This window comes from Hyla sarda, chromosome 5 (genome assembly GCF_029499605.1).
Source record: "Hyla sarda isolate aHylSar1 chromosome 5, aHylSar1.hap1, whole genome shotgun sequence".
In the NCBI taxonomy this organism is placed as follows: domain Eukaryota; kingdom Metazoa; phylum Chordata; class Amphibia; order Anura; family Hylidae; genus Hyla; species Hyla sarda.
The window spans coordinates 143,508,935-143,581,023 of record NC_079193.1 but is presented as its reverse complement, the minus strand read 5'-3'; positions in this window follow the sequence as shown (position 1 = coordinate 143,581,023).

Sequence of the window (72,089 nt, the reverse complement as noted above, 5' to 3'; positions counted from 1 at the left end):
TAAAGTGACCAAAAATGCACAATTTTGGACTTTAGTATTTTTTACGTATACGCCATCAACCGTGTGGTTTAGCTAACCTTATATATTAATAGTTCTGACATTTACACAAGCCGCTATACCACATATGATTATTTTTATTTTTTATTACATTATTTTATTTAAAAAATGGCAAAATTGGGGGTGATTTGAACTTTTATTAGGGAATGGGTTAATTCACTTTTATTAACTTTTTTTTACACTTTTTTTTTTAAGCCCTCACAGGGGGCTACAACATGCAACCTTCTGATTGCATATACTGATCAGTGCTATGCCATAGCAAAGCATTGATCAGTGTAACCGGCGATCTGTTGCTCTAGCCTGCTGTACAGGCTAGGAGCAGCAGATTGCCGAACGGACGACAAAGAGGCAGGTGAGGACCCTCTCATTGTCCGGTAAGCTGATCGGGACATTGCGATTATGTCGCTATACTCACAATCAGCTCCGCTGTGCTGCCGGGATACTTTCACTTTCTTTTTAGACGCGGCATCTTAAGGGTTAATGCCTGGCATCGGCCCGATCGACGGTGCCCAGCATTAGCCGTGGGTCCCGGCTGCCCATAGCAACCGGGGCCCATGGGGTTTAACCCGCTCTCCGCTGGTGAGAACAGTTTAAACCCTGTTAACGGGACCAGGGCATAGAGGTACGCCCTTGGTCCTTAAGTGCCAGTGTCCGAAGGCGTACCTGTACACACTTGGTCCTTAAGGGGTTAAAGGGGCACTCCAGTGGAAAAAAATATTTTCAAATCAACTGGTGCCAGAAAGTTACACAGATTTGTAAATTACTTATATTTTAAAAAAAATTGTCCTTCCAGTACTTATCAGCTGCTGTATGCTCCAGAGAAAGTTGTGTAGTTCTTTACAGTCTGACCACAGTCCTCTCTGCTGACACCTCTGTCCATGTCAGGAACTGTCCAGAGCAGAAGAGGTTTGCTATGGGGATTTGCTTCTACTCTGGACAGTTCCTGACATAGACGGAGGTGTCAGCAGAGAACACTTAAGTCAGAACTACACATCTTTATCTGTAGTATACAGCATCTGATAAGTACTGGAAGGATTAACATTTTTAAAGAGAAGTAATTTACAAATCTGCTTAACTTTCTGGCACCACTTAATTTGAAAACATTTGTTTTCAACTTGTTTTCCACCGGAGTACCCCTTTAATTTTTTATATTTACTATTTGATAATTCTTCTATGCTTTCTGCCAAACTCCCTTTTATGGTTCAATGAAGGGAAGATTTGAATATCACATTATCTCTAACACAGTGGTATAAAACATATTCTACTCTCAGTAAGCGTAGTGGGCTGGTGGCACTGATGGAATATGCCTTGAAAATCATACATAGGACAAACTTTGTACCAACTAGACTGCACACCATCTTCCCTATGGTTTATTGTGCTTCCAAAGATGTAAAGACTCAAGTTCTCTGCTCCACATATCATGGTCTTGTCATGTAGCTATTTGATTCTGGGCTATTATAGTGTCCCTAATATAGTGACTTCTCCTTCTGGATGACAAGCCCCAGCATATCACAGGCAATATCCCCAGGCAGAACTAGAGATTATTGCATCCTTGTACCCAAAGAACCAGGTAACACCAGTCTTCAGGTATAAAATCAGAACCCTTTATTGTGGAACAAGTGTCTTCTTTTATAGAAAGGACATCACAGGGGGAAGGGTCAGTAAGGACAATACAGGTGACAGTGAGTCTGGGAGATAATCCAATAAAGGTGATTAGCTCTCCCTATACAGTGCCTTGAGTGCAAAAGGTGGAGGTGTGCAGAAGTCGGACTGTGTGTAAAATGGAGAAGCATGTGTAGAATTAGTGTATTGTACAAATGGTGAACCGTGTGCAAAAAGTGGACCGTGTACAAAATGTGAACCATGTGCAAAAGGGGTATTGTGTGCAAAAGGTAGACCATGTTCAAAAGAGTGTATTGTGCACAGAAAGTGTATGAAAACAGTAAATAAAAGTATTTTAACTCTGAGCTTTATGTCACTGAACAACATCAACTGAGAGGTACAAATAGTGATGTCCTAAAGTCCATCCAAGAAGGTAGGATCCGTCACACCCGCAACCTGTACTAAATCCTGGCTTTTTATACAACAGTGACATGCTCTAGATCATGTACCATGCCTACTAAAACAGATTCTAGCCATGGTCAAGACCCATCTGCGGCTGAAGCACTCTGGTAAGCAAAATGGTGACAGCCATGTTAGATCAAAACCTCCCGTTGCCACACACATTGAGACCACAGATAAATATGGAGGTGCCTGTATCCATGTTGAAAGAGATCAGTGCAACTCTCCTGCATGCAAGCCATGCCTGCAGGCTTCCTTAACCGGAAAAATAGAGGAAATTCAGATCGATATGGGACTTCTAAGACAGGATTTCCAGAACCTCAGAGACTGGGTCACTCAGGCTTAAACTCGGGTCTTCACACTGGAAAAGACTGTTCCTCCTATTCCAGAATCTTTCAGCTTATTTCAGACTCAGGTGGAACAAGAAAAGCAGAAAACATTTCTGGAAAATCAGCTGCGCCAAAACAATATTAGGGTCATAGGACTACCCGAGTGGATGGTAGGTCTTTACCCTGGTGCTTTTGTTGAATCCTGGATCAAAGAATTGTTCCCTTATGTTCATTTCTTTCCTGCATTTTTTCAGTTGAGAGGGCGCATCTAGAACCTGCAAGACCACCAGCATCTGGAGCTCCTATGCGGCTTCTCCTGGCATCCATGCTGAACTGCAACAACTGTGATCTGATCCTTTGGTTTTCTCACATACACAAGTCCTCATGTTATGCAAAAGACTCATCTTACACTGGATAGAGCTAAATTTCTGTCAAGGCCCTGGGTTCAGTGATCCAATCATTTCTTCTATACCTATTTTTAGTAAAGTTTCAGTCCTGGTGAATAGTTTGATAACAATACACAATACACTGGCCTATCTGGTTAGCATGGTCTAAAATAATGCAAGCCTTTACTCTTTATCCCATCTACAAGGATCTGGACTTCATTCTCCCATGCACCCAGGTTGGGTCTGCAGAGTAGTTGCTAACTGGTGGAGGTGGCATTATAGAAGAAGAATAAACAAGCCAAGGGTCAATTTGAGTCTGAATATATGACACATTCAAAACAAAATCCAATATCCGAAACAGCAGAAGACTAAGCAGTCGACAGTCAAACAATTCAAGCTCAGTATCAGTAGAACAAGCTAAGGTAAATCTAGAAGAATAATCAGACACTAGCAGGGTCAGTAATAACAAGCCATAGGTGTTCCAGACACAATAAAGGGCAAAAAGGAAGGGACATAACAAACTCAAGTAGAGGGCCAAGCTCACAGTTGTCTGCACTAACCTAGTCCCTGGTCGGTCCACTGACCAAGCCTCCTGATTGGCAGTGCACTTGGATCTGGCTATTGGTTGCTTGACAAACTCCTGAGATTGGACAAAGGGCTGCTCACAATGTACAGATGACGCTCGGCCTTTCTACCAGCACAAGGATTGAGCTGGTTACTTAAAGAAGCTGCAGTTGCATGGACATATATATTAATATAGTTCACATATACTAAACAACAGTGAATTCCATTAGTTCTCACTTGCCATTAGTCCTCACTGATCATGGCACCAGGTGCATAGCTTGTAAATGAGAAAGCTATAATACACTGTGATGAACCACTGTGTAAGATGAACCATGTATATGTGTAAGAATTGTTTATTTATACATGAATCTAACTTTATTTTAATAAAACCCCAAATAACAGGAAAAAAAAGGACTAGGATTGTTCTATTATACTAGCTACACTCATCATCAAGTAATAGGTAAAAGGATTTTTATACCAATATGCAATACTTTTTCTTTTTACTGATACTGAGAGTTGTAGTCTATCAACATCTGGAAATTGTCAGGTCTAAAGATCTGTATTGTTACCGTTACCAAGAAATATAAGCAAAATGAAACATTTTTTATTCTATCGCTCATTAATATTGCTGCCAGGTGCAATATTTCACAAAAGTGAAACAGCTATATACTGCAAAACATGACATTCAATAATTAAGTGTCAATGTAACCGGCATAGAAACATCTGCACCCAGGACCTTATTTGGAATGGTTTTCTCCTGTTTCGCTGCTTTGTCCAACTTTTTTGTCTGACTTCTCCCCTATGTTCTAATTCATGTTGAATAGGTCTATTGGGACCTAAATGACACAAAACAAAAAGTAAACATGCCATTGCAGACAAAACAAACGGAACAGCTGGATTCTGTTTGTAAGCCTAATTTCTTCTCTACTTCTGCAAAGTAATTTGACCTCCCAGGGTCACATACGATGTTTGTTGTTATTGTGAGTATAAGTAGGTTTATATTAGTTTTTGTCTTAATATGGCCTATTCACTATGAACGCTTTGACACAATCAGTGGTGAAGATATCTGCTTAAATATTATGAATAGACCGTGAAGAGCAAAAGTAGTTGTTCAAAGTGATCTACAAACAATGGAGGCTGCACTTATTTCTAGTAAATGAAGCTGAGATTTTAATATATTTTCCTTATTAGACAACTTTGTTCAGTTCAGTACTGAGTAAATTATGCAGTGGACCATAAAAATAACAACCTAGTTGTTTCACTGCATTACAACAAAGAGGCTCATTTGAATGATGTCAAAAGGGTGACGGTATATTACCTAGTATCATTGTGTCCTACAGCTGTGCCTTGAATATTATACTGAATTGCGGCTGAAGAACATCATGTTCCAAGGGAAGCAGTGCTGAGCAAAGTGGGTGATGTGCTGAGTCAGATACCATTTAATCACAAGCTATGGAGACAACAAGAAATTAAAAGTTAACCCCTATCCACAGGATTGAGGATAACCAGCTGATTTATGGGGGTCAACCACTGGGACCTCCTGCCTGTCCTGAGAATCAAGGTCAGTTGTCCTCTAAGTTCATTTAGTGGCAGCATTTGGACCCCCACCAGTCAGTTATTTAGCTCCTATCTTGTGGATAGGGAATAACTTTTGATCTTGGGGTAACCCAGTGAAATTCATAAAATATTAGCATGTATGCAGGGCAAATCTTTTGCTTAACTGTAGACATCATTGTGCCTTTTAATTTTAGTGGGCCAATGTATGTCAAAGCAATGTTTATTTAGTATACGTTTGTCCAGGATTTTTTTTTTATAGAATATTGCAGCTCAAGTGTATTGAAAAAAAGTGGTCAACTGCAATAATCTATATAATTATAAAAATCTTAAACTGTGCTAAAGTACTTTTTGCGGAAGTATTTGGCCTATACATCTGTATAGGCATTCAGTTGTATATGTTGCAGGCGATAAGAAAACTGGTTCTCGCCAGACCTCTTGGCAATCATAAACCCTAGCCTTTCTCTGCAGCTCATTGGCCTCTCTTCTTATCTTATTTTGCTGAACAGGACCATAAAAAGGTAAGAGATATGTCTTCAGAAATGAGTGGTTCAACAGTGGAATAAAATAATTTGCAAGTGAACAGTCAGTTCTTGGACTTGATGTGGTGAGTCAGTAAAAATGGATAATCAAAATGAAAAGATCTGAAGTATGACAAAGGCAACATTTCAGTGGTTAGAGCATCACTAAAACAGCAAGTGTTATGGGGAGTTATTGGTATGCAGTGGTTAGAACTTACCAAAATTAGGAGAAAGATGTGCATCAGGATCAAAGGTTCTCCTGACTGGTCCAATTCCACAAAATATACCCTGTTCCAAATTATTATGCAAATTCAATTTTAGTGTCACAAAGATTAAATATTTTGTTTTTCAGTTGAACTCATGGATGGCATTGTGTCTTAGGGCTCTTTTGATCACTAAAAACAATATCGAACACCTGTGATAATTGGATTGCCAGGTGAGCCCAATTTAAGGAAAAACTACTTAAGGTGGGTATTCCACATTATTAAGCAGAGCACCATTTTTAAGCAATATGGTGAAGAAAAAGGATCTCTCTGCTGCCGAAAAGAGTGAAATAGTTCAATGCCTTGGACACGGTACGAAAACATTAGATATTTCATGAAAACTTAAGCGTGATCACTGCACTATTAAGAGATTTGTGGCTGATTCAGAGCACAGATAAAGGCACATTGAGGAAGATTTCTGCCGGATCCATGCTTTGGATCAAGAGAGCAGCTGCTAAAATACAATTACATAGCAGCAAACAGATATTTGAAGCTACTGGTGCCTTTGGAGTCCTCCAGATTCTTGCAACTGTGCATAAACCTATTCGGCCACCACTAACCAATGCTCACAAGCAAAAATGGCTTCATTTGGCAGAAAAATACATGAAGACTAATTAGTCTTCATGTATTTTTCTGCCAAATGCAGCCATTTCTGCTCCTGATGCCACCTCCTGGCTGTCTCATTCTGTCACTATATCTTCTCCTCATGCTGATGCCAGCTCCAGGCTGTCTCATTCTGCCACTATATGGTCTCCTCTTACTGCCACCAACCCCAGGCTGTATCATTCAGCCACTATATGGTCTACTCATGCTTCTGCCACCACCAGGCTGTGTCATTCAGCCACTATATGGTCTCCTCTTGCTGCCACCAACTCCAGGCTGTGTCATTCAGCCACTATATGGTCTCCTCTTGCGTCTGTCAACTCCAGGCTGTGCCATTCAGCCACTATATGGTCTACTCGTGCTCCTGCCACCTCCAGGCTGTGTCATTCAGCCACTATATGGTCTCCTCTTGCTGCCACCAACTCCAGGCTGTGTCATTCAGTCACCAGTTGTGACGGGGTTCAACACGTAAGGATTGTCACACAATCAACAGAGCAGGAGATGGGAGAACAGCACCAGGTTTATTGGCAGAGATCACAAAACAAAACATAATCCACACGATGAGGGGTGATCTGGAGTCTGGGCAAACAATGGGCAACAGAAGGGAACAATCACTGGACACCGGGGAAGGAACAAACTGCAGATCCCGGGATTCAGCTCCGGCTCCAATACTCCAATATATTGTCCACAGTCCACAAATAACAGCTCCACTTCTTGTGGTACCTTGTCTCCTGGGAGGTCCGGTCCTCACATCCGCTCCTCAGTTCACAGGGATCCACATCTAAATCCACAGATAACTCCAACACGATTCCTTGTTCCAGAGGGCCTCACCTCAGCCCCGGCTCCTCTATCCCAGCAATTCTCCAGATTCTGGGGCACAATCTCCAGGGCAGTGTTGTACTGGCAGCAACTCTTACCCCAGAGATCATCACAGCAACCGCAGGCTCTGTCCTCACATCAGGTCTTGTCTCTGCAACATCACACGCTCCCTTGAGTCCCACTCCCAGCTCTTTTAATCTCCCAGTCCCACTCCCAGTCTCTGGTAGGAGGGAAGGAGGGCACTGCCAGCGTCTCCAAAGTGTCTGCCCCAGACCTGAGGTGTTCAGCAGGAATAATTTACATCCCTTTGGTCAGTATCTCCCCATCTTCCTGTGTCCATCCAGCCCCCACCCAGACCATATGTGAACATCAGGAGTAATTTGCATTACTTTGCTCAGCATCTTCCTGTGTCCATCTTATGTCTAGACATATCAACCATGACAACAGATCACCCTGCCCCTCCCTAACACATAGAGAAATGACCTAAGTTACCTACAGAATAAATCTGAAACTCAGGAAGAATTATGAGGAATACTTTGGTGCCTGTGCACCATCACAACCTTTCCCCCCCCCTTACAACAAGGGAGCTGGCCAGGGGGTCTACACAGGCCTCTGGCCACCTCACTTACAGGTCACATTACTTCCTTAATTTCAGTACATGGTTATCAGTTCATTGTGTGAATACAAAGTCCATTATACATAGTCCATTATACACAGTCCATAGTCCATTATGCACAATCCATAGTCCATGAAGAAAGTCCACAGCACAATCGTATTCCAGTAAAGGGACGAGGTCTGGAGCCATCATCACAAGTACAAGAATTTCCAATATGGCTCCCAGAATCCATGTGAGAAGCTAAATCCATATTCCCTGATCAGGTGGCTTCCAGGTCATGCTATATGGTCTCCTCATGCTTCCGCCACCTCCAGGCTGTGTCATTAAGCCACTATATGGTCTCCTCATGCTGCCGCCACCTCCAGGCTGTGCCATTCAGCCACTGTATGGTGTCCTCTTGCTGCCGCCAATTCCAGGGTGTGTCATTCTGCCAGATTATGGTCTCCTCATGCTGTTTCCACCTCCAGGCTGTGTCACTGTGCCGCCATGTGGTCTCCTCATGCTGCTGGCATTAAATAAAACTTTTTAGGTTCATTTTTTGGAATCTTCAATTTAAATGTTAAAAAATATATTTAATCTTTTCAATTTTGACGCCCTATGGTCTCGTCAGGCGGTTGCCACCTCCAGGCTGGGTCATTCAGCCACTATATGGTCTCCTCTTGCTGCTGCCAACTCCATACTGTGTCAGTCAGGAACTATATGGTCTCCTCATGCTGCCACCACCTCCAGGCTGTGCCATTCAGCCACTATATGTTCTCCTCATGCTGCTGCCACCTCCAGACTGTCATTCAACCACTATATGGTCTCCTGTTGCTGCCGCCAACTCCAGGCTGTGTCATTCAGCCACTATATGGTCTCCTCTTGCTGCCTCCAACTCCAGGCTGTGCTTAATAATAGAAAAGATGACCTTTCATCAGGCGCTCGGAGGTCCAAGGAAGTCTCACAACCAGGTCATGGAGGTGGATACGAATTCAAGCTTTATTAGTATACAACAACGCGTTTCGGGGTTAGCATACCCCTTCTTCAGATTGACAGATTTGTACAATACAGTGCAACAGAGGGCTTTTTATACACACATTGATTGAAAAGCAAGATGGTGGCAGGGTCATAGGTTCAGGATGGGAGGTGCAGCAAAAGCAATAGAAATGTAGAAAAACTGGAAGCTAGATGTTTGGATTAAGTCTTGTACTTTTTACCTATACATAGGGATGGTAGTAACTTAAAAAGGAGAAAGGAAAAAGCTTTATTAAATAGTGTAAAAGAGAGATCTATGAGTTGATCCGGTTCACATACTGAGTGGAGGCTTGGTGCGCACCCACTATAAACATAGCCGTGCGTTCCACTGTGTGTAAACAACGGCCACATGTCACCGCTCTGTTTACAAACAGAGCGGAGATGCGGCGTGTAAGTAACCAGGGACGCGTCGCCAGGAAGCGCGTCCACTGCATATAAACAGCGGCCGCATGTCACCGCTCTGTTTGCAAACAGAGCGGAGACTCGGCATTTATGTTAGCAGGGACGCGTCGCTAGGGAGCGGGTCCCTGCAGATCTTACATTACAGAGCAAGCGCATGGTTTAGCGCTGCTCTGTATAAATTGGATGAAAGGAGTCTGTATGTTTGATGTAAACAGAAATGTTAGAGGAACAATTTGCATGGTATCTAGGAATAAATATAATGCATGAATATTTTAAAATAAATTAGGTTAAGAATTCAGTAATTTAAAAAGCATGAAAAAATATATAAAATATATAAAATACCTAGATAAGGGGTGTATATATAGATAAATAAATAAAGATTGCATAGATATATGGGCTAATAAAATAACAGAAACTGAATAATAATAAAGTATATGTAGATAAATAGGTATTGAAATATATTAATATATAGGGAATAGATATCTATAAATATATGAAGGAATTCATGTGTGTGAAAATATATAAAAAATACATATACAAATATAAAAATCTATAGATAAAAAAACACAATGATCCACAAATATGGGTAGCTCATAATAAGGAAAAAGGTTAAATGTAAATATAAATATAAATATCCGCATAGCCATTTTTTTTTCCTTATTATGAGCTACCCATATTTGTGGATCATTGTGTGTTTTTTTATCTATAGATTTTTATATTCGTATATGTATTTTTTATATATTTTCACACACATGAATTCCTTCATATATTTATAGATATCTATTCCCTATATATTAATATATTTCAATACCTATTTATCTACATATACTTTCATATTATTCAGTTTCTGTTATTTTATTAGCCCATATATCTATGCAATCTTTATTTATTTATCTATATATACACCCCTTATCTAGGTACTTTATATATTTTATATATTTTTTCATGCTTTTTAAATTACTGAATTCTTAACCTAATTTATTTTAAAATATTCATGCATTATATTTATTCCTAGATACCATGCAAACTGTTCCTCTAACATTTCTGTTTACATCAAACATACAGACTCCTTTCATCCAATTTATACAGAGCAGCACTAAACCATGCGCTTGCTCTGTAATGTAAGATCTGCAGGGACCCGCTCCCTAGCGACGCGTCCCTGCTAACATACATGCCGAGTCTCCGCTCTGTTTCCAAACAGAGCGGTGACATGCGGCCGCTGTTTATATGCAGTGGACGCGCTCCCTGGCGACGCATCCCTGGTTACTTACACGCCGCATCTCCGCTCTGTTTGTAAACAGAGCGGTGACATGCGGCCGTTGTTTACACACAGTGGAACGCACGGCTATGTTTATAGCGAGTGCGTACCAAGCCTCCACTCAGTATGTGAACCGGATCAACTCATAGATCTCTCTTTTACACTATTTAATAAAGCTTTTCCCTTTCTCCTTTTTAAGTTACTACCATCCCTATGTATAGGTAAAAAGTACAAGACTTAATCCAAACATCTAGCTTCCAGTTTTTCTACATTTCTATTGCTTTTGCTGCACCTCCCATCCTGAACCTATGACCCTGCCACCATCTTGCTTTTCAATCAATGTGTGTATAAAAAGCCCTCTGTTGCACTGTATTGTACAAATCTGTCAATCTAAAGAAGGGGTATGCTAACCCCGAAACGCGCTGTTGTATACTAATAAAGCTTGAATTCGTATCCACCTCCATGACCTGGTTGTGAGACTTCCTTGGACCTCCGAGCGCCTGATGAAAGGTCATCTTTTCTATTATTAAGCTCATCAACAGGATCTCCTTTTGGATCCATCCTGAAGACCTATAGGCTTGCACGGATTCCTTCATGATTACCTCAAACTGAGGTTATATGCGTATATACTATACGCTCCAGGTGAGCGGCCATCTATTAGACCCCTTAGTTTGGGTTTTTTTAAATATTTTTTAGGGTAATGCACTAGGCGCCTCTTTGGGCCCTTTCTCTTTTCTTCTGCTTACAAACTCCAGGCTGTGTCATTCTGCCAGATTATGGTCTCCTTATGCTGTTGCTACCTCCAGGCTGTGTCACTGTGGTCTCCTCATGCTGCTGGCACATTAAATAAAACTTTTTAGGTTCATCTTTTGGATCCGATCATCCAGCATGTGAAAAAAGTAAAAAAAATGTGAAATAAAAAAGTAAAAACATTTTAAAAATCCCCTCCCCCAATAAAAAGGTAAAACCTCAGTTTTCCCATTTTACCCCCAAAAAAGCGTTAAAAAAATTATTAATACACATATTTGGTATTACCGCATGCATAAAAGTCTGAACTATTAAAAAATATTGTTAATAATCCCGTATGGTGAACGGTGTAAATGTAAAAAAAAATTAAAAGTCCAAAATTGCTGCTTTTTTGTCACATTTTATTTAAAAAAAATTATAAAAAATTCATAAAAAGTTAAACCTGAGCAAAAGTGGTACCGATAAAAGGAAAATAAAAAGATCATGGTGCAAAAAAGGAGCCCTCATATCGCCCATATACAGAAAAATGAGAAAGTTATAGGTGGTCAAAATAGGGCAATTTCAAACATACTAATTTTTTTACCGTATATACTCGAGTATAAGCCGACCGAATACAAGCCGAGGCCCCTAATTTAACCCCAAAAACCCAGGAAAAGTTATTGACTCGAGTATAAGCCTAGGGTAGGAAATACATAATCCCCCCATGTCATCATCCAGACCCCTGTCATTAACACCCTCATCATCATCACCCTGTCATCATCCCCCCTTCATCATCATCACCTGTCATAATTTCCCCCTTCATCATCCCCCCCTTCATCATTACCCTGTCATCATCCCCCCTTCATCATCCCCCCTTCATCATTACTCTGTCATCATCCCCCCTTCATCATTACCCTGTCATCATCCCCCCTTCATCATTACCCTGTCATCATCCCCCCTTCATCATTACCCTGTCATCATCCCCCCTTCATCATTAACCTGTCATCATCCCACACCACCCCCTTCATCATCACCGCTTGTCAATGTCTGATTTAACAGTGGTCTTCAACCTGCGGACCTCCAGATGTTCTAAAACTACAACTCCCAGCATGCCTGGGCAGCCATCGGCTGTCCGGGCATGCTGGGAGTTGTAGTTTTGAAACATCTGGAGGTCCGCAGGTTGAAGACCACTGCCCGGGCCTTCATCGTCATCCATCCCCCTTTTAGTTTTGTACTCACCTCCGCTCGGCGGGACGTTAGAGTGAGCAGATCCGGGCCATCTGTGCTGCAGGGACCTTCCGGTGGGTGGGGATAGTCGTTCTGGGCTGTCAATCTTCACCGGGGGGGGCCTCTTCTCCGCGCTTCATGCCCGGCCCCGGAATAATGATGTTGCCTTGACGACGACGCACAGGGACGCAACGTCCCTGTGCGTCGTCGTCAAGGCAATGTCATTATTCCGGGCCCGAAGCACAGAGAAGAGGCCCCCCCCACGGTGAAGATGGACAGCTCAGAACGACTATCCCTCCCCACCGGACGGTCCTGCAGCACAGATGGCTCGGACCAGCTCACCCGAACATCCCGCCGAGCGGAGGTGAGTGCAAAACTAACGGGTGGATGGGGGGCTGGATGATGACGAAGGCCCGGGCAGTGGTCTTCAACCTGCAGACCTCCAGATGTTTCAGCCGATGGCTGTCCGGGCATGCTGGAAGTTGTAGTTTTGAAACATCTGGAGTTCCGCAGGTGGAAGACCACTGAGGGCGGAGAGTTCACACGAGTATAAGCCGAGGGGGGTGTTTTCAGTACGAAAAAATCGTGCTGAAAAACTCGGCTTATACTCGAGTATATACAGTAAAATTGTTTGAGATTTTTTTCATGCGGTACAATTATAGAAAAGCATATAACATGGGTATCATTTTAATCGTATTGACCCACAGAATAAAGAAAACAGGTATTTTTTACTGTAAAGTGTACAGCATGAAAACAAAACCTTCCAAAATTTGCTAAATTGTGGTTTTCTTTTCAATTTTCCCACATAAATAATATTTGTTTGGTTGCGCCGTACATTTTATGGTAAAATTAGTGATGTAATTAGTGATGCGAAAAACAAGCCCTCATATTGGTCTGTGGATGGAAATATAAAATAGTTTTGGTTTTTAGAAGGCGAGGAGGAAAAAACGAAAATGCTAAAATCAAATTGGTCTGGTCCTTAAAGGAGTAGTCCAGTGGTGACTTAGTGGTGAACAACTTATCCCCTATCTTAAGGGGGCCCCCTGCGATCTCCTGTACGGGGCCCCGACAGCCCGCGGGAAGGGGGCGTGTCAACCTCCGCACGAAGTGGCGGCCGACACGCCCCTCAATACAACTCTATGGCAGAGCCGGAGCGCTGCCTTCGGCAATCTCCGGCTCTGCCATAGAGATGTATTGAGGGGGCGTGTCGGCCGCTGCTTCGTGCGGGGGTCGACACCCGCTATCTGGGCCAAGAGTCGGGGCCCTGTACAGAGAGATCGCAGGGTCGGACCCCCCGCGATCTCAAACTTATCCCCTATCCTTAGGATAGGGGATACGTTTTTCACCACTGGACTACCCCTTTAAGGCCAAAATGGTCCTGGTCCTTAAGGGGTTAAAGAATTTATTTGCAAATTATGGTGGAAAATAAGTATATGGTCACTTGCAAACATGCATGATTTCTGGCTCTCACAGACCTGTAACTTCTTCTTTAAGAGTCTCCTCTGTCCTCCACTCATTACCTGTATTAATAGCACCTGTTTGAACTTGTTATCAGTATAAAAGACACCTGTCCACAACCTCAAACAGTCATACTCCAAACTCCACTATGACCAAGACCAAAGAGCTGTCGAAGGACACCAGAAGCAAAATTGTAGACCTGCACCATGCTGGGAAGACTGAATCTGCAATAGGCAAGCAGCTTAGTGTGAAGAAATCAACTGGGGGAGAAATTATTAGAAAATGGAAGACGTACAAGACCACTGATAATCTCCCTTGATCTGGTGCTCCACGCAAGATCTCACCCTGTGGTGTCAAAATGATCACAAAAACAGTAAGCAAAAATCCCAGAACCCCATGAGGGACCTATTGAATGACCTGCAGAGAGCTGGGACCAAAGTAACAAAGGCTACCATCAGTAACAGTCTACGCCACCAGGGACTCAAATCATGCAGAGCAAGACGTGTCCCCCTGCTTAAGCCAGTACACGTCCGGGCCTGTCTGAAGTTTGCTAGAGAGCATTTGGATGATACCTACTGTGAAGCATGGGAGTGGAAACATGCTTTTGGGCTGTTTTCTGCTAAGGGACCTGGACGACTGATTCGTGTAAAGGAAGGAATGAATGAGTGAGATTTTGAGTGAAAACCTCCTTCCATCAGCAAGGGCATTGAAGATGAAATGTGGCTGGGTTTTTCAGCATGACAATGATCCCAAACACACCGCCCAAGCAATGAAGGAGTGGCTTCGTAAGAGGCATTTCAAGGTCCTAGAGTGGCCAAGCAAATCTTCAGATCTCAACCCCATAGAAAACCTTTGGAGGGAGTTGAAAGTCTGTGTTGCCCAGCGACAGCCCCAAAACATCCCTGCTCTAGAGTAGATCTGCATGGAGGAATGGGACAAAATACCAGCAACAGTTTGTGAAAACCTTGGGAAGACTTACAGAAAATGCACAAAAGCAACAGAAGAAGGGGAAAGCACTTCAAGAGCAATATCACCTTATGCAAACAAAGCTGTCCACGGCGACCTCTGTCAAAGTCTCCTGCGGGGTGCACATATGGCAGTGGGAAGTATACAACATAAATGTAATAAAGAAAACATACGTGCACTCACCGCATTACAGAGACAGTCAAGCCTGGAGGTCCGGTGGCGAAGACGGGGTGCCGGATCTCGGCATTGGCGCTGGAGTGTGGCGCTCAGAGGCTACGCCGGCTGTTTCGCAGATAAATGCGTGCTTCTTCCGGCCGGAAGCACGCATCTATCAGCCGGCGTAGCCTCCGAGCGCCACACTTCAGCGCCGATGCCGAGATCCGACTTTCAGAAAATGTTTGACCTCTGTCATTGCCAACAAAGGGTATATAACAAAGTATTGAGATGAATTTTTGTTATTGACCAAATACTTATTTTCCACTATAATTTGCAAATAAATTCTTAAAAAATTAGACAATGTGATTTTATGGATTTTTTTCTCATTATGTCTCTCGTAGTTGAGGTATACCTATGATGGAAATTACAGGCCTCTCTCATCTTTTTAAGTGGGAGAACTTGCACAATTCGTGGCTGACTAAATACTTTTTTTTGCCCCACTGTGTGTGTATATATATATATATATATATATATATATGTATATACAGTGATCCCTCAACTTACAATGGCCTCAACATACAATATTTTCAACATACAATGGTCTTTTCTGGACCATTGTAACTTAAAATCAGACTCAACATACAATGCTACAGACAGTCCAGATGTGCGAAACATGTCACTGGCTGGAAGAACCTACCAATCGGAATGGGCATTTCACTGGTAAAACCGCTGTATGCACTGACTGACTGTCTGGTAGCACCCCCTACAGTACAGGGAGGTACTACATGTTCTGTACTACTCTTTACCTGTGCCAGGGATAGCTTCTCTAGGTGGGGGCAGCTCCATTTTAATTTTCTTGGGACACTGTGGGGGGGATTTATCAAAGTTGTCTATTTCCCCTATCATTATAGACCAACCTACAGAGGGTTAGGCTGGTCTATTGTACGCTTAATTTATCATAAGTCGCACGGCTCTTGATAAATTCTGCGCACAGACTTCGGGATCTACGGTTTAGACTGTATTTAAACCTGCTTCAGTATGGTCTGACATCTCAGCGTACTTTCGGCCAATGAGTCTTTTTGCTGAAAAGTCGCTACTGATAAATTTTTTCGTCTAATATAGACTAGAATGTATAATGTTCTAAAAATCCTCTAAAGCAATAGTCACGAAAAAGTTGCACGTATTTAGACTGCGACTTTTTAGATTTTAAATGGGTAAAATCAGTCTAAATCCTTTGATAAATCTCCCCGTGTGTACTGTACAGGACCCTGAAGAAGCTCCTGTCCTCTACATGGATAGAGAGAGAGAATAATCACAGTAGCACACACAAATGGAGTGGTGAAAAGTAGCTTTGTTCAAGTGTAGTCAGGCAACGTTTCGGTAACATCATTATGACCTTTTTCAAGTATATATATATTGTGATGACTCGCTCTTGCAGACAGGTGCGGTTGCAGTATAGAGGCACAGAAACAGGACTTTTCAAATCAAAGTTCAGTGTTTTATTCACACTTGGCAAACAGCAAACAGTCTTAAATGCAGAACAAAGAAAAAGTAACAAAAGTCCACCTGCATTCCTTAGGTGTTTATTCACACCTGAGTCAATCAAGCACGTGTTTTCCAAGAGTCCAGGCACTATGCTCACCAGCTTCCACACTCCACAAGGAAGATCACAAAAGTCAGCTCTTTGGCAGTGTGAGCTGCAAAATGAAAATCCCCCTCAGTTGGTGGAGCAGCCTGCCTTGAAGGCCAACTAAAGGTGGCCTGGAATGTGGGGAATTACCCCCACCCTGCACTTGACCATTGCCAGTAAGCCGTTCCAGATTGGCTTTCCAGCCATACTACAGCAACAGTGTCAGTCTGCATCGCAGCACAGACACTGTACAATTATTGGCTCTTACTTCACCAAGGCCAGGAGCCTTGGTGACACATACCGACCATCAACCACGATGCCCGTCACCTTCTCACAATATATATATATATATATATATATATATATATATATATATATATATATATATATATAGTTTTTTTGTTCTAATCGAGCATGGTGAGACTATGGCGTGTTTTCACAGAATCATAGTGATTTTCTCCCATAGACTTCCATGGGAAATAAAACACAATTCTTCACATGACGAATGAATCACAATACTTGTAGTTATAAAAATGCAGGGGAAAGAACATTAAAGAAAAAAAACACCAAGACTAAAACCCACTATTTAAAAAAAAAAAAAAAAAGCCACACCCCAAATGTTTTCTTTGTAGGGAAAAATGAGAGTGCATTTAAAAAAAAAAATTTTTTCAGGCATAAAAATAAATAAATAAAAATAAGTTATGGGAAAACATAGCCTTAGGCTGCTGACACATGGCAGTTTAAAAAAATGAATAAATAAAACACGGCACTTTTTAAGCTAAAGCAAGAACTGGATTCAAAAGAAATGGGAAATATAAAGAAATAACTTTTATGTTTCTTTCTTGTTTGATCCACTTCTTGCTTTGGCTCAAAAACTGCAGTGGCAGTACTCCAAAAAACTGGTGTGTGTATCACCAGCCTGTAAGATTCTGCTGCTAATGTTTTGGCTGTTTTGTAACAAAACACAATACACAATATTAAGCAGGTTTTAACATTATTTGTGTGTGTTCATATATAATACATGTCTAAAAGTATAGCAGAGACGAATAAAGTTTTCTCTGGTTAAGTAAATCAAACTTCAACATCTTTGCTCAGACTTGCTAAAGCTCTCAGAATGAGTGCACTTGTGCTACTCGATGCAAAATACACGATAATGTATTGTACTCATAGAACCAGTAGGTGGCAGCAAGATTTGAAAAACTATAGTCACAGGATTTACTACGTTTTGAATAGTTTTTCATATACAATGCACATAGAAATATAAATTGTATTTTGTGTTTTGTTATGTTATCTAATGATAGTTTCTCTAGACATTAGATTACAGCTGCTAAATATAGCTGTGTACAGATGTGCAGTGATTTATGCCAGTATCATGGTTTAGAAACAGAAAGGTAACTTCTCAACTGTTCTGAAATGAAATCTGTATGTAATGTGTTTATTGTAATCATTTTGGAGTACATAAAACATTTTGTTAGTTTTCTTGTATTGCTTTTACATTTAATTACATTTTTCTTCCTTTTTGGGGAAGGAGGAGTAAACACAAACAGCAATCCTTTCTGCGTTGTTCATTCGCAGACTATACACACACACATGCACACACACACACATATATAGATAGATATGATAGCATTTGTCCTGGTCATTACAGATGTAGCAATACCAGATATGAGCAGTTTCTTAAATTGTAATTTTTTTGTTTTGTTTTTTCAAATTAATTTTAGAATTTTTTTTTTTAGATGTATTTATAAGGCTGCATCTTCCCAATTATGTTCATACTAACATTCAACCCCTGGAAAAAAATGGAATCACCACTCTTAGAGGATGCTCACCCAGCCCTTTTACTACTTGGCATATACAAGAATCTCACATATGATAGAAAACAGTCATTGAATGGGCACTGCACTGTATATTATGCAATAATAAAATAAAAACATTTATATACAAAACTACCCTCTGTTCTCCACTGTTCCCACTGCAGCAGTGGCTCTTCTAATGATCCTCCACCATTCATTTCTCCAGCCTGCTTCTGAAATGAGCACTTAGAATAGGTCCAGCCCGCTCACCCAATCACTGGCTGCAGTAGTGTTTTGTCTCAGCCAGTGATTGGCTGAGCGGGCAGGTTCTACTCTGGGCACTTGTCTCAGAAGCAGGCTGAAGAAACAAGCATTGGGGGACCAGATGAAGAAGACCCACAGCTGTGAGAGGACCAGCTGGGGATCTGGGGTAGGTAAGTATATATTTTTCTATTTTTTGCAAAATCCTATCATAATTTTTTATAAATAGCCAGTAAACCCCTTTAACCCCTTAAAGGGGTACTCCGGTGGAAAACAGTTCCTGATACGGACATCAGGTGTCAGCAGAGAGCACTGTGGACAAGACAAAAAAGAAATTGAAAAATAACAGAATTTCCTCGGTAGCATACAGCTGCCAAAAAGTACAGGACGGGTAAAGATTTTTTAATAGAAGTAATTTACAAATCCGTTTAACTTTCTGGCACCAGTTCATAAAAAAAATTAGATTCCTCATACAGATCAATGGAATTCCATAGAACTCCATTGATCTGTGTGTTCTGCGCTCGAATGATAAAGCCTGGTTCAGCTAGGCTCTATCAACCTCAGAGCTGCAGCAGCCAAGGAAGGAAAGGCAAGCCCTCCGGCTACCTCCACAGTGGTTCGCAACCCCCCCCCCCCTTTGATCGTGCTGGGGGCGATCCACCCCACTGGACCACCAGGGACTGGGTAAAGCTCCCTTTAGATGCTGCTGCCAGCTTTGACAGTTGTAATCTAAAGGGTTATTAGCGGCTGCGGCGATCAATGCATTTCGGCTATAAATGGTGGCCCCCAGCTACAGGTATAAGCTGGCGGCCGGCCGGAATGGTGCTGGGAGCCGGCTCGTTCTTAGACAGCAACCGGTTAAGCAGTCTGAAGTTGTAAACAAGTATTGTTTACAATAATAAGAAGTATAAATAATGAAAAAAATAAATATAGCTTTGTATACAGATATATAGAGTTTCATAGTCTTAGGGTCTGTTCACATCATGTTTGGCTATCCTAATTAAATGTCCATTTCATATTGTTTATTTTTAATTTTTCAAACAAATCTATAGATTTTTAATGGGGCCTCCATCCTGGTTAATAGTGTACATTTGAGAAGTTTTCATCAGGATCCATTTTTTTACAGGATAGACAAGACAGAAAAATGATAGTCTCTGATTGTCATAAAACAGGATCCTGGAAGACATATTTGTTTGAACCATCCTGTTTGGCATTCATGTTTTCTTTCAAACCATGTTTTTGTGGTGTCTGGCATTCATCGAGGGACACAACAAAAACCTCCTTTGTCTAGCAATGAGAAATGCCACTTTGCGACATCCGTCATATATAGACATGTTGGTATATGGTTTTTATTTTTTATAGAATTTTTCTCTAATGATACAAATGAAAAAAAACACTGCACAGTTATTCTTTAAAAGCTTCCTATCCTTGTATAAAAAATGTGTTTTTGTTTTTTTGAGGATGGAAAAAACTAAATTAGGATGTTTCACCGGGATGCAAAGTATGATATGCACCTTGCCTAATATACTCGTTCATATTCCAATGTGGTTTCTCTTTTTTTTTTTTTTTTAAATACTTACAGTTATTTCAGAAGTATCTGTTAAATATGCATATATATGTATTTGAAATATTGCTGTTGGTAATGTCTATATATATATGGATACATTCAGAACTGCCACTGAGCACTGCCATGATGAATACCTCTGTCAGAGGTGCTTGATACATGGAGCTTGTGTTCAATGAAATATAGTACTCACTATGATTCTAGCAATATGATATATGAACTGAGGTGCATAAGTTAAGTTTATTTTTTTACTGATAAGTAAGACTAGAATTTTGGCTTAGCAATCTATTTTCTCTATTCAGCCATTTATTAGATTTTCCCTGCACATCTGTAGTATGCAAAGTAACAGGCTAAGAACCAGTAAGAACCAGTGTACATGTTTTTAATGCTCCAAATGGATATATATGTATGGGGGAGGGGGCTGTGTATTGTCCTTTGCAGGGACTGTATCAATTATAAACATATAGTTGCCTGTTTCTTCGGGTGAACAATGAATGCTGAGACATTGCCTGGTGGTGCTTCGTATGTTTTGGCTTTCCAATTGTGTGTGTATGTGAGTTGTGAATGTACTGTGCAAATTTTGACTATGTTTTGTGGCAGACCCACCTTGTTGGATTGCTTTGGCTTGCAACTGAAATGTTGGCATTCTGGACTATTGGCCATATACTGTGCAGATATTGGAAAAGGTCTTTGTAGAGCCCACTGCTGAAAAGAGGTAGTGCATGGGTATGTCGATGACGTGTGCCACTATGCTGAGTGAGAAGAACCTAAGAAGGTGGGAAAAAACTGAGATTTGGTGCCAGCTTGTAAGATTGTGCACAGACCATGAGAGATACTAATAAAGTGTGCTGATTTGTGTTAAAAAAGAGTAGGCCTGAAGCCTATACAGCTGTCACCAATCTTGTCTTTCTGCAGAAGAGGTAGAGGGGGTGAAAGCAGTTGTAACGCTGATAGACTGGAGGCTATGGATGACTTGTCCACTGGGTGCAGTATTGGTCTGTCGTGAGGGTCACCTGCTGAATTTGGAGCATATATCTGACGCGGTTCAGCCAGTTGGCCAAGTGTGGCCTGGGGCTAGCTAAATTATTAAATAACTAATTGTGAATGATAAAAATATATTTTCAAGACGAAAACCATAAGTCACAGAGGCACATGGTGCAGTAGGGTAATGGTACTGCTCTTTGTCGCATTCTTACTGCCTCATGTTACTACACTCTTTAAATGTAGTTCATTGCAGGAAAATGTTGGAATAACTTGTTGTATGTACACTAATGTTAACCCCTTAACGACCACGGACGTAAATGTGCGCCCTGGTTTGGCGGTACTTCGCGCACCTGGACGTACATTTACTTCCTATGTATGACCGCGAGCATCTGAGTGGTGCTCGCATCATACACGGCAGGTTCCGGCTGCTGACCCGCCGGGACCCGCCGGTAATGGCCGACATCCACGAATGCGCAGATGTCTGCCATTAACCCCTCAAATGCCGTGATCAGTGCAGATCACGGCATCTGCGGCAATGCGCATGATAAAATAGATGGCCGAATCACCCGCAATGCTGCCGCGGTGATCCGATCACCTGTAATGGTGGCCGGAGGTCCCCTCACATGCCTCCGTTCATCTCCCGGCGTCTCCTGCTCTGGTCTGAGATCGAGCAGACCAGAGCAGGAGATAGCCGATAATACTGATCAGTGCTATGTCCTATGCATAGCACTGAACAGTATTAACAATCAAATGATTGCTATAGATAGTCCCCTATGGGGACATAAAAAGTGTAAAAAAAAAGTTGAAAAATGTAAAAATAAAAAGTATAAAAAAAAGAGAAAAATCCCCTCCCCCAATAAAAATGAAAATTGTCAGTTTTTCCCATTTTTTGCTTTTTTGTCACATTTTATTTAAAAAAAAGAATAATAAATTATAAACCTTTATGATAATTTTTTACATTGAGAAAGAGGCTAGCTAAGGCCTCGAAACGCGTTTGTTTATACTGGCTACCTAATAAATGGATTATTGCTTCTACACCCTTTGAACATTGTGATGATTTTGGACGGTTTGCGCCAAAACCCGGGGAACCCTTTTTACCGCTCTATCTGAAGTCTCTACACTCGGCTAAGGATCTCCGACTGCCGATACCTGGGCGGCTGCACCCATACCCTCTATGTGACTACTGGTGGTTGTGTCTGACACACAACCACAAAAGGTGAGCAAGATTGCCCCTATGCTTTAATTATATGGACATGCCTGCCCGCATTTTCCAGACTACTATCCCATGAGAAGCTCTGCTTTGTTTATGTTTATGCATAAGAAATTATATAAAAGTTTGATAAGTGCAAATTTGGTATCGATAAAGAGTACAGATGACGGCGCAAAAAATTAGCCCTCATACCGCCCTATGTACGAAAAAATGAAAAAGTTATAGGTGGTCAAAATAGGGCGATTTTACATTACTAATTTTGTACAAAAAGTTTTAGATTTATTTTAAGCGGTACAAAAACATTAAAAAGTATCTAGCCATGGGTATCATTTTAATCGTATCGACCCACAGAATAAAGAACACATGTCATTTTTACCATAAATTGTACAGTGTGAAAACGAAACCCTCCAAAATGTGCAAAATTGTGGTTTTCATTAAAATTTCCTCCCTTAAAATTTTTTTGGGGGTATTCGCTGTACATTTTATGGTAAAATGATAGGTTTCATTACAAAGTACAATTGGTCACGCAAAAAACAAACTCTTATATGGGTCTGTAGATGGAAATATAAAAGAGTTATGGATTTTAGAAGGCGAGGAGAAAAAACGAAAACACAAAAATAAAATTGGCCAGGTCTTTAAGGTGAAAATGGTCTTGGTCCTTGGGGGGGGGGGGGAGTTAAAGGGGTGAATTCAAATTGTTAACAAAAGGTTCCCTACTTGGTGCCAGGACACCAAGTTGTAGCACACCGTGAAAAATTATTACTGCTCTGGTCAAAAATTTGAGTATTCTGAATAAGTATTTGTGCCTATACATTTAGCAAATTTGTCAAAATGCCTTAGGCTATATAATAGTGCTAAACAGCTATATCAAGATGTCTGAGACAAAAATATGACTGATTTTTGTCAAAGAAAGATAGCAACCAACCACAGCTCATTTTGAGAAATAAAAACATAGCTGTGATTGGGTACTATCTGTATGAGACCAAAATCTATACAAATCACCCCTTACATTAGGTGATTTATAGTGAGTGCTGGTGAGAGCAGCATACCAGTATAAGCTATCGTAAGGATATCACTGTGATGTTAATCTTTGTTTGACATTGTTTGTAGCTCTAAGGAGCATATTACAGATAAATCATTTTAGGTTGGGTCTCTAGTAAGGATTTTTCCCCACTTGGGAAAACCCCTTAAAGCGCAACTGTCATGGATACTTTACCCCCCCAGACTAATACCATGATAGTATAGATGATGACACTTGTAATGCAGCTGTACTTTTGGCTGCTCTTTATCACACTTTATCAGCAGGAAAATAGTTTTATTGTGCGGTCAGCAACTATCGGATAGGCATGGCCGGGGTTCGTAATGGCCCGCCTCCGCCACGCCTATCCCCTGTAAGTGAGTGCTGGGACCACTGTGTGATTGCCACACAGGTCCCCACCCCTGATGTCCATGATGTGCGGTCCGGCGTGACTCCACTGAGCCTATACATATTGGCCCACATTTATCATTATAGGTGTAAGTGAAGCATTTTTTACACCTTTTTTTTGTGTGCTGGTAATTTGTAGGAGCGCCAAATTTATTAAATGTTCATAGAACATTTGATAAATTTTGTGCAGGTAAACATTTTCTCAAATTTCTGTCTTCACATACACTAAAAAGCTTTCGCCAGGTCTGGGATGGTGTAGTTTTAGAGATTTTTCAGTGGCTTTGCGCCTTCTTTGCACCTTTTTACAAAAAGGCACAATTCATAAACCCCTTCTGATCCACTGATTTTGGCAATACACATGATATATGTGTATTGCCAAAATCAGTGGATTGCAACTCAAAATCAGTGGATTGCCACTCAAAATCAGCAGAAATGTGTAAACAAAAAGGCACAAAAAAGGCGCAAATAAACCCTGCCTGCGCCTTTTTGTGCCTCTTGTAGATACTAAAAACAGTCTAAAGACAATGGTAAATGTCAGCCATTGTGTGCACCTTTATGATATACAGTGCCCGTACTCCCCTTCTTTCTTCTCCTGGTGCCGGAGAGGCGCTGCTTCTGCTTTCATTAGAGGCAGAGGGAAACAGAGTGAGCTCTCTGTCTCTAGTGAAAGCAGAAGCAGCGCGTCTCCGGCACCAGGAGAAGAAAAGAGAGGAGTACGGGCACTGTATATCATAAAGGTGCACATAATATGTATAGGCTCAGTTGAGTCATGCCGGACCGCACATTATGGACATCGGGGGTCGGGACCTGTGTGGCAATCACACAGTGTTCCCAGAGCTCACTTACAGGGGATAGGCGTGGCGGAGGCGGGGCATTGCGATCCCCGGCCATACCTATCTGACAGTTGCTGACCGCTCAATAAAATTATTTTCCTGCTGATAAAGAGCAGCCAAAAGTATAGCTGCATTACACGTATCATCATCTATACTATCATGGCATTAGTCTGGGGGGTATAATATCCATGACAGTTGCGCTTTAAGGGTTGAAGTATTCAATTCATTTGCCCTGGGATCTTCAGGGAGATTGGATTATTTTGTTTGAGACAAAAATCAAACACATTTTTCTGTCTCTGACAGATTGATAAATCTAAGCCATTGTGTTGTGTAAATATAAAAAACTGTAAATGATCTAGAAGTATAGTGAATGGTGGAATACATATTCACTTCTCCCAAGCCTGTTATAATAATAACATTTTATTTAAAATTATGAATATAAGGTTATATTTAGAGTTGAGCGAACTTACAGTAAATTGGCTCGTAGCGAACCTCGCGGCTCGGCCCTTGATTACTTTAATCTGCATAAATTAGTTCAGCTTTCCAAGTGCTCCGGTTGCCTGGAAAAGGTGGATACAGTACTAGGAGAGTTAAGACTATCATCCCGGACTTTTCCAGGCAACCAGAGCCCTTGGAAATCTGAACTAATTAATGCAGACTAAAGTATTCAACGGCCGAGCTGCGAGGTTCGCTACAAGCCAATTTACTGTAAGTTCGCTCAAATCTAGTTATAATGATTGCAGTTTACACTGTCATTATACTGTAAGTTTGCGATAGTCATCACAGGCACCATTCAGGGTAAAATTATTTATACACATAGGCTTCTATCATATCTCACTGATACCTTGGCATCCTCAGGGGTCTAGATCTCTGACATATGTGTGTGTTTTTTTTTCTTCACTGAAGCCAAATGTTACCTTAACCCTTTAAGGACATGCACCGTAAATGTACAGCGCTACATAGTATCACTTAATGCACAGCGCCGTTCATTTACGGTGCGGCTGTAGCACGAGCGCTGGAGCTGCGCTCGCTTCATTCCCGGCGGGTTCCGGCGGCTGTCAGCAGCTGCGGACCCGCCGGTAATGGCGGACATCAGCGATCGCGCTGAGGTCTGCCCTTAAAGCATACCCGTCAGATCCCCCGAAAAAACAAAACTGTTATATGTTGCTCATTATCTCATCCTGATCATGTACATGTACTTTTTTATGTGTCTATGACCTACATTTCTCTCAGAATTAGTTTTATTTCTGAAGTAAGTTAATTTTGTCAGCCAGAAGCAGGGGGGCGGGTACTCACTGTGATAACCACTCCTCCTCCTCCCCCTCCCTCACTCCTCAGTCCAGTGATTCCCAACCAGGGTGCCTCCAGCTGTTGCAAAACTACAGCTCCCAGCATACCCACACATCATTTGGCTGTGCAGGCATGCTGGGAGTTTTAGTTTTGCAACAGTTGGAAGCATATGATTGTAGTCCCCCTTTATTACACACACACACACACACACACACACACACACTGGTTTCATATATTCTTTCACATACACATTAGATAGACACACTGATATACACACATATATCCACACACACATACATGCAGGTACACTTACTTTTTAGTCGGCAATGCAATGTGTTTCTGCCTCTCTCACACAGCAGACATCAGTGAGAGCCCGGCAGCAGTCTTCCTGCCCCTCCCTCTCCCCTTCTCTTCATATGATTCTACAGTGTGTACAGCCCCTCCAACGTCCAGGACGGAGCAGTGTACACTGAAGTACTGAATGTATTCCAGAAGTTTGTGAAGTTTGTCACATCAAACAGCAAATTATTTTTATAAAAAGCGATAAAAAAGTCACATATATGCAATCGTGGTGCCTAAACAAACTACAGATCATGGTGCAAAAAATTAGCCCTCACACATCCCTGAATATGGAAAAATAAGAAAGTTAGATGTGGTCAAAATAGGGCAATATTAAACATACTGATTTTGTAAAAATTTTTTTTTAAAGTACAATAGTAGAAATGTATGTAAAGAAAACATGTAATTTTTACCGTAAAGTGTACAGCGAAAATGAAACCCGCCAAATTAGCATTTTAAAGTTTAAATTTCCTCACACAAAAAATCATTTTTGGAATTTACCATACATTTTAGGGTAAAATGAGTGATGTAATTACAAAGTACAACTGGTAATGCAAAAAACAAGCCCTCATATGGGTCTCTGAATGGAAATATAAAAGAGTTATGAATTTTAGAAGGCGAGGAGGAAAAACAAAAACGCAAACATAAAATTGGCTGTATCCTTAAGGTGAAAATGGTCTTAGTCCTTAAGGTGTTAAAGTCTATAGTACAATATAATATTTGCTACATTGAATATGTTTTGCTTTGCAACATTTTTGTGTTTTTTTATTTTTTAGTCAGTTGAATGTATTTTTCTTTTCAAAATGCTCTGCTTATTTTTTATTTTCCTGATATTTATTCCACAGGCTTGTTGTATTTGTAGATTTGAAACACATCTACATGCATGCTACAAATGTAACAATCTAAATAAACTGCCCCAAAAATGCTTTTTGTAAAAAAAAAGTCAGTATATAAATTCTTGAAAGTTTTTAGATAAGCAATTTTAAAAGTATTTAAAAAAAAATGAATGTGTGAAAGAGTCCTTGGAGAATTGAAATAATGGCAGCCGAGAATATAGCTTTGCAATAATATGCAAATATTGTCATTTCAAGCAATAACAAACAATAGCAAGGTCTTAACTCCATTATTCAATTAATAAGTAATTATCAAAAAAAGTAATTCTTTGAAAATGTATTTAACAATGAACATTTTTTTTATAGCAAGTGAATTCAATTGTATAGTCCTGTAGAGAAATATTTAAAGTTTTGCATTTCAAAAATTTTACAAATGCTCAGAAAGAAAAAACTATAGATATTTACAAATGTCAGCACACTGCAACACTGCTGCATTAACAATTCAGTTTAGTACCAAAACATATGGATAAATATGACAAGTTGATCACAAGCTGGCTCAGGCTTTGTAGAGGAAGTCATGTCTTACCATCTGTTAGAATTATGTGAGAGTGTTAACAAGCATGCTGGAAAGGGATATTGAGGGTTTACCGAGCCTTCAGTTTTAACAGGCTTTGACTTCTCAGCAAAATATTTTAGAGTAAACAATTACAAAATGTATAGAGAAAACAGAAGCATATTATTGTGGAGTTAAGCAGCCTATTAGACACAGAGTAAGCATGTATAATCATATTCTTTAGGGGTCAGCACCTTCACCAGCATGGTATTATCTGTTAACAGTAGCACACTGGCACAAAACAGGAAACTTAAACTGACCCTAACAAGAGCTCTGTAATGAAGAATGACCTGTAAAATGCAGCATAGACTTGTTCCAAAAACAAGTTTTTGAAGACATAAAAGCACTGTGTTACCCCCAGGATCCTCCAAATTTGTCTCCTAAGGAAAAAGAAGCATTGAGAAGTTGAAAAAGTGTGAGGACATCATTATAAAAAATCGGATAAAGGTGGTAACATGGTGCTTATGGATAAAGAATACTACCTCTCTGAAGCAGAGAGACAGGGGATAAAAAAGTGTTATGAAAAACTTGCAAGTAACCCCTTACCAAAATTAATCTCCAAATTACAGTCTTTCTTGAGATCTTGCATTGAAAGGAAAGTACTTTCTCAAAAAAACGCTGAAAAGCTTTTCCTCCCCAATCCAGAAGCTGCAAATTGATACTTTTTGCCAAAGCACAAAACGTTAGTGTCCCCACCCGGGAGACCTATAGTACCTGGGGGTGGTTCACTTACAGAAACCCTGTCTATTTATATTGATTGGCTGTTGCACCCCCTCCTGGGGGAAATACCAGGCTTAGTTAAGGACACCAACGAGTTCCTTCTCTCTCTTGAAGGGTTAAACTGGCCACCAAATGGCACGTTGGTGTCATTAGACATTGAAAGCTTGTATACAAGCATTCCCCCGGAGAGAAGTGTATCAATCAACAGAGAATTACTACAAGGGTTGGTAAAAACACAAGCTTATATCAATTTTGTGTGCAATTCCATCTATTTCAAGTTTGGAGAAACGGAGTATAAACAAATAAGTGGAGTTGCCATGGGTACACCTGTGGCTTGTACCCTGGATAACCTGTACATAGCCATTTTCGAAAATAATTATATTTTTTCAGCCACAAACCCCTATTTGAAGTTTGTTGCTAATTATTATCGTTTTGTTGATGATATATTTATAGTAACTCAGAGCCTGAGTTCCAGGAATTTGTGTCAACACTTAACAGAATCAATTATATGAATTTGTGCTTTACATCATAGGTAGGGAGGAAGGAGTTAGAATTTCTGGACGTGCTAGTGGTGATAGAAAATGAAGGCTTTGTTACGAAAGGCTATCGCAAGCCAACAGCCTGCAATGCTCTGCTTCACTAAAGCAGCTATCACCCTGAGCACATCAAGAAAGCAGTGCCCTACGGGCAATTTTTAAGACTCAGGCGGATAAATAGTAAACAAGAAGACTTCCTTATACAAGCGCAGGATTTGTTAAATCTCGTACTTGCAAGAGGGTATCCTAAAAATGCTCTTATAAAATATATGGATAGAGCAAGGAATCAAGACAGGAGCGTACTTCCGTCAGGCAGGAAAAATTACAACAATAGAAACCAAAAATTTGAAAAAAGAGAAATACAGGTTTATGAAGACAGACACTCCCCCAACATTCCTAATTCAAGCACTATTCCTTCACATCAAAGAGCAAAGATGTCCTCCCCCTCTCATATCATGTCCTCCCCTGAATTTACCTCCCATTTCTCTTTTTCATTTTCTTTCAGCCCAATGGCTAAACAGATAAAAAAAAATCTATAAGCGACAATTGGTTTTTGATCCAGAATTATGCGGAATTAGCGGAAAGTGCGAAGCAGAAACCTCTTGTCGCTTTTAGAAAATGTAGAAATATAAAAGATTTCATAGTGAATAGCACTCTAAAGGGTCCCTCTAAAAAAGACAACTGGTTGAATAAATCGTTATGCCCTGAAATGTACCCAAGCCTGCACGGACAAGAATGTGACATGAGGAGGTATTGTTATTTCCCAAAAGACGTATTATGCTGTAGAACCAGCAACGTTATTTATGCCATATTTTGTCAGTGCAGACGGTTCTATATAGGGTGCACAATCAGATCCTTGAATGTCAGATTAAGAGAACATTTTAGTTCCATCACAACTAAAAAAGGATCCCCTAGACTTATTACACACGTGGTTAAAGAACATGGAGGAGACGCAAAGGTACTAAAGTTCAAGGCATTAGAAAAGTTCTGTGCATCCGCAGTGATAGATAGCCGCAAACTACTACTACAACATAAAGCAAGTGTTACGCCTAGCGCTCCGGGTCCCCGCTCCTCCCCGGAGCGCTCACGGCGTCTTTCTCCCTGCAGCTTCCCGGTCAGTCCCGCTGACCGGGAGCGCTGCTCGGTCTCGGCCGTTGGGGATGCGATTCGCACAGCGGGACGCGCCCGCTCGCGAATCGCATCCCAGGTCACTTACCCGTTCCCGTCTCCTGCGGTCATGTGCTGGCGCGCACGGCTCCGCTCTCTAGGGCGCGCGCGCGCCAGCTCCCTGAGACTTAAAGGGCCAGTGCACCAATGATTGGTGCCTGGCCCAATTAGCTTAATTGGCTCCCACCTGGTCCCTGACTATATCTAACCTCCTCCCTTGCACTTCCTTGCCGGATCTTGTTGCCTTAGTGCCTTGTGAAAGCGTTTTGTGTGTTTAAAAGCCAGTGTACCAGAACTCCTGCTATCTCCCCTGACTACGAATCTTGCCGCCTGCCCCCGACCTTCTGCTACGTCTGACTTTGCTTCTGCCTACTCCCTTGTACCTCGCCTATCTTCAGCAGCCAGAGAGGTGAGCCGTTGCTAGTGGATACGACCTGGTCACTACCGCCGCAGCAAGACCATCCCGCTTTGCGGCGGGCTCTGGTGAAAACCTGTAGTGGCTTAGAACCGGTCCACTAGCGCGGTCCTCGCCATCCCTCTCTGGCACAGAGGATCCACTACCTGCCAGCCGGCATCGTGACAGTTGTAGTGGCTTAGAACCGGTCCACTAGCGCGGTCCTCGCCATCCCTCTCTGGCACAGAGGATCCACTACCTGCCAGCCGGCATCGTGACAGTAGATCCGGCCATGGATCCCGCTGAAGTTCCTCTGCCAGCTGCCGCCGACCTCCCTACATTGGTCGCCCGACAAGAGCACCAGCTGTCGTACTTGACCACCATGCTACAGCAGCTCCAGTCACAGCAACAGCAGCAACAGTCACAGCTACAGCAAGTTCAGTCTCAGCTTCAGCAGCAACAACCATCTCCTCCGCCAGCTCCTGCACCCCTTCCGCAGCGAGTGGCCACTCCTAGCCTCCGCCTGTCTTTGCCGGACAAATTTAATGGGGACTCTAAGTTTTGCCGTGGCTTCCTTTCGCAATGCTCTCTGCACTTGGAGATGATGTCGGACCAGTTTCCTACTGAAAGGTCTAAGGTGGCTTTCGTAGTCAGCCTTCTGTCTGGAAAAGCCCTGTCATGGGCCACACCGCTCTGGGACCGCAATGACCCCGTCACTGCCTCTGTACACTCCTTCTTCTCGGAAATTCGAAGTGTCTTTGAGGAACCTGCCCGAGCCTCTTCTGCTGAGACTGCCCTGCTGAACCTGGTCCAGGGTAATTCCTCCGTTGGCGAGTACGCCATACAATTCCGTACTCTTGCTTCTGAACTATCCTGGAATAATGAGGCTCTCTGCGCGACCTTTAAAAAAGGCCTATCCAGCAACATTAAAGATGTTCTGGCCGCACGAGAGACTCCTGCTAGCCTTCATGAACTCATTCATCTAGCCACTCGCATTGACATGCGTTTTTCTGAGAGGCATCAAGAGCTCCGCCAGGAAAAAGACTTAGATCTCTGGACACCTCTCCCACAGTCTCCACTGCAATCTGCGCCTAGGCCTCCCGCCGAGGAGGCCATGCAAGTGGATCGGTCTCGCCTGACCCTGGAAGAGAGGAATCGCCGTAAGGAGGAGAATCTTTGTCTGTACTGTGCCAGTACTGAACATTTTTTGGTGGATTGCCCAATCCGTCCTCCACGCCTGGGAAACGCACGCTCGCACTCAGCTCTCGTGGGTGTGGCGTCTCTTGATGCTAAGTCGGCTTCTCCACGTCTCACGGTGCCTGTTCGGATCTCTACTTCAGCCAGCTCTCCCCTCTCAGCCGTGGCCTGCCTGGACTCTGGAGCTTCTGGGAATTTTATTCGGGAGTCCTTAGTGAATAAATTCCGCATTCCGGTGACCCGTCTTGTCAAGCCACTCCACATTTCCGCGGTCAACGGAGCCAGGTTGGATTGCACCGTGCGTTATCGCACGGAGCCCCTCCTAATGTGCATCGGACCTCATCACGAGGAAATTAAATTTTTTGTCCTTCCTAATTGCACTTCCGAAATTCTCCTTGGACTACCCTGGCTTCAACACCATTCCCCAACCCTGGATTGGTCCACTGGGGAGATCAAGAGTTGGGGTCCCTCTTGTTCCAAGGACTGCCTTCAACCGGTTCCCAGTAATCCCTGCCGTGACCCTGTGGTTCCTCCTGTATCCGCTCCCCCTAAGGTCATTAAGGACTCTGCCTGCCACAGGAAATGCCTCTCCCCCCCTCCCAGTCCCATCAGGCAAACCTCTGTGTCCCCTCATGACCCTCGTCCTGGTGTCACACTGCCCCGTGCCAGGTCTCGCCCTCTGCCATCCCTCCCCATTCCTACTCCTGCTGTACTGCCTGCCGTTGAGGAAACCATACATTCCTTCCCGGTGTCCTCATCCCAGGGGAGGCAGTCACCGGACAAAAAAAAGGGGAGACCTAAGGGGGGGGTACTGTTACGCCTAGCGCTCCGGGTCCCCGCTCCTCCCCGGAGCGCTCACGGCGTCTTTCTCCCTGCAGCTTCCCGGTCAGTCCCGCTGACCGGGAGCGCTGCTCGGTCTCGGCCGTTGGGGATGCGATTCGCACAGCGGGACGCGCCCGCTCGCGAATCGCATCCCAGGTCACTTACCCGTTCCCGTCTCCTGCGGTCATGTGCTGGCGCGCGCGGCTCCGCTCTCTAGGGCGCGCGCGCGCCAGCTCCCTGAGACTTAAAGGGCCAGTGCACCAATGATTGGTGCCTGGCCCAATTAGCTTAATTGGCTCCCACCTGGTCCCTGACTATATCTAACCTCCTCCCTTGCACTTCCTTGCCGGATCTTGTTGCCTTAGTGCCTTGTGAAAGCGTTTTGTGTGTTTAAAAGCCAGTGTACCAGAACTCCTGCTATCTCCCCTGACTACGAATCTTGCCGCCTGCCCCCGACCTTCTGCTACGTCTGACTTTGCTTCTGCCTACTCCCTTGTACCTCGCCTATCTTCAGCAGCCAGAGAGGTGAGCCGTTGCTAGTGGATACGACCTGGTCACTACCGCCGCAGCAAGACCATCCCGCTTTGCGGCGGGCTCTGGTGAAAACCTGTAGTGGCTTAGAACCGGTCCACTAGCGCGGTCCTCGCCATCCCTCTCTGGCACAGAGGATCCACTACCTGCCAGCCGGCATCGTGACAGTTGTAGTGGCTTAGAACCGGTCCACTAGCGCGGTCCTCGCCATCCCTCTCTGGCACAGAGGATCCACTACCTGCCAGCCGGCATCGTGACAGCAAGATGGATCTTACGGACCAGTGCGGAGGGTAACCTCGGGCTGAATGATCGTCTCGAAATGAGTGTTTTCGTTTAAGAAAAAGGTTTTATTATGTATTTTATATATGTTATATTAATTTCTGCTGAAAATCTATTTGTTTTTAACTACAAGAGTTGTTGTCACTATTTGATGTAGAATCGGGTATGTAGGTGTGGAATGCCTTTACCTGCTGACGTAGGTGTTCAGGATGTATTTCAACTGACCCCTTACACACAGGGAGGTGTGACTTGAAAAAGTGCCGGGATCGGCACGAAATAGCTATCGTGACCACACGCTCCGTCCTGGTGCCCTGCATGAACATGTGTTCTACTGCACCTTGATTCCGAATAAAGAAGCCAGCATCACATCTATGACACTTGAGTGCCCCTCTGTCTTTCTTATCATTGCTGACCTGTAAAATGTATTGGATGTTCTTAATTATTTTTATTCTAATAGTTTATTCATAAGATTTTATGTCAATGTACAGCTCAAACAATATGGTGTTGCAATAACACAATAATTCACCATCCTTGTTTACTATTGACTAAATTTATTTCAAAGAAAAAGAAAAAAAAATTACCTCTAATTTTCAAACAGCGTTTATAAATATTTAATTGTTTTTCACAATGATAATGGATAAGAAAGTCATTACTTGGTAAACATTGTGTATAGTCCTGCAAACAAATAGACAAAAGAGAACATTCCAGCCCTTTACCTTGGAGGGAAGGTATTGCTTAGATTTATTTGTTACAGATTAGAGCCAGATACTGAAACACATTCTTTTCTCTAATCAGACACAATAGTCTGTAGCAGGCCCTATTGACATGAATAGAGCAGTTTACTAGGCATGCTCTCTAACCTTCGTGGGATTTCAACGGGTGGAATGTGAATGGAATGCACAGTTTGTGATGCCAGGGCAATGTTAACCTTTACGTTCCGAGATTGAGATAGCTCTCCTGGGCCAAGCATGGGTACAACAATGATAACAATGCTAGGTTATAGAAAACTATCTCTACTAAGGAATAAATGTTGTCAAATCCTTCACAGTACAGATTTTGGGTGCCAAGGGAAGTGCAGAGTGAGCCCGGGAAACCTGTGGCCTTGCTGGGACTTGTAGTTGCTGAAACTGCAGACTTGAGTCTAATGACAGCCCACACTGAATTAGAATTTCCCACGGAGCTTTGTGCTTACCTGTTTTTTCCTGAGATTTGCGTGGCTGCATGTTTTAGATTTCTTTCCCTTAGGCTTCCTCAGACTTCTCATACATCTCCACACTGTTCCTCAGCTCTCCATCTCCTAGACTAACATTGAATAGCTCCTCCTCCCCTACACTACATAAGAATAATGTTGGGGGCTCCCATCTGGGTGCCAGGGTCAACTGGGTCACTCTGCAATACTTTCTTTAGGGGACAGTATCATAGTTGATTATAACGCAACAGAAAAACACATTACATTGCAACAGAACAAGAACACCTTAGAGTAGTGGTCCCAGAACAGTGACACCAGAGGCGCCTGAGGCAACATTTAGCCAACAGGAAAACATCCTGTGCTGGGACACCACAATGGTTACTTCACAGAGAAGGGAAGGCTGACCTCTGAGCTATGAACTCCATAGTATATCATATAAAGTTTGGTTCTGAGCGTTTGCATTGAGGAGTGTTTTGGCCACATATGTGATATCAGTGGACAGGTTTAGTTTTGTGCTGTGTCTGTGGAGTATGGCACTCTGGTTTTACTAAAAGATGGAAGCATTGCCTGTTTGATGTCTTGTATTTGTTATGAGGCTTTGTTCACATCCTTATAGTTTCTGCTGGATCCATTACATGCTGGACATTGATGACACCTAATGGATACTAAAAACTTTAAAGGAGTCTGTTGCACTACATTTATCAAGTTTGGCATTTTACCAAACAAAATAGCACAGCATGATGTGCATTCCCCCCCAATAGTTTAGACAGAGTCTGGAATGGAATCTCTGGTGCAGATGTGAATGGGACTATGTTTTGTGAATATTTGGATTTATTTGCCTTGTTTACCTGTGGATGATCCCTAATGTAGCATTGGTTGAGTGTAAGTGGTGACTGGCACTGTTGTGGGGAATGGGTGCAGATTCAAGCACTTCTTGTGAGGCTTGTGTACTGAGGCTGGCACTGTTCATGTGTCTAGTACTGTAACTATGCACAATGCCACTACCCAAAGGTAAGAAGGACCTAAGCAGTCATCTGAAGTGGTGGCTACTTATTGGGACACAGCACTGAAGCTGGCCAAGGTGAGTATCATTTTTATGGCAAAGGGTGGTTGGTCTCTTTTTTATCCAATCACTAGAGCCCCCTCTGTAAACTCTTCTCTTAACCCTGTTTATTTACTTCACATGTTCAAGGTTTGCGCATGTGCAATAATCTTCTGTTTGGTATAATCTTCATTATACCAAACAGAAATCTAGACTGGAAAATATAAAGATCTGTTGAGGTTCCTTTTCTGGATAGAATATCCTACCAAAACAAAAAGCAGAGGGAATTGAACATAGCAAAAAGGAACACAATTAAAATCATTTTAAGCTCCTATGAAGAAATAAGAACACTGAATTTACAACATGGATATGAACAGAGTCTTGAGCAATAGGTTTAGTCTTAATATGTTTTAAACAATATATTGAATGGCTGGAAATAAAAAGAATGAACCTGGATGTCTTTTTTGACAATATTTCATATGTTGAAATTGAATGCATATTGAGGAATGTCAGATAATGATCCATAGAACATGCTGACATTTAATACAAGTTCCAGGACATACTGTGAAAAGTAAAATATCTGAGCTACGCCAGTGCATCCGACCGCCACCACAGTTGAATGCACCATGTCTAATTCTTCAGCATGCTTTAAAATGGAATTATTTCGGTCATGGCTAACAATGCATTTGTGTAACACTCTTGACTTTAGGAAATTTCATGCATGATATTACTTTTTCTGTTCTCAGATAGAGCTCTGCATTTGCCTTTTACAATAACTCTTTATATATTTACTAAATGGGGTACCTATCAAAGTCTGCTCATTCTGACAAGAAACAAGACTGTGAAAGTAGCCACAAATGACACAGCACAAAGAAAACACTTTGTGTGACATCAAATCTAGTTAAAGTCAGGCCACTCTGAAATAACTTTCAATTATGGAGGATTATAGAAAATCCCATTACGGCACAAGCTCTAGAGACATTTGAGAGGAGACATCACAAATTGTTAATTGTCCTTTGTGTTAACACTTCATATAGTGTGACATTTACATTACTTTGACATATTTATCAATGCTAGTTATCAGTAACTGATACATCTATTAGCACGTAATATGGAATGTAAAGCAAAAACTGGAATTTCAGCTTTTTCAGAAATGCCTAATGTCTAATGTTGCTGTTGTAGAAATCTAGGCTGTAATTGAAGCCTGTGCTGTCCATGGTAATGTGACAACTCAATGTTGTAATGAGTCACTTGGGGTTCAAAATGGAAAATAACCCATCTGGTAATGCCAGTGGTTGGCAGATATAGTGTATCTGATACAATGATCTAACTGGTGGATGATGCTACTTTATATTGATCTTTCCAGTACCAGCTTAATCTGCAACCGGCGGAGGACAGCAAGTGATTTCCTTAAAAAGGACTTTATAAACAAAACAAAAAAAAACATGAGATATTGGCATCTATAGACATGTGAGGGGGTTGATCACATTCCTGTTTATAATATTGCTTTTTGATCTTGGAGCATTTCATTTTCTGAATTTCTGAAAGCACTTAAAAGAGCCTGCTGGTTTTTGTTGTAGAGTTTGTACCACTAGGCTATTGTTAGATTTTTAGATAGCCTTTTAAAAATAATCCTTTTTTTATGATTTTGCTTTCTTTTTAATATGTACTCCAAAGTCTCTTAAATTGCAAAAAAGTGTTGTGTTTCCCAAAGGTATGCGTCTTTGCCATCTCAGTGTTCCCCCCCCCCCCCCCCCCCCCCCAAGGGGTTGTCTTGATAAGATAAACTCTTGAAGTTCTGATTATACATAGCACAAAGCACCAATAAACAATCCTTTTGTACATCTGGTGGATTATTTTATTAATACAATCATCACTTTTTTGTATTTAAACATCTGTTTAGAGCTGCATTATACTGCCCAACTTCTGCTTGATATGAGTGCCAAGCTTTTAGATTGGCGCTGGTTTAACAAGTCTGTTATGCTGTATTATTCGTGCAGCGCTTTACGCCTCCTATCATTCGTTGGCTATGCATACTCTACTACTCAGCCAATGAACAATAATTATTAAACCTTAAAACCATGCTTACCAATTATTGTTTGCTCTTTGTGTAATGACTCAACCAAGTTTTGCCTGAAGGGTTAAACCTTTCTAGTCTCTGGCAAAGCTTGTGGTTGTTAAGTCGACACCCTGGCCTATCCTGTCTGGTGTTTTTTTGGCCAGTAAGGTGTCACTTTTATGTCCATACCCTGCTAGCTATGGCAATTTAGGACTGTCGTGTCCTCTTACACACTGCCTTGAAACAGCTTGTACTCTGCAATAGACAGGAACAGGGGTTCTGGGTATGAGTTAGAGTGCACTGTTTCCCTGTCCATACATGACATTTTTACAGGCCCAGAGACTGCATCTGCTGTACAGTGAGACATGGACCCCATGGCAGCTCTGGTCCAGTATTTAGCTGAGAGAGCTCAGCAGCGTGAATCCTATCAATCCTAGTCTAACTTAATTCAGAACTTGACTGAGAGGATGCAGGACCATGAGCAGTTGATTTGGGGATTGCTAACCAGAATCCAAGAGCTGGACTCTTGCACCAACTGCTTTTTTTGGGGGGGAACCGTTAAGCTTTCAGAGCATTTTGTAAAGTTGTAGATTTATACTTTTGTTTAAGACCCTACTCGCCTGTTACTGAGGCCCAAAGAGATGGGATTATTATGTCCCTTCTGCAATGGGGTCCCCAAGAGGGGGTATTTTTTCTTGAGCCTGATGTTTCCGAGTTGTCCTCAGTAGGTCCTTTTTTTTCTTGTTTGGGACTTTTGTATGCTGAACCAGATAGATCTTTATATGCAGAGTCTCAGCTGTGTACATTAAAACAAGGATGCAGACCTGGGGCAGACTTTAGAAAGTGGTGTATGGCCTCCAAATGGAATACCCCAGCTTTGATTTGCCAATTTAGATTGGGCTTGTCTGATTCCCTAAATGCTGGTTACTTACCCCGCCTGACACCCTTAACCAAGCTATGACATAAGCTGTGTGGTTAGATAGATGTTTACGTGAACGCAGGCGGGAGTGTTCTTCTTTCATTTCTCCTTTTCTGCATGACCATTCTTCTGTTACTATTTATCAATGTCTGACCGAAGTGGAACCCATGCAGCTAGGTTCCATCCGGATGCTGGAGGAGAGCAGGAGATTTAGTCATTTCTATGGGCTGTGTTTTTACTGTAGAGAAGACCCTAACTTCATCAGGTCCTGTGTCAAGCATCTGCATCCAAGTGGCCTTCGGAGAGGCCACTTGGGCGTACAGGTATGTCTCACTTCACAAAAAACTAAGCCTGGCAATATGTCTCTGGGTGGCATTAACTTTTCTGTGGTCTTAACTGATTTGATATCTGAGGGTGTTAAAGGGGTACTCTGGTGAAAAAAAAATTTTTTTTATCAACTGGTGCCAAAAAGTTAAACAGATTAGTAAATTCTTCTATTCAAAAATCTTATTCCTTCCAGTACTTATCAGCTGCTGTATGCTCCAGAGGAAGTTGTAGGGTTATTTTCTGTCTGACCACCGTGCTCTCTGCTGACACCTCTGTCCATGTCAGGAACTGTCTAGAGCAGGAGAGGTTTGCTATGGGGATTTGTTCCTTCTTTGGACAGTTCTTGACATGAACAGATGTATCAGCAGAGAGCACTGTGGTCAGACAGATAATAAGTACACAATTTCCTCTGTAGTATACAGCAGCTGATAAGTACTGGAAGGATTAAGATTTTTCTATAGAAGTAATTTACAAATCTGTTTAACTTTCTGGCACCTTTTGATAATTTTTTTTTCCATTGGAGTACCCCTTTTATAAGCCATTTGAAAGTGTGCATATGGTGTCTAAATCTGAGAGAAGTGATGAGGATGAGGGAGGTTTGTGATCTGGATGATACCAATGATTGGTGTGATGTTGAGCATGAAGATATGGATGAGGAAATTGATGGCCCATCTGTAACTAAGCCAGTACCTTTGCCCTATAAGGTTGTTGAGGGTCCTGAAGCCAAGGGGGGTACTATAATGACTCATTATAATGACATTAAGTTCCTCAGAGTCAGGTATCTCATTTATGTGATGGAGGGTCTGAGTGGGATTACTTGAGCTATAAAAGGATCATGTAGTAGGATCAGTCAATGTTTTGCTATGATATTATGAATAGTCTGAGGTAGAGGTGAGCAAACTTATCTAGTGGGCTCACCAAACTTTTCAAAAAAGTTTAGTTTGCGGAAAAAAGTTTGGTTTATGGAAATCAGCTTGTTTAAAAACATACTGCACTAGTGGATTTTGTATGCTTTTAACACTAAAATAGAGATGCATAAAGTATCCTTTTCTGTTGGTAGATGTCTGCTGGTGTTAAAATGCACAAGGACGTATCGGAAGATGCATTTGGTTTTTTCAAGCATTCCAAAAATGATCCTTTTTGGGAGCTGCAGCAGGATTGGTGACAGTCTAAAAATAGTAAATAAACAGTAAAAAGTGGAGAAATAGCTTTTGTAAACCTTAAAAGCTGAAAAAAATATTTAGCCTCTTGGGGACGCAGGGTGTATCCTTAAGGACCCAGGGCGTACCTGTACGCCCGTGGGATTTCCGGCCCCCGCCCAGAGAGGGGACCGGACTGGACCTGGACACCTGCTGAAATCATTCAGAAGGCATCCCGAGAAAATATCTGGGGGGCAACGATTTCCATAGAAAAGGGTGATAAGTGCCGTCCGAAATGGCACCTATCACCCTTTAGCACCCTTTGCTGTGGGGGGTGTCTCTAACGGCTCCCGCTCTGCCCCTATTTCAGAGGGCGCAAGTGGGTGTCAGGAATCGATACCTGAGGCTGGGGCCCCCGATCCCCGGCATCGGCGGTTGGGATCGGGGCCCCAGGAGCTGAGTCAATAGCGGCAACAGGCAGGAGGATCCGGTGTGCGGAGCAGCAGGAGATGAGTCTGGCCTCCTGCTGTTGCTTAGCAACAACTCCCAGCATGCACAAAAGGGCATGCTGGGAGTTGTTGTTATGCAACAGCAGAAGGCACAACTACAACTCCCAACATGCCCTTTGGTAGTTTGTGCATGCTGGCGGTTGTAGTCATGCAACAGCTGGAGGCATATTTTGTCTATGAAAAAGTGTGCTTCCAGCTGTTGTATAACTACAACCCCCAGCATGCCCTTTGGCTGTCAGTGCAAGATTGGGGTTGTACTTATACAACAGCTGGAAGCGCACTTTTTCATAGAAAAAATATGCCTCCAGCTGTTTCAGTAGTGTGCCTCCAACTGTTGCATAACTACAAGTCCCAGCATCCCCTTTGGCTGTCACTGCATGCTGAGAGTTGTAGCTTTTTCAATAGCTGAAGGCACAATGGTTGCAAAACACTAAGTTTATTACCTAACTCAGTGTTTCGCAACCAGTGTGCCTACAGCTGTTGCAAAACTACAACTCCCAGCATGCACTGATAGACCGTACATGCTGGGAGTTGTAGTTAAGTAACAAACTCTCAGTGTTTTGCAACCAGTGGGCCTCCAACTGTTGTATACCTACAACCCCCAGCATGCACAGACAGCCAAAGGGCATGCTGGGAGTTGTAGTTTTTCAACAGCGGGAGGTTTCCCCCCTCCCCCCTCTTTCCCCATGTGAATGTACAGGGTACAAAAAAGACCCCCAAAATTTGTAACGCAATTTCTCCTGAGTACGAAAATACCTGTTATGTTGGCGTAAAATGCTCTGTGAGTGCACAACAGGGCTCGGGAATGAGAGCACACTATGTACATTTGAGGCCTAAATAGGTGATTTACGCAGGGGTGGCTGATTTTACAGAAGTTGTGACATAAATGCAAAAAAATAAATACCCACATGTGACCCCATTTTGGAAACTACACCCCTCATGGAACGTAACAAGGGGTATAGTGAGCCTTAACACCCCACAGGTGTTTGACAAATTTTTGCTAAAGTTGGATTGGAAAATGAAAAAAAAACTTTTTTACTAAAATGCTGGTGTTACCCTAAATTTTTCATTTTCACAAGGGAAAATAGGAAAAAAGCCCCCCAAAATGAGTAAGAACATATGCCATATGTGTAGTGCTCTCTGGGCGCACTACAATGCTTGGAAGAGAAGGAGCACCATTGGGCTTTTGGAGAGAAAATTTGTCCTGAATTGAAGGCCACGTGAGTTTACAAAGGCCCCATGGTGACAAGACAATGGACCCCCCCACATGTGACCCCATTTTGGAAACTACACCCCTCATGTAATGTAATAAGGGGTACAGTGAGCATTTACGCCCCACAGGTGTCTGACAGATTTTTGGAACAGTGGTCCAGGAAAATTTACATAGCCTACTGTTCCAAAGATCTGTCAAACGCCAGTGGGGTGTAAATGCTCACTGCACCCCTTATTAAATTATGTGAGGGGTGAATATTCCAAAATGGGGTCACATGTGGGGGAGGGGCCCACTGTTCTGGCACCATGGGGGCTTTGTAAACGCACATGGTCCCCCATTCCAAACAAATTCTCTCTCCAAGAGCTCCTTCTCTTCTGAGCATTGTTGTTCACCCGCAGAGCACTTTACATCCACATATGGGATATTTCCATACTCAGAAGAAATGGTGTTACAAATTTTGGGGGGCATTTCATTTTCTCCTATTACCCCTTGTAAAAATTTAAAATTTGAGGAAAAAACAGCATTTTTGTGAAATATTTTTTTTTCATTTACACAACTGACTTTAACAAACAATTGTCAAACACCTGTGGGGTGTTGAGGCTCGCTATACCCCTTGTTATGTTCCTTGAGGGGTTAAGTTTCCAAAATAGTAGGCCATGTGTTTTATTATTATTATTAATTTTTGCTGTTCTGGCACCATAGGGGCTTCCTAAATGTGACATGCCCCCCAAAAACCATTTCAGCAAAATTCACTCTTCAAAATCCCATTCCCTTCTGAGCCCTCTACTGCACCCACAGAACACTTTTCATCCACATATGAGGTATTTCCTTACTCAAGAGAAATTGCATTGTAAAAGTTCAAAAAATGGCTTTACACGGAACATGCGAGTGTAAGATTTTGAATGTTCTCCTTCACTTTGCTGCTATTCCTGTGAAACACCTAAAAGGTTAACAAACTTTCTGAATGTTATTTTGAATACTTTGAGGGGTGAAGTTTCTATTATGGGGTAGTTTATGGGGCATTTCTTACAGAAATGCCCCTCAAATGCACTTCAAACTTAACTGGTCCTGAAAAATTCAGATTTTTAATTTTTCATAAAAATTTTGAAAATAGTTGCTACACTTTGAAGCCCTCTAATGTCTTCAAAAAGTTAAAACATGTCTACTTTATGATGCCAACATAAAGTAGACATTGTATTTGTGAATCAATATATAATTTATTTGGAATGTCCATTTTCCTTACAAGCAGAAAGTTTTAAAGTTAGAAAAATGCAAAATTTTTAACCAGGAAAGGGTACAAGTAACAACAAAAATTTACCACTATGTTAAAGTAGAATATGTCACAAAAAAACAATCTCGGATTCAGAATAAAAGGTAAAAGCATCCCAGAGTTATTAATGCATAAATTGACAGTGATCAGAATTGCAAAAAAGAGTCTTTAAGGTGAAAATGGGCTTAGTACCTAAGGGGTTAAAAGTTTTTATCTTAAAATGCAGATCAGCTCACTGCTTTGCTCAGCATGCTAGGTTTTATTATGTGATAGCTTTTATGGGCTCGTTCTGCGGTTACACTGCTGGCTGCGATTTGTAGTGCACCAATTGGACACAGTAATGCAGGTCACAGGATGTCACTGTCTGCGGCCAGCCCACTGCTTAATGTTTTGCTAAGATTGTAATTTGATAGTTTTTGCGGACCTGCCCTGCAGTGACACTGCTGGGATATGTAGTACACCGAATGGAGAGAGTAATGCAGGTGACAGGAGGTCCCTGTCTGAGGTCACCCCACTGCCCAATGCTTTGCTCAGTTTGCTTTTAAATTTTATCAGACTTTTGAAGGCTTTATGGGAGTAGTTCTTGCTCTTACACTCTCTCTGCTTTCTCTATTCAAGATGACAGCCGCAATGCAGAGCATGAAGCTTTATCAGCCTCTTATCCCCCCCCCCCCCCCCCCCCCCGTGCTGACTCCTGATTGGCCTGGGAGCTGTTTGTCACATAAATGCAAGCAATGATTGGATAACCTTGGGTCATGTGATCTTGCTGCAAGCTGCAAGGTATACTGGGCTACCCTGACGTCATCTCAGTGTTCATAGTACTTCCTGTATGCATTCAGGTGTCAAAACACCTTGTGTTCCTTATCCTTTCTGCTATTATTAACGCCGATGCCAGGCTAGAGTGAGCTGAGCCTGGCAGAGAGCAAAAGCTCGGCGAGCAGCTGTCAACCCAAATTCTTAGCGAGACCAGGTTTGCCAAGCTTGTTTCACTCATCTCTAGTCTTTTCAGTCTTATGTATTGTAATTGTATTGATGGAGGCTGAGGGAAAACATGAAGCTGACATGTAGATACCAAAGCCCCAAAGAAAAAACATGTGATAAACACCCTACAATTTAATAGGCAATTAATTTTACTGACCCTGCTAACATATTTTTCTATTTAATTTTGATCAAGTATTTATGTATCATTTAATCTTTAATCCTTTTTGTACAATACCAATAATCATTACAATCACATAGGAAACAAATGAACAATACCGATTAGTGCTAGATGTAACTTTATGAGTACACTGACTTTTCCAGCTTTACATTACTGTGTTACGTATGTTAACATTTCCATTCCTCAATCTATGAGATAAATTAAGAAATGAAAAGTCTTTTCCAAACCTATCAAAGCTTGATAAACAGTGTGCGCTCAGCATAAGTAGAATTTATATACAACTCACTGAATGTAGGTAATCAATCAGCCGGCGGTACAACTAAATTACATTCCAGATCATTGACATTACAATTCTACTGTGTATTATAGACCAAACTTTCCTGCAGGGCAATTCACGTCTTGGAGGGAACAGACACGTAATGTGTAGCACATTCAGAAGTAGCATATATAAGTCTTGCTGGTTTATTTTTGCATTTTGTTTGCACTTTCAACTGAAACAGATGAAAGAACAGTTGACAAAATGTGGTTATTGAAAGGCAGCTCAAATCATTTAAGAGCAGAGCATTTCACGCTCACACACAATGACCGTTCTTAGCATCAGTAAGCAGTGCCAGGTAGAAGAGCTGTATTTTGTCAGTCACGGTTAAAAGTAGCTATAGAACAGAAGTTACACTGTGAGTCCTTTAGAGCTACACAATATCAGTCTCCATCAACTACTTAATGAGTTAAAAAGTTAGTTATAACCAAAAATGACCGATTAGTGAACGTGTTCTTCAAGTTATCCAGTGCCGCAGTTGCAAGGGTCACAGGAGTTGCACTTGTGACTGGGCCCCAGAGTCAGGGGGGCCCACAACACCCCTTATCACTGCAGTGCCAAATCACTTGCTAAATAGATGTCTTAAATATTTCCCCTGACAATTGAAAACTTAGCAATACAGATGGAGAGCTGAGGCAGCTGTAAGATTTACAGGAGATACAGGGAGAGGAGGAGCCAATACACTCTCTCAGCACCGCCCAGCCATCGAACAATTCATGTAGAAGGAGAAGGGACAAGGCTAAAGCAGCATTTCTCTTTTTTCTCTGGTGTACTCGATATATTACATGGACAGCCATCTACTCTGCAGGGAAAACAAAAATGTTACATTATCATAGAGTGTAATAAAAATATACGCCCAGATGTACTATGTGATGTGATGTGTTTGGGTCACACTTTTGGCTTCTTCCTGGCTGGTTTTGTGTCATACAAGCTTTCTGTCCCATTTACTCTTCCTCTGAGCCATTTGTGCGCCACATTTCTGGCATTTTCAACTTGCCAGAAGGAAACATGTCGTCACAGAGTGTAACTTTCTAGTCTGAATTGTGGTGCATAAATCGGTTGCACAATTCACCACTTTTAAATCGGTGTAAGCAAGATCTAGCCAAACAGTATATTAGCAAGACCTGACAGGCGCTGCCAAATTTACCACAGCCCATGAACCACCATAGTAAAAACAGTACCACTTAGCGAAAGACACATTCACGGGAAGCCTGATTACTAAGAGAATACAATACAATAGTAAACTTTGGGCCATAATCTTTATTAGAATACATAAGGGACATACATATTAAAAGGAATCAAAGCAACGGATAGGTTGAAGTCATCCAAGAGCATCAGGACAGTGACATGGGATATATATGTAAAAATAGGCAAATGAACTACATATACATGATGAAAAAAATGGGTAGTATGTAATGCAGGTAGCTGCATAGGTTGACCACAACATCAAAAGGGATGAAAGGGTTAACAAAAACACATTAACAGAAAGTACATCTAGTTCTGATGTTCAAGGGCGATGCCCTTGTTAGCTTTCAGCAAAAGGTGATTAAAACACATATTTCTCTTAGGTTTATATTAAAACATCATGTTGGCATTCTACAATACTGCGTACATGTTTCAAGCCTGCTTTATTTTAAAATGTTTTAACGCTATTTCCTACCTATGACAAAAAAACAAGTAGGTTTAAAACAAGTGGTATGTGTAATGACAACATAGTGCTTTTAATATGATGTTATCAGATTTGTGAATTTTATTTCCCTTTCTCAATATATCTAGTTGACTTGCAGTTCCATAAGCTGTCCGTGCACCATGTTCTGGACTTTCTTAATACTGTTATATTTACTGAGTCATCTAATAGAAGTGATCTGTAAGGACCTTCTTTAAATTATTTTTATCCCCTCTAAGATATTTCTCATCTGAAGAAGAAGATTCCAGCAATGCAGTCACTTGGCTTAGACTATGCCCAATGGATAATACCTGAAACGCAGACTCCTGGCTTTTGACTAGGCCGAACTAATGATCTGACTAATGCAGGCTCTAATGCCAGCAGTAAATAGTTCACAGTACTCATTGTATGGTTCTCCTGTGGTCCTTGAATTCACATTAGCAATTACAGACAGTTTGTCCTAACAGTAACATGCCATGCTTCCTACCTACAATTGCTACATGTGCTCTACAGTAATGTCCAGCAATAATATATGCACAAAAAATTGGATGGAGTACTAGATTAGTATTAAAATATTATAACTTTATTAACAATTCATTACATTATATAAAAACACCATGAAAGGGAAAAGCCAACTTGTTGTTGGAAAGAGGGCGTCACTCCAGAAGGTCCACAATGTAAACTACAATATTAGACACATTACATATATTGCACTACTGCTCATTCTATTGCACAATCCCATAGAGGATATACCTCAACAACTATAAAGTGCTTAGAGACAGTGTACATACCGGTACCAGGACGAAGGACAACCCGAAACGTACGTTGGGGTGGCGTTTCTCCAGCGGTCCCTCTCTCATTTGTACATCTATTTTGTTTACCGGTATGTACACTGTCTCTAAGCACTTTATAGTTGTCGAGGTATATCCTCTATGGGATTGTGCAATAGAATGAGCAGTAGTGCAATATATGTAATGTGTCTAATATTGTAGTTTACATTGTGAACCTTCTGGAGTGACGCCCTCTTTCCAACAACAAGTTGGCTTTTCCCTTTCATGGTGTTTTTATATAATGTAATGAATTGTTAATAAAGTTATAATATTTTAATACTAATCTAGTACTCCATCCCATTTTTGTGCATATTCTATTCAGTATAAGGAGTGTATAGCGGGCCATATGTAATAATTATATATAGGAATCATAGATCCCTAATTATAATATGTACTATACTGTGCCATAATTTTGGTTATGTCCAGCAATAATGTCCACATTGTAGTTTCTTACAGAAGTGGAAACCTCTAACACTTTGTTCCCTGTTGCAGATAAGTCGGGCCTCCACAAGGGAATTCTCAAACACTTGATTTGGAAAAATGGACATCTGTCTCTTCAGACTCGATCCTCCTGGACTCCCTCAGCCAACGGCAACCTATACTATTCTAGGCAGGCCCACTCACATAATGGTTCCAGATTTCCGTTTTTCAGTCATTGTTATTCTCCACATGGCAATAAACATCCTTGTTCTGTCATTCCTGCTCTGTTACAGTCTACTGACTCGCAGACAAATTTTTTGCTCTAAAGTGAATCTTCATATAGCCCTTATAATTAGAGTTGAGTGAGCCAATCTCGACAAACCTGGATCCCATCTGAACCTCAAGGGTTTACAGCTTACCATGGTGGGAGATCCAGCTGTACCAAACTTTCAAACAATGCCAGGTTCGACTCACATGAACCTGACAATGTTGGGGCTGAGCTAAGCTCAGCCAAGCACTAGTTAATTACTGGGAAGCGGGGGGGGGGGGGGGCTGGGGTGTATTCATTATACAGCCATCTATATGGCTGTATAAGGTATACAGAGAATAGAATGATACTTACCATCTTGTGTAGCTCCGCCCCTTTGTGACATTATGGCTAGAGGTGGGTTTACACAAGAAAAGACCAGAACCAGCGGCGAGATGGTAAATATCAGTCTCTTCACTATACAGCCATATAGATGACTATGTCATGTATACACCCCCATGAGTTAACTAGCGCTGCTCAGCTGAACTTTCAGAAAACTTGCTGAACTTTACCTCTTATTTATGTAGTAGCCAGCGTAATACTCAGCTTCAACACTGCAACATCACCCATGCATCTATGTGCAGGGCTCATAGGCAATTGCTTACAGTTAGAAAGGAAGAGTATAATCCAAAGTGCTTATGGGGAAGAGGATTCCCTTGGCTATTGTGAGGCAGAGAGCCGCAGCATCACAATCAAGGGCACAGACTCCAAGTGCTAGAAAGACACAGCCTAAAATGGATTCAATATTCTAAAACACCTGACGTCTCAAAATGTATTTAAAAGGGTTAAACTTGTTTTCACAGTTTAGAGGAAGTCGCTTACAGACACTACAAAAATAACCTAAGTGGGCTTTCTAGGGTTTCATTTTGTAAATAAATAAGTTTTTAGTTTCTGCAAAAAAAAAAAATATATATATATATAACCCTGTTGATTTATTTCTTTTTTCTTTTTTTGGGGGTTCTGTCTTTGAAAGGTATTCATGCCAAATTACAGATCTGCATCCCATCAATGGAAGCCCAGGCCAGGCCACAGATTAGGGCAGAATCTGTTCATTGATTTATTGTTTGAATTTACGTCTGTATTGTCTAAAACAACAACCTTCAAAGACTATATGGAAATATGAAATCACTAGTGTATATCCAGCTTTACTGAAGGTTCTGCAATTTACATCTACTATATCAGATATCGGATCCCTTTTTATTTTCCATTTAACCTTCCATTGTGTTATTATACAGCTGTGTATTTTCTGCACTTTCATATTAATATAAAGCTATTTTGTTGGAGGAATGGAAATGATTATTAGCTGCATTCAGCCACATCTGTGAGCGATCATGCCAATCATATCAATAATTATATTCATTAAAGCAAAAGCCCAACTGAAAAACAATCTGTTTATGGTTAGAATTCAGAATTAGCCAATTGGCAATTTTAACAGGTCTGCGAGGAATGTACATTTTTTAAAAATGTTAAAAATGAAATCAATACGTTTATTTTATTACTCCTGTTTTGACAAAAAGTAAAAGTACACAAGCTTTTTAAACTAATATTTACAATTAGGGTCATATCTAACAAAAATATTGTAGCTGTACCTCAACAATTATATAGAAAATTATGAAAGTGTTGCTATTAACCCCTTAGTAATCAGTGATTATAATAAATACTCATTTGCAGTTGTCTGTTCCTGCTATATACCATGCAGGAGAAGGGCTGTTTATATATTACTCATCCCCACTTCTACTTCAACTGCTGGGATCAGAGATAGCCATGGTGAATATTTGATCCCATCGGCCTCCTGTGAATTGATTGCAGGGTGTTGACGGGCTGCTATGGCAGCCGGAGGCCTGCTAATGACCCCAAAGTCTGCCATCATCATAGGGCACATATTAGACCTGAATGATCAAGTACAAAAAATTAAGGTGAAAAATGAAAATAAAAAATAAATAAATTTTCCCATGGCAATAAAAAAAAAAGAAGCTATATATAATTGGTATCACCACATTTACAGTATAAGAACCCAAACTATAAAATAGTTTAGTTATTGGGGGAGTGAAATAATGGCATAATTGCAATTTTTTTGTCACCTTGCCTCCCAAATAAATAAAATAGAAAGCCATTTAAAAATTGTACATACCTCAAAATGGTACCAAAACATCAACTCACACAGCTCTGTTTATACGATAGTAAAAGAAGGATTTCAGAAAATGGAGATCCAAAAAAGATTTTCTTTAAGGGCCCTTTTACACTACATATTTTCTAAGCAGAATGCTACTCTTGAGTTCTGAGGTGGAAAATATGGTGCATCAGCCTCTTTTTCAATGTGATCCTGCTGCATGATTAACACTACGGAATTTACACCATGGACGTTCCGCTGTGACAATTTCAGACACCAGACTGTGCCGAAAGAAGGAACATGTTCATTGTTTCAATGGAATGTACTCAGAAATGCATTGGGCATGGCGGGAGATCCAACTGTACCGCACGTGTCAACAGGGGGCTGGCTTGTTAGGGAACACAAGAAGAAGCCAAGCCCTCTGTGATCAGCTATTGTCTTGAGCCAAACAGGATCCCAGAAGAGGCTGTAGATGGAAGTCATCCGTACTACAGAGGAATGCTGAACCTATAGGACCGTGGAAAAACAAAAAAAGGAACAATCCACCCCTGAGAGGTAAAACACATAAATGTACTAACTACGTAACTTTGCACCTGGAATACCTGTATAACCGTGTCGGAGATGAGATTACTGTGATAGGAAGTGATGTCATTTGATGGACAAGTACAGACAGGAGGAACATCATTTGGAGCAGGAGGGGGCATTACGGAAGAAAGATACTGTAATCATGTTTGTTGCATATTGTATATATTACATAAGGCACATAATAGTTTGTTGGTAAATATAGGTTTTTGAAATTATCACACAGAATAAATAATTGAAAAAAGAAAAAAATATATAATGCAATATTACAGTTTTTTGGAAGATATACCTCAAGATTTTCCAAACTTTAGAAAAAAATTCATTTTAAGATTAGAAAAGAAGGACATTTTTAAGAACAGTGAAATAGTTAAGTATCAGAACTTCTGTATCAAAACCTATCCGGATGGTTTAAATTTGTTGCATTTTATGTAGTGAGGGACAACTACTATTATAATATTCTTTTTTAAGTTAGTTTAAGCAAACTTTAAACAAGAAGCTGTAGTGTAAATTGGAACAAACGAGTCTTTTATACAATGTATGAATGGGCAACCTGTCTTCATTCATAGTGAGGCACAGTAGTTTCAGCAGCCTATGTTCTTAAATCGGCAACTTGTGTGTGTCGGCGCGGTGACTTTTGATTGCTCCTATTAAGGATGTGAATAAACATGACCCAGGTTTTGTTAAATTAGGGTTCTTTCAGTTCGTACAGGGGTTATGTCAACTTAAAGGTGCTCCAGTGATCACTGCATAAACAGTGAAGGGTCACAGAAGCATGAGTGTCAGAAGAATTTACTATACAACTACAGCAAGTACATTCATACTAGAAGAGAACTCAGCATTTAAGCAGGTTAGCCCTGCAAAGAGGTGTAATACCTTTTAGGAGAGTAAACATTGTTTTTCCAAAAACAGAATATTAATAATGTGTATTGCACATAAGGCATGATCACCAAGATTGCCACTACAATTACAATTATAGGTACTTTTTTTTAATTATATTTGAAAAAAGGTTTTGTTTCTGGTGGTGAATCTTTGCATTTCACAGTCAGGCCACATTTTTTTTATGAAGCCATAAATACCTTAGAAAGTGGCGCCTTCTGGTTTCCTCTTATATAATGTTTTGTAGAACATGCCATGTAACTTTTTCTTTGAAAGAGGTACACAGGATGTTAACAAAAACAAAGTAAGGTACAATAAGCTTAAAGGGGTTATCTACCATAAGGTGATTTTCGTACATACCTGGCAGACCGTAATGGACATGCTTGGGAAGGATCTGCTCTTGTCTTGGGGCTAAATGGCTATGTTGTGAGATTACCATAACACTGTGGCTAGCTTTTTGTGAACTGGTATTTCCTGTTTGACTTTTCTTTTCTTTTTACTACAAATCCCACAATTCGAATTTCCTCCCTCCCACTCATCAGCCACCCCACCGATTGAAACATAAATGAGCTGTATCCATTCAAAAGACTTGTGGTTTTCAATCAGGGTGCCTACAGCTGTTGCATTAGTTGTAGATTGATCTCCCACCAAGCGATTCCTCCACCCATTGAAGCAGACAGGCTCCCGGTCATCAGCTGACAAGTGAGTCTGGTCTCGGCCTCATTGCAACCTGGGAAAAATCTGAGACAACAGTAATTTTGTATGCTGTTAAAAATAAATATTGGGGTGAAAATCACAGAAGAATTGTGAGAAAACCGTCACACACAGGTACAGACACTGTATTATGAACTACACTAACTTTACAGCCCCTGTAGCATAGTCAAAATAAAAAAATTCCTGGAATACCCCTTTAAGGCTACGTTTCCACTTAGTTTGGGGCAAAAAATGCCCAAATAGCATCCCTACTTCCCTCCGCAGCCATACAGTATTCCAGTGCAGCAAAGTGCTGCACTATAAACTGTCCTTGAGTCCCAGGACTCAGCTGTGCCGCGGCTGTACAGCCAGGAGCACAGCTGATACTGAGCAGTAGATAAACGTAATATATCTACTGCCCAGCAAGAATTTACAGTGAACCTGAGATGTGTATACATCGCTGGTTTACTTAACCCCTTCCTGGGCTGTGCTCTATGTGCCAGCCAAGCATGGAAAGAGTTACGTTACACTGCTGGTTAACCTTTTGGCGGTATCCAATATATACAGCCAGATAGAGAAGAATAATGGAAGAGCAGCACATCCAAGACAAAAAATTGAAGAAATAAGTGGGTGCAGGCAACTAGTTGGCCCCGGTCAAAGGCCCACATCCAGATACAGCAACAGAAGATAGTCGCAGCACTCCAAAAAATGGTGAAAAAATAAGGTGTCTTTATTCCATATCACAAATACAAGAGCAACATTTTGGCTGCCTTTGCTCCCTGAAGGCGATGAAAAAACAGCCACAGGGTACTTTCCACACACTAGAAAAAACTGCACTTATTGAGTGAAAGTCAGAAGTGGATCCAGTAGGAAGGAAGTATATTATTCCATTCATTTTGAATACACTTCTGGGTTTGGTTCATATACTGCAGTGGCATTGTTTAAAAAAAAATGCCAGAAAATAACCAATATGAAAACCTAGCCTAAAGGGGATATCCAGGGATAGAAAAAGCCGCTTTCTTTCCAAAACAGTGTCTTGTCCTCAGTTTGTGTGTGGTATTGCAGCTCAGTTCTATTGAAGTAATACTACATACTTTAAGGACAAGAGTGGCGCTGTTTTCGTAAGAAAGTAGTTACGTTTTTCTAATGCTTGATAACCACTTTAAAGGGGTACTCTACTGGAAAACATTTTTTTTTAATCAACTGGTGCCAGAAAGTTAAAAAGATTTGTAAATGATTTATATTTAAAAAAAATCTTAATTCTTCCAGTACTATTCAGCTGCTGTATGTTCCACAGGAAGTTCTTTTATTTTTGAATTTCCTTTCTGCCTGACCACAGTGCTCTCTGCTGACACCTCTGTCCATTTTAGGAACTGTCCAGAGTAGGAGCAAATCCCCATAGAAAACCTATCCTGCTCTTGAAAGTTCCTGACATGGACAGAGGTGTCAGCAGAGAGCACTGTGGTCAGACAGAAAGGAAATTCAAAAAGAAAAGAACTTCTTGTGGATCATACAGCAGCTGATAATTACTGGAAATATTAAGATTTTTTAATAGAAGTAATTTACAAATCTGTTTAACTTTCTGGCACCAGTTGATTTAAAAAGTAAAAATTCTAGTGGAGTAACCCTTTAATAACTCTTTCTGAGTATCAGTACAGCCCATGACATCTACATCGTCAAGCAATCACAGTCCATTCATAAAGAACACTGCCAGTTCTTATCACATCGCACAAGTCAATCATAACATACAGTATGAAATATTTCTTATTTCCAACTTGTAATATTCAGTGTACCTGTTGGAACCACACTGTACACAGGAGGAGGGTTTCTTGTTGAACCCCAGTTTACAAAGATGTCCTAGGCATATCCCACTGTACAATCTACATTTTACATGGCTTCTAACAGGTCTATGATTTAGTCTCTGGCCCACTCATATCCCTCACTGAAAAGAGTACTGTTCTCAACCACTTGGCTTGCCTTCCAAGGGTAGGTTAGAGTAATTTTAACCTCACTATACCAAGCTGTATTTTGGCAGATATTTTTTTTATTCACTTTATACGTATTATGGGCTGTAAGCAGTACAAAATATAGCCTCAATGAAAACAATTATAACTTGCTTGAAGACCAAACAATTGGTGCAGATATTTTGGAAATAAACAGCCATAATGGTGTCAAAAAAGCCTAAAAAATATTGTGGTAAAAAAATAGGGACCTAACTGTATGTAATTCAGCAGCTCCTCCGGTCCACCCCGGTATACAATGCTGAGATCAGAATAGGAATGCCATTCCAATCAGGTGTGATGCTGGTGTTCCACACTGTCTTACAGTGCCAGATGTTTATGGGCTGCTGTGGCACACATTCCTAAGATATTGCTGAACACCAGGACTTTGACTTCTGCCTGACTTTATTACATAGGCCTTCATGATTCTGGTTTGGATCTTGATAAAACCTCCTGTTCTGATGCTGTCCTTTTGTTCTCATCCCTGGCTTATTTCTGGTTTTCCCTCTGACTCTGATCCTGACATAAATGTTCTTGTTGGGATCAGAGGCATAACTTGTAGCTTCTGGGCTCCGATGCAAAATCTACAACAGGGGCGCATGTGCCAATTATAATACTGATCTCTTATGGGGCAGATATTCTTAGGCCCCAGGGCCCTGATGCAACTGCTATCTCTGCACCTGGTTCTGATCTGGTCTGTTTGACTACACCCTTTGTTTAGCACCATGCCACTTAGTGTAGGGGCTGTTGCCTATTTGGGGGTCGCAAGTTAGGGAAAATCATCCAAGTAGGTAAAGACAGTGGTTGGGGTAAGAGCATTGCCTCACTGTTTCCTACTACACATGACAGAAATATTTAGACATTATTGAAATATTGGCTTAAGAAACACAGTATGTGGCGGAAGATAAGAAGAACCATTTTGCCAAAAAGTCTGTCCAATAGTCTAAATTCTAATCAATAGTCACTGGCCCTATCATATATGAAGGATAGCCTTATGCCCATCCCATGTATAGTAAAATAGTAACATAGTTCATAAGGTTGAAAAAAGACCAGAGTCCATCAAGTTCAACCTATATCCCTAATGAGTCCCTACTGAATTGATCCAGAGGAAGGCAAAAAAAAACTCATACTAGAAGTAAGAATTCCTTCCCGACTACAAATATGGCATCAGAATAAATCCCTGGATCAACCTTCTGTCCCTATAAATCTAGTATACATAACTAGCTATGTTATTATTTTCCAAAAATGCGTCCAGACCCTTTTTGAACTCTTTTACAGAGTTCACCATGACCATCTCCTCAGGCAGAGAATGTCACAGTCTCCTAGGACTCTATCCATCTTTTCCAGCCCACCGGAGCACCTGAAAGCTGAACTAATTTATGCAGGCTAAAGTCATCAACTGCCGAGCCGAGAAGTTTGTGATGAATCGAATTACTGTAACTTCGCTCATCTCTAGTCACTACAGCTAAATGCTTGAACTCCTTCACTGTATTTGCAGCTACCACTTCTGCTGGAAGGCTATTCACTGCATCCACTACTCTCTCAGTAAAGTAATGCTACCTCATAAAACTATGTCCTCTTGTGGTCATTTTTCTTCTTTTAAATATGCTCTCCTCCTTTACCATGTTTATTCCCTTTATGTATATAAAAGCTATACATGAAAAAATCCTTTAACCTTTCATGTTAAGATCCCTCAAACATAACCACTGGTACCATCATACGTATTTCATTGTAAGCCACTGTACACCATCACAAATGGTATCATTAACCCTATCATCATACACACCCACAGACTATATTAAACCTGAAGTAAAACCTTTTAAAATAATTAACACTATTTTGCATTTTCACAACAGGAGCCATGTAATTGGGAAGCCTAACTTTGTGTTTTTACCACATGACATGATAAAAAAAAAATTCCTTAGAGGTACAATACATTGATGAATTTGTTCTGAAAATAAAATATATTAGCTTTTTTGCAAAAAAGCTGAAGAATCCAAACTTTTCCAACCACCTGTGCAGACACAATAACTAAACTATGGTCAGGGAAAGTGTAAAACTGTACAACTGTAGACATAAAGTTCTCCAAAGTTATAAAAACATATCAATTACTAAATGGCTTGTAAACTTGTATTTCAAGTATAATGGCACATTTTGAAATACACATCAATACATTCATTGTTGAGATGTGAGAAAGTTTGGTGCACAAGCAGTAAAAGCATGTTTTAATTAAACATATATGTGTCAATTATTTACAGTCGGATTATGTAAAGCATTCACACTTTTGTATCTGGAAGGCACCACAAAGAACATGTTTTCAAGTTGTTGCTGTCTCTTTAATATAAACTAAATGGTACTGTTGATGCACCATATCCTCAAACTGGCACTGCAAGTTGCACCTTAAGCCAGATACACATCAGTGCCAACTGGGAAATGATCTTTGCCATTAAATGTGAATAGAACTGTTGGATGCAGGTATGGTATATCAGGGTGGACCTACATAGGCCAGTACAGGTAATATGACCTCGAACAGCTTTCAATTATACTACATTATGCAAATCAAAAAGAACATGAAGTTTCTAGACAAGGCAAAGAGATGTGATATAGATTTAAAATTTGCATTTAAATTATAACACGATGGTAAGAATTTTGGAGTCAAAGTGTAGAATGTTTGAAGAGAGTACTCCTTTATCCTTAGGTGACCTTGAAGTAGTTAATATGAAATAGCAGTGCTTTTATAGCTTATATGAAATGGAGCTTTTCTCTTTTGCATATATTTAAATTTGACAAGTGACAAGAAAACTCAGGGTCTAGGGTAGTAAAGGGGTTAAAGTCGGTATGACTGGTTGTCTGTGACAGGAAACATCCCTTGTCATCTAGGAGAGTGAGAGGGTTAATGTAAATTTTTCTTGTGGTCTAGTGCAACAAAAGTGTTAATGGACAAGTATCATGATTAAAAACTTATGCCCTATCCAAAGGATAGGGGATAACTTTTAGAACGCGGGGGGTCCGAGTGCTGTGGACCCCCCCCCCCCGCAATCTCTTGTTTGGAGCATCGGGTCTCAAGCACAGGAACGCGTCACGACCCCTGCCTGAAGCGGGAGCTGCCATACCCCCTCCATAAAGCTCTATGGGAGAGCTGAAGATTGACGAATGGCTCTCGCTGTATGGAGGGGGCATGGCAGCTCCCGCTTCAGGCGGGGTCATGACGCGCTCTTGTGCTGGAGACCTCAGCGCTTGGACCCCCCACAATCTAAAACTTTTCGTCATGATACTTGTCTTTTAATGTCAGAATCTCTAGTGAGATAGGGCAGTAATGTCAGTATACCTGAAGGTCTACGGCAGTGAGAGGACTAAGGTTAGGTTCTTTGCTAGTTTAGGGAAGTGTAGGGATTAATGTCAGTATACCTGGTGCTCAAGATTAAAGTAAGTATCCTTGTAGAGGGGAGGTATATGCCCCCACAACAGCCAGGGTCATTATGATCAGTCATATATTCTGTGATATCATAGATCCTCATAATAGCACAGCACACATCATTTCCAACATACAGTAAAAGGAAACATAACATGATGACACTGCCTGCACCAGAAGAAAAAATAGGACAGACAGAGAAACCGAGCATTGGGAGGAGCTTTGTGGAATAGTTGTGACAGGTGAGGGTTCTATTTTTCTCCAAAAAAAAAAAACTACATAGGGTCACAGAGGAACCTAACTCCTATATGGGAGCACAGAGGGGCCTTACACTATATGGGGGCCAAAGGGGATCCATACTGCCATATAGCAACACAGAGGTGGGTCTAACTGTTACATGGGGACAAACAGGTGGGCCTAATACTAACACGAGTGTGGGCCAGTTGAAGCATATCTTGCGAAACGGCACCGTAGCCCCGAACGAACGTCCCCCTGTTTTTTGTCCACCCGTGTCTTGCACTGTTTATACCCTTCATGGATCAATAAAGAAGCTTGAAGTTTACGTATTTGGTGAGTTGCCCTGGTTTTCTTTTCTCTTTTCTACGGATTGTTTGCATTGGACTTTGCTATTACCAGTGAGCACCATCAGACGTGGTTGAGCCAGCAGAGGCATTGGATGTCAGGTGCTAACAATTAAGGAAGCAGTGCCGAGTTTGTTCTCTCTACTATTTAATATTGACTGGTCACAGTGTTGCTTAGCCAATCACTGGCCTGCAGTGGTGCCCCGCCTCAGTCAGTCATTAACAAGCGACACTGTCAGTTAGAAACCACAATCTGCAGCTCCGGGGAAAGCAGTGTCGCTGGCTGTAGACCGCCTTGATACCAGAGGCAACTGGGGAGCAAGGAAAGTTTTATTGTTTAATTAAGAAGGTCCAGCTTGTAAAGGTCCATTTTTTCCGAAAATGTGCCCACAGAAGGACCTTGCTTCATGTGATGGGTATTTGACTGTTCCCCATGCCACATTGATTATGATTTATTTTTACTAGCAGGTGTAAATAGTCATGTAATTCTACACCAGCTCAAAGCCAAAAAGGCAGCCTGACACGTGCCTGGATTTATTGAGGGCTTCTTGATAAATCCAGTATGATCCTACACTGGTCGGGATTTATGCGTTAAACACCAATCTTAGTGAATTCCCCCTCAGTCTTTACTTACTTGACTATACACTGCTAACTTGGCTTAAAGGGGTACTATGGCCATAAGACATCTTATCCCGTATTCATAGGATAGGGGATAAGATGTCTGATCGCAGGGGTCCCGCTGCTGGCGACCCCCGCAATCTCTCATGCAGACATCCACCTGTGGGATAAGATGTTTAAGGGCCGCAGTACCCCTTTAATGTCTCCAATATGTCTAATTCATGCCCTTAATTTTTGGCAGAAATTGCTAATGTACACTGATGTATATTTTAAACATCTATAATACCATTTATATTCTATTATATATTTATCTTTTGATTGTTCTAGCAGCAACATATTCTACCATTGTTACTATTCATATCAGTCCCTGTCCCCACAACCTAGTTTCCCAATCGCACTTAGATTTAGATGCAAAAAAAAGTATATGACTATGTCAATAGAAAGAAAATGTGCTCTATCTGCTATGGCATTTTCACATTTGTGTTATAGCTTTTATTCATATGCTTGGAAATATAAATGTTTTTAACTCACAAATATATTCATGCCTCACTTCATTTTAAGCTAAGCTTTTTTGGACAATGCTGAATAATTGGCTGGGTTTGTTGGATAATGTTGTGTATCAGAATACCAGCATACAAAGAACCCTGCCAAGACCTTTCAAGCGTTCACATTGTCTTCTGCTCCAAACTTCTGTGTTTCACATGTTGAGTCAGAGGTATATTTTTATACTAAAAAGAAGCAAACAAATAAGTATGTATTGCTTTTCATGAAATCACAGAGGGAATGTGTTCTGTCAGTCTCCAATCTTGAGGGACCTAAAATAAATGCAAAATACTGGATTACTGTAAAGTGCAGCTGTTCGTATCAGGTCATTCTTTGCTCATATGTATTGAGAACGGACACTTTGTCCTTCGTAGATGCTCCAAGGGATATTAACATTCTACAGTATCTATTATTGATTGCAAGTAATTACAATAATTTCAATAAATTATGTTTACATTGGATTGTGTTTAAATGTTGACATTTAATGACACTTTTATGAAAATACAAACACAATGTTCAGATATTTAAAAAAAAAAAATGAAATATGACATATTAGCTGTGCCCTGTTGTTTCAGCAAAAACTCTTTTCTTTTTGTCAATAACTTTAATGTTCTTTAAATAACTATGCATAAATGCTATTTTACCTGCATGCACATAAAGAAGTATAAAAGCAAAATAAAATGTTTTAAAATGTAGAAATGTAGCAAAAATCGTTAGATTATGTGTGTACTAAGTCCAACTACAGATATCCCTTCAGTACTATGGTCCCTAAACAAAAGAGTCAGACAGTGAAGATCGCGATCAATTCTTCTCTCCAATCATTTGTTGGTGGTCAGGGGGCCACCATATACCTTAGAGAGTTGAAATCTTAGAGGGGTATTTCAGGATTTTTTTTATTTGACAATGCTACAGGGGCTATACATTAGTGTAGTTCATAATATAGTGTCTGTACTGTGTTTCATAGTGGTCTTGCAATTCTTATGTGATTTTTGCCCAATATTTATTTTTAAAAGCATACAAAATGCTGGTTTTTCCAGGTTTTCCCAAGTTGCAATGCAGCCTGAGACATTACATCACTAGTCAGGTGTTCAGAGGGAGCCTGTCTTTGCAGAGCGACTAATGGGTGGGAGGGAGATCATTCTGCAGTGAATTAAAAAAAAAAACACTGGTCAATTGCATTGAATGGCCACACCCTTACAACAAAGGAATTATGGGACATGTTGTTCGAGGAAGGGAACTTTAACAGGAAATAGCCAGGTCACAAAAAGATAGCCACAATATTAAGGTTGACTCAGAACACAGCCGTTATGTTCCAAGACAAGCAGAAATCCTTCCTAAGCATGTGTGTGCACACATTTATGCAAAAAGTTGCTTCCACATGATAAGGTACCCCCATAAAAAAGTAGAATTACTGTTTGTCTATTTCCACTTTTTCCCAGATGAACTTGTCCTGCAAAAAATAAGCCCTTATACTAAAGGGGTACTCTAGGGTATCTATAGCATAGAGAATAAGATGTCAGATCGTGGGGCTTCCGCCCCTGGGAACCCTGCGATCTCTCCTGCAGTACTCTGTGTCATCTACTGCACGGAGCAAACTTCGCTCCGTGCCTTATGACTGGTAATACAGGAGCCAGAGTATCACGTCCCACCCCATTATACAAGTCTATGGGAGTGGGCGTGACGGTCACCACGCCCCTTCCCATAGACTTGCATTAAGGGGGTGGGGTGTGATGTCATGAGGGGGCGAGGCCGTGATATCACAATACTCCGGTCTCTGTATCGGCCGTCATCAGGCATTAAGCGAAGTTCGCTATGTGCAGCAGATGACACAGGGTGCTGCAGAAGAGATTGCGGGGGTTCCCAGCTGAGCGACCCCCATCATCTGACATCTTATCCCATATCCTTTGGTTAGGAGATATGATGTCTAGGGACGGAGTACCCCTTCAAAGCTACAGGAAAAAGAGAAAGTGTAAAAGTTATGGCTCTTGGAATGTGACATTGGAAAAAAGAGGAAAATGTGAATTTAGGATGAATTCTAAAGGGGTTCATAATAAAGTTTGAAATGCAAATAATAAAAATGGGAAACAGCAGGTGCACCTGTATAAGACACATGAGTCGACGTGCTGACACATCAATATTTACAGATTTTACACTCACAAATTCTTAAGCTCCACTTCATCTGATCCTTGATCTTTCGAGTGGTGATGTTAGCGGTTTGTCAGCCGAGATTTGAAGTATTACTGGAGTGAGAATGTTTCAAAGCACATAACCATTCAGCAGAACACAACACTTAATTCTAATTTAAAGCTTCTTAAATTTGTTTTCCAATATTTCCTTGTGGTTTTGGCTATACAGTTTGGCCCATGTTATAGACATCGAGCCCACTAAGCAAAGTCAATCTTTGTCTGTTGAAAATGTTACATACTAAAGTGTGACTTTTGGGATTGTTCATGACTTGTACTATTTTATTATATAAGTCCATGGTATTAGTACAGTACTTATAAAAACAGAAAGTCATCTCAGACTGTACAGACAAATGCACAGAGCCTCTGTTACCACACTTTGCTGGCTAAGCTTCTTACTTACTCAGTAGAATAAGAACATTTAACCTCAGGTGCCCTCAGCTATGCAGATCATTGATCTTTATGGTCCATCAGAGTCACATATGTGTTCAATTATTCTCGACTCACATAGTGTGGAACCCTATATATTATTATGAGAGGTAGCAAGATGTCAACCGCCGCTGCAAGGCACCCGTTTCAATTGCATTTGCATAGTCAGAGCAAAGGACTACAGCATGCAGCCGACTGATCTCACAGAATACTCAGTCATAGGCTCCCGCAACAGAAGGTTGTGATGTTTGAGAGGCCATAGCAGTTCACGTGTCACTACCACATAGGGGAGAAGTAGGAGGAGCAAAATGAGCTCTTTCAGTCCGGAAAGCAGGATTTAAAGAGTACCTATCATGATCTAAACTCTCCCTAATCTCCCCCATCTGTCTCTGACTCTCACTGACACGATCCCTGTGTTTCTTTTCATTCAAAACCCCCTCCTTCTACCTGATTTATTATCTTCTTGGCTGCTCATTCAGCCGTCCTAGTGTGAGAGAGGAAGGGGGCATGGCCCAGCATAGAGGCTGTGAACACAACGGCCGGCAGCTCTGAGTCTTCTCTTCTCTGTTTACACCTGCATGTGCAGAGAGAAGAAAGATCGGAGCTCAGATAGTAAAATGAATGAGGACATGCAGTAAAGCAGAGTAAGGAGTATGCCCTGCTGTTCTATAAGCACAGTGCTGGCTCCTGCCTGTCTGATTCACAGGCAAGGAGCAGTGCTGAGCTTGCCTGTGTCCCGGCTGCAGTCTGAGATTTAGGACTCCAGCATGAGTCTGAAATCTAGAAAAAAGGCTTGTGGCCAGGACTAATAGGGAAAACCCTTGTGGTCATTTTTTCAAAGTGGAAAATTAAATAGAAGCATATTTTTTAATAACATGCTATTGGAAAGTTATTCTGCATACTTTAATGTATAATATATCAAAAGTTTTTTTTTAAATGAAAGATACCCTTTAAGGCTCTGTAATGGGAATAGTCCCTGATAAACGGTTTGTATAGGACTAGTCTTTACCATTCTACATCTACATTGTCAACTGTTGTCTATTTTGTCATCTTTAACCAACTAATCTAGAAGGTCAAAAAAATTATAATGTAAAGCATATCTACATTGTAATTCCTTTCCCCATATGGATGTAACTAGGGATGAGCGAATCGAATCTGAAGAATCTGAATTCATTTAGAATTTCAGGAAAAATTTGATTAGTAATGAATGTAAATATCGCCGCGATTCGATTGCACAAATCGCTTCATTAACTCCTTAAGGACTCAAGGCATACCTGTACATTCTGAGTCCGCTCCCGTTCTATAACGTGGGGCCGCCAGCGTCTCATAGCGGGTCAGGCCCGGCCTCTAACAACGGCCAGGACCTGTGGCTAATAGTGCACGGCACTGATCACGGTGCCGCTTGCTATTAACCCTTTAGACACCGCGTCTATAGTGAAAGTAAAACATTGCCGGTTAGCTCAGGGGGCTGTCCTGTGGAATCCCGAACAGCTCTAGGACGGCAGGAGGGTCCCTTACCTTGCCTCCTGTTATCCAATCGCCGAATGACTGCTCAGTGCCTGAGAAACATGAGCAGTCAAGCGGCAGAATCATTGATCAATGGTTTCCTATGAGAAACCATTGATCAATGTAAAAGATCAGTGTGTGCAGTGTTATAGCCCCCTATGGGAGCTACAACATTGCTGAAAAAAAAAAAAAAAGGGGGGGGGGGAATGAATAAATGAATAAAAGTTTGAATCAACCCCCTTTTCCCATAAAAAAAACTGTGTAAATAAAGATAGAAATAAACATATGTTGTAAGGAGTTTTGACAGAGGGAGGGGGCTCCCTCTGTCTCTCTCCTGTAGCACCCTCCAATGATCGTGGGGTGCTGCTGCTTACCTGGGCAGCTGGTGGTCTTTACAAGGACCCCCAGGTCTGCCCCGGTTATTGCCTGTCAGGACGTACCTGAGGCGCGTCCTAATATGCTGCCTGCTAGTGTGAAACTTGCAGGCAGCATATATCTGCAATGCTTTGGAATACTAAGTATTACAAAGCATTACAAAAAAGTGAAAAATATAAAATAAATAAAAGCGTATAAAAACAATAAGTATAAAAAAAAGTGTAAAAATAAAGTGTAAAAAAATTATACAAATACATTTATTAAATGAATATAATGAAAAATAAAAATGTATAATGTGTAGGATCACACGGCGCACATCCACAGCATATAACATGCTGCGGATGCCCGCCAACAGTCACAATAATGAGCTCCCTGCTGCGGCTTGGTAGCTTTGTGTGTCCACTCATAACGACGGATTTCCCGCCGGCAGTCATGAGCGGACACACTGAGCTACCCAGCCACAGCAGTGATCTCGCCCTTGTGACTGCTGGGGGGGCAATATGCTGTGGATGCGCTCTATGTGACCCTACACTGCGTCCCGCTCATACTGCGTTTCCGCAGTGTTAGAGGTATCCACGCCAAAAAGAGTGATGCTGACATTTACTGCAACAGCTCCATTCATTTCTGAATGAGACTGTTACATTATACATTGGTATCCCTTTTTGACATGACAACGGACACCTATACTGCAGAAACGCAGTATGAATGGGGACTATTCATATCATGATGCCCTGAAAGCCAAAGGGGGCTCTTCTCCTTCTTGATTCTTCCAGGCAGTCAGGCAACCAGATATGGCCTTAGTAGGGGTACTGCCCAGCCCAGGACGAACAGGATGATAAAATATGGGGCATATTTCCTCCATTTCCAAAGCAACTTACCAAAATGATGTCCCACAAATAAAGAATGTATGGTAAAAAAAGCTAATTGCAATTTTTTCCACTGACTTTGAAATAATTCTAGCCACACAATAAGGGCTCACCATACTCACTTTTGCCCTAGGTGAATAAGTTAGGGGGCGTAGTTTCAAAAATGGGGTCACATCGGGGGGTGCGGTATTGTTCTGACAGCTAGAATGCTTTGCAAGTTATAGTGCGGCCGATAATTTGTATAATGATATCCTGAAAGCCAAATGGTGCTCCTCTCCTTTTGGGTCCCACCATGTGGCCATACAACCAAATATGGTCCAAGCGGGGGTATTACTGAACAGGGGCCGAACAGCGTAATAAAATATGGGGCACATTTTCTACTTTTCAGATACAATGTACAAAAAATATGTCCCACAAATAATGCATTTGTGAAAAAAAAAAAAAGAATATTAAAATTTTTCCACTGACTTTGTATCCATTCCAGCCACACAAAAAGGACTCAAAGTACTCATTTTTGTTCTAGATGAATACTTTAGGGGGTGTAGTTTCCAAAATGGGGTCACTTGTGGGGGGTTCTGTATAATTCTGACAGCTAAAACCCTTTGCAGACATGAAGTGCGGCCTGTAATCCTTTCGGCCTAGAATGATGCCCTGAAAGCCAAATGGCGCTCCTCTCCTTCTGGGTCTTACCCCGCGGCCAAGGAACCAAATATGGCCTAAGCGGGGGTATTTCCAAACACGGCCGAGCAGCTTAAGAAAATATAGGGTGCATTTCTTGCAATATCAGAAGTGATGTACAAGAAATATGCCCCACAAATGATGCATTTGTGAAAAAATGCACATTTCGAATTTTTAACACTGACTTTGTAATAATTCCTGCCAAAAAACTATGGTGTTAAAATACTCACTGTACCCCTAGTGCATACCTTGAGGGGTCTATTTTTTAAAATGGGGTCATTTGGGGGGGGGGCGTTCCCATGTTCTACCACCTTCAAATTTCTGAAAACCTTGCATAGCACATAAAAAATGAACGATTAAATAAATAAATAAATAATTAAAGAGTACATTAAATATAAAGTGTGTGCACTTAGATAAAATAAATAAATAAATAATGGATATGAATAAAACCTCTATGTATATACGTGACAGAATCTTTAGTAAAAGTGGAGTAGAGTGCATATGAGAAGTTATTAACTCATATAACAAGCAGATCATGCAGCACATAAAAAATATATAAAACTCAGAGGGATCATTAAAAAGGTACAGGTACACAAAAGGTAGGGGTCTTTCTGTAGGGTAGACCAATATTTACAGAGGATCCTTTTAATCTGAGTGTGTTCCCTTGTGTGTGGTGACGAAATTAGTGGACCAGTTGGGACCGTCTGAATTGTTACAAGCGGGTTTGGTGAGACACTCTGCTTGTGTATGAGTGCTAGCACGTTTGAAGGCCGATTCTATAGTGGCTTTGGGATACTTTTTAGCCTTAAAGCATGTCTTCAGTGTGTCACTTTGTTTTTTAAATCATCAAACAAAGAACAGTTTCTCCTAACACGTTTAAACTGTCCATACAGAATATTGGATATCCGTTTTTTGTAGTGAGAGCTGGAGAAGTCTAGATAGCTGTTGCTATCTACTTCTTTGAAAAAAGTGTGTGTGTTTAAGGAAGTCCCCAGGTATTGATATTAAGATCATTAAAAAATTCATCCATTTGGCACCAAGATCCTCTCCAGATAATAAATATATCGTCGATAAAATGTTTAAAAATATGTACTTGGGAAGCAATTGGTGAATCAATACTGCCAGTGGTGTGGAATAATGATCTATACTCAGCACACTGGCACTGCCATGGGTCCAAAGTCACGCCCAGTTTTGTGAATCTTTTTGTGGGGCTATTTGAAGAAAAAGTAGTGTACTGCCACCAATTGTTTCCCAAGTCCATATTTTTTAAACATTTTATTGACGATATATTTATTATCTGGGGAGGATGTCGGTGCCAACTGGATTAATTTTTAAGTGAACTTAATACCAATACCTGGGGATTTCACTTTACCCAAAATATTTTACCAATAATTCTTGATGTGGTCGTATTCCATGATGGAGGTACCACCTTAAGCACATGCACTTTTTTCAAAGAAGTAGATAGCACAGCTATCTAGACTTCTCCAGCTCTCACTACAAAAAATAGATATAGAATATTCCGTATGGACAGTTTAAACATGTTAGAAGAAACTGTTCTTCGTTTGATGATTTTAAAAAGCAAAGTGACACACGGAAGACATGCTTTAAGACTAAAAAGTATGCCAAAGCCATTATAGAATCGGCCTTCAAACGAGCTAGCACTCATACACAAGCAGAGTGTCTCACCAAAACTGCTCATAACAATTCAGACGGTCCCGGACGGTCCACTAATTTCATCCCCACATACACAAGGGAACACACTCAGATTAAAAGGATCCTCTGTAAATATTGGCCTATCCTACAGAAAGACCCCTACCGATGCAACATTCTACCCTCCAAACCGTCAGTCACCTTTAGAAGAGGACGGACTTTACGCAATATTGTGGCAATATTGTGGCCCTGAGTAGGCTCAGAACTGCAATTTCTACTACCAACAATTTTCTAAGCACCACAGGTTGCTATTCATGTGGCATTTCCAGTTGTAAGTGTTGTGCCAACATCAAGCACAGTAGTAAAATGTTCATGTAAAATAAAACTGGGGAACAGTTCGACATTAAGACTTTCCTCAACAATTCCTCACAGTATGTTATATATGTTCTTTAATGCTTATGTAAATTCAATATGTAGGGCGAACTATTTGCTGCCTACACGAATGCATTAATAAACACCGTAACAACACCGTCCACGGGTTTCTACTGCATAGTGTGTCTAGACACCTCACTCTTGAACACAATCAAGACTTTGGCTGCATTTTTATCACTCCTATAGACAGTATTTCAAAGGAAGACCCGCAGAGATTCACAGGCTACAAACTCTCGTTCTGTCCGGTCTAAATGAACTAATTAAAAGTTCCCTCTGATTTCTGTACCTTTTTTTATGATTCCTCAGGTGAGTAGGAGCAACACATGCTTGAAACAATATTATTTTTCCACAATTTTGAAAGGGTGCCAATAATTTTGTCCAGCCCATTTTTGAAGTTTGGTGTGACATTATGTCCAATTTGCATTTTTTTCCTCGCTTTTTTGATTTAGTTCCAATATACACAAAGGGAATAAACATGTCTATAGCAAAACATGTGTTACTGCAATCCTTTTCTGTGAGAAATACTTCATTTTCTAGAAAAATTTCAGGGGTGCCAACATTTAGGGCCATGACTGTATATATATTTACCACATATTGACACTATTACAGTTGCCCCTGGTATCGACATCACATACATGGGTGCCCTTGGCGCTGACCTTATATTGAATATCACACCATTTATAGTATTGTCATTTCCCCTTATAATCACCATAACCTTGCTTTTCCCTGGTGACACCACGGCATATATTTTTCCCTTTTACATCTTCCAACCATAATCCATTCAACATTCTTTAATCCTTACCACCTTGCTGTGCTTTTTGAAGTGCTAAAGGTCCATTGCTTGATGCCCATTCTTTCATTCCACTGCTCTGAAAGTCTGTATGCACTTTCCGGCCTCCCACTGGCACGGCCGCGTCACGCGATCTAAAGCGATCCTTGTTGCCTATGACTTAAATACACATCCTCTACTGTTCCTTAACATCTAATATTGATTGTACATGTGTTCAACCATTCACTTTGCACTGTATACCGCTTGTATGTTGTGTCTGACATGACCTTTGACCACTAGGCCACTCCTACACCCTGTTTGGTGCCAGTTCACACTGTATTTAAACATGTTGTTAATCACTGTATTGTCATGCTGATCTGAGGAAGAGGGTGTTACCCTTGTAATGCGTCATCCATTTTCTTTTGTTCTATTACAATAAAAGTGATCCACACATGGATCTTTGACAAGAAACTCTGTGACTCTGAAGTTTGAGCTAGCAGCGCCTGGAATCGATGGTCTCCTTTTTTCCACATACTCTGCATACTACTACAGGACCGCTCCCGCTGACCCCTGAAGACCTTCCGGCTGAACAAGAAGCTGCATCACTATACATCATCATTGAGGTGATGTGCGCTATTTTTTCTGCTTCAAGGTGAGCAGCCACCTATAACTGACTACTTTATAGCCACCGTACCATTGGGTAATACACAAAGTGCCGAATGTGGTCTTTCTTTCTTTCTCCAGGCTGTGTCATTCAGCCACTACATGGTCTCCGCATGCTTCTGCCACCTCCAGGTTGTGTCATTCAGCCACTATGTTTTCCTCATACTGCCGCTAACTCCAGGCTGTGTCATTCAGCCAATGTATGTTCTCCTCAAGCTGCCGCCACCTCCACACTGTTTCATTCAACCACTATGTGGTATCCTCATGCTGCCGCCACCTCAATGCTGTGTCATTCAGGCACTATATGGTCTCCTCATGCTCTCGCCACCTCCAGGCTGTGTCATTCAGCCACTAAATGTTCTTCTCATGCTACAGCAAACTCCAGGCTGTGTCATTCAGCCACTATATGATGCCGCCAACTCCAGGCTGTGCCATTCAGGCACTATATGGTCTTCTCATGCTGCTGCCACCTCCAGGCTGTGCCATTCAGCCACTATATGTTCTACTCATACTGATGCCACCTCCAGACTGTGTCATTGTGTCGCTCTGTGACAGTAATTCTAATAGCGATGCCTCTGATCTGCATGTCATACTGAATAACTGTATTATTTCACTAACCCAGCACACACACTATGAGTGTAACAGCAAGGCAAAGTGATCTACACCCCTATTGAGGCTCTCTGTAGGCCGGAAATAGCAATTTTTAATGGTGATTCACCGGAAATAAATTCGAACAAAAACACATTTTTGGCAAATTCGGCGAATCGGCCAAATCGAATTTTTAAAAAATTCACTCATCTCTAGATGTAACCGTATGCCAATTTTTGCAATGTGTTCCTGCAAATGCACATATAGGATTTATCAAAACCTATGTAGAGGAAGAATGGTTCAGTTATCCATAGTAACCAATCAGATTGCTTCTTTCATTTTTAAAGAGGCCTGTGAAAAATTAAAGAAACAATCTGATTGGTTGTTAGGGGTAACTGCACCACTCTTCCTCTACACAGGTTTTGAAAAATCTCCCCCATAGTTATATCCGTTGTTGGTGTAAGTGAAGAAGCTGTATCCACACCACCTTCAGTGTGTAATGTAGCATCTGTGATATACCGCAAACATCCTCCAGCAAAAGCTAGGTTTAAAGGGGTACTCTGCCCCTAGACATCTTATCCCCATCAATAAATAGTGTATAAACCTATTTGCACCAGGGTACGTATGACTCTTAATGGAGGCTCAATTCCATATCCATAGCATACAATAGTAGAAAAATCACACTGCACAATAATTCATGTTTCTTATGCTCTTTTTAGTAATTTCTCTTCATAGACATACAAAGTCCACCACTTTTCAAATATGTATCAAAAGGGTATCAAAAAGGTACAAAAAATTACTTTCACCCATGGTGCACAGCTAGACGCGCTCGACAGTCGAGGACTGTCCATGCAACATGATCATGGGCAACATGATCATGGGCTACAGGTAGGCTGCCATGGCAGATGGGGAGTGTTTAGTTCTAGTCATGTATTTATGTTATAAAGTTATTTCTGACATTGTGTTTATGGTATGAGCATGGTTCTGGTGTTGTATTTATGACAGTAAGATGGCTCTGGTGCTGTTTATATAATATTAACTTGATTCTGGTACTGTATTTTTGTTATAAGTTTCATTCTACTGCTGAATTGAGGTTGTTAACTTGATTCTGGTGCGGCATTTATGTACTGAGTTTTGATACTTTATTTTATATTTATGTTATGAGCTTGGTTTAGTGCTTCTTTTATGTACCAAGGAAAGTTATAGTGCTGTCTTTATGTTATTAGGTAGGTTCTGGCGCTGTATTTATGTTATGAACCTGATTATAGTGCTGTATTCATGTATTGAGTTTGGTCCTGATCATGTACTTATGACCTTGTTTACAGACTATATTTATGTTACGCAAATAATTATTTAGGTTCCACATTATTATACATTGTAGTTAGAGTATTTTAATTATTTTATTTGATTAGAATGCATATTTTGTATGTATTCATTTGATTAGACTAGGAATAATTGCAGGGGCATTGTTAGGCTTCTTTCACACTACAAAATTACTCAGTTTTAAAGATCCGTACGAAGTTCCGTCTGAAAATCAGCTGTAAAACGGCAGTTACAAAATCCCTGACGGCCGTTAGAAAATCCCATTATAGTCTATGGGATTTTTCTAGTAGTCGTTTAAACCCGTTATAGCCCATTATTAATAACGCTCGTTATTTTGTGACGGAAGATAGTAACGGGAGAATTAATGCATGCACTATTTCTCCCGTTACTATCTTCCGTCACAAAATAACGGCAGTTATTAATAACGGGCTATAACGGGTTAAAACGGCTATTAGAAAAATCCCATAGGCTATAATGGGATTTTTTAACGGCCGTTTTTCAACTGATTTTAAGACGAAACTTTGTACGGATCTTTAAAACTGAGTAATTTTGTAGTGTGAAAGGAGCCTTAGCATTGGACATCCAGTATGCAAGCACTGAATTTTTAGCTGGCAACCACCATCCTTCACTGCATCTTGTGTCTCGGGGATATCGGTTGTACTGGCCTTTGCAGTAGATATGTAGTCATAATGTGGAGGGATTATTTGACCCTAGTCTAATGTTATTAGTAAGTGCAGGACTGTATTATGGCGAGATATGCTGTTGTATATAGAAATAATTTGGGTACAGAGTTGAGAGAATTCTGGTGAGGAGGTGTAGCTATGCTCTGTTTTACAAGTTGCTTTATAGCGATGCTATCCCCAATATATGATGCATTCTAAAAGTTTTAGATCCTTTCACTTTTTCACATTTTGGGAAAAATATAAAAACTAAAATTTGGCATGGACATGTCACTATGACACTTGAAGAGAACTAGGAGCCCCCCCCCCCCCTATTATCTTTGAGATGTTTCTACACCTTTACACCTTGATTGGAGTCGCCTGTGGTAAATTCAGTTGATTGGACATGATTTGGAAAGACATATTATGTCTATATAAGGTTTCATAAATGCCTGTAGAGCTCGGAGACATTGTTTTTTGGATCTGGAAAAGGATACAAAAAATGTTGCACACACTGAAAGTTCCCAAGTGCACAGTGGCTTTCCTAAATCTTAAATGGAAGAAAATTGGAGCAACCAGACTCTTACTAGAACTTCAACTAAGAACTGAGCAAGTTTCCACTCAGTTTCCACTCAGCTAAGTTTCCACTCAGGTTTTTTTCTTGCTTTCTTTGGAGAACTGATACTGCAGTTTTTGAGTCAAAGCCAGAAGTGTATTCCAAAGGAATGAGAAATATAAAAAAAAAAAGGTCTTATACTATACTACTATAAAATTTATATTTATACT